This window comes from Xyrauchen texanus, chromosome 9 (assembly GCF_025860055.1).
Source record: "Xyrauchen texanus isolate HMW12.3.18 chromosome 9, RBS_HiC_50CHRs, whole genome shotgun sequence".
NCBI lineage: Eukaryota > Metazoa > Chordata > Actinopteri > Cypriniformes > Catostomidae > Xyrauchen > Xyrauchen texanus.
In genome coordinates, this window is record NC_068284.1 from 1,508,270 (window position 1) to 1,580,358 (window position 72,089).

Genomic DNA, 72,089 nt, shown 5'->3' on the forward strand with positions numbered 1-72,089 from the left:
AGGAGCTGAAATCTGAAGCTTCTTCAGATTGTATTTCAGCATATGCAATTTGATATTCAGACAGAGCAGCAAATTTACTTAACAGCTGAACTACTTTTGTGCATGATATTTCAGAGCAAAAACCTCCTGCAATCCACTTTAGCCATTGTGCAATCAGCGCTGATATAGCACTGCACTGCGAGTATTCCAATTAAGTTCTTTTCAGCCCAAAAAAATGCCTCCTTTTTATGTAAATCAGCCTGATTTCATGAAAATGATGTGATTATGGCAACACTAGCTAGTTATATAGTTCAATAGTTCCTGACTGGTTTTGCGGCAGTTCTAAGGTAAAATGTTCAGTGTGTGGACATACTCTGTGTGCCAACTGTAATGCCTCAAGCACACTGAACATCACGGCCACACCTGGAAGGGATTTTCACAGTGAAAAAGACCAATTGCTTGATCGTGTCATGTGAGTTTTACTTGCTCAAGCCAGATATCAGCATTAATCCTGCCTCTAATTTGAAGCAACATATCGAGGTAGATTTCATATTCCTGATTACCAGATTCTGTGTATCGTTTTGGAGTTTGGAGATTTTTGGGATGCTGTGAGAGATTAATGCAATGTTATCAATAGGGCTGGGTCGATAAAACAATCTTGATGTTTATCTGAAAAAATTAAACATAAATAATAATAAGTCCTTGATATCGATGATAAACTTTTGATTCATTTTCTATACTTTCTATACTTAGCCTATATTCTACATCTAGAACAGGGGTGTTCATTACATCGATCGCAATAGCACCACTGGTTGGTTGATCAAGGTAAAATATGTAACTGTGTGCTGTTTGATTGACAGGCGGCTAACATTTGTGCTCTTTACATGCATGTGTGCTCCGAGAGTGCCTAAATGGTCAAATACACTTTATTATCCTGCCAATGCCCGTCTTGATGAGACATTAATGTCAACACAGTCGGTTTGGTCTAAAGTGAATTTAAACAGTGGGACAAAAAGCGTATTTGTATCAAAATGTCGGACTTGAAGTGTGCATGTGACAGAATTGAGCACTGTAGTAAGCTATGTCATATAAAGGCTATAAATCAAACAACATTAACAAGGAAACGAGAAAACCACTCACTACATTTAGCCGAATATCTTGAGTAGATTTTAAAGTATTAATGTAATATAATACATTTAATAATAATACTTTTAATAATATTGACCCCTGATGTAGAGTGTGTTAATTGGTATAATAAATTACCAGGAAAATAGAGATGATAAAATAATGTATAATTATGCTCAGACTTTATAAAGTTTTTTCTAATGTCTGATAGAAAAGCATCAACATTTGCAGAGCAATACTTCAGCAGAACATTCCACCAGACACAATCTTCACAGTGTGGGTGAGAAATAGATCAATATTTATGTCCATTTTTGCTAGAAATTCTTCTCTGTGCCCATTAGGTGGCGATATGCATGAAGAATGTGAATCACCAAAAACACAATAAGAAGGTGAAAGTGAAAGTGGAGATTGTCTGAGCACGGAGGAGAATTAATAATAAAAATTTACTTAAATATTGATTTGTTTCTCACCACATCTATCATATCGCTTCTGAAGACATGGATTAAACCACTGGAGGCACATGGGTTAGGCTACTTTTATGCTGATTTATGTGATTTTTGGAGCTTCAAAATGTTGGCACCCATTCACTTGCCTTGTATTCACCAAAAGATGGAGATAATCTACTAAAAATCTTAATTTGTGTTCTGCTGAAGAAAGAAAGTCATAAACATCCAGGATGGCATACTAAATGATGAGAGACATTTTTGTGTGTGTGTTTTTTGCATTCCTTGCATTTTTTTGAAAATGTTTTATGCGCAACAATAACTCTCTCAGTTGACATTAAGGAAAATTTAGACCCTACACATAAACAAGATTTCAATGTAACTGTTTCAGATATTATGATATTCTGTAATCATGTCACCCTTTTTTTAATGTATTTTTTTTACAGTATCATAGATTAGTGATGTATTTTAAAAGCTGTCGATCACAAACACCTATAAAGTACCTATATTTTTGGTCATGTAAATTATGGTACGTGTGTTACATATTTAAATTGCAACATAGAGTTTTTATTATAAAGGAGCATATCTCTCGCAACTCAGTACTCACTGCTCATGAGCACTTTTAAATGAGCTACACTTTTACTTGAGTAGTTTTTAGGACAGGTACTTTTATTCTACTAAAACTACATTTTTTTACTTGAGTATTATTTTTCAGTACTCTTTCCACCTCTGCATCTACAGTTGAAGTCAGAAGTTTACATACACCTTAGCCAAATACATTTAAACTCAGTTTTTCACAATTCCTGACATTTAATTGTAGAAAACATTCCCTGTATTATGTCAGTTAGCATCACTATTTTATATTAATGAATGTGAACTGTCAGAATAATAGTAGAGAGAATTATTTATTTCATTTTATATTTCTTTCATCACATTCCCACTGGTTCAGAAGTTTACATACACTTTGTTAATATTTGGTAGAATTGTCTTTAAATTGTTTAACTTGGGTCAAATATTTTGAGTAGCCTTCCACAAGCTTCTCACAATAAGTTGCTGGAATTTTGTCCCATTCCTCCAGACAAAACTGGTACAACCGAGTCAGGTTTGTAGGCCTCCTTGCTCACATGCTTTTTCAGTTCTGCCTACAAAGTTTCTATCAGATTGAAGTCAGGGCTTTGTGATGGCCACTCCAATACCTTGACTTTGTTGTCCTTAAGCCATTTTGCCACAACATTGTCAATTTGGAAGACCCATTTGTGACTGAGCTTTAACTTCCTGACTGATGTCTTGAGATGTTGCTTCAATATATCCACATAATTTTCCTTCCACAAAATGTCATCTATTTTGTGAAGTGCACCAGTCCCTCCTTCAACAAAACACCCCCAGAACATGATGCTACCTCCCCCATGCCTCACGGTTGGGATGGTGTACTACGGCTTGCAATCTTTTACGCCAAACAAAATGACAGTCATTATGGCCAAAAAGATACATTTTTGTTTCTTAAGACCAGAGGAAATTTCTTCAGAAAGTAAGATATTTGTCCCCATGTGCACTTGCAAACTGTAGTCTGACTTTTTAAGGCAGTTTTGGAGCAGTGGCTTCTTCCTTGCTGAGCAGCCTTTCAGGCTATGTTGATATGGGACTCGTTTTAATGTGGATATAGATACCTGTCTACCTGTTTCCTCCAGCATCTTTACAAGGTCCTTTACTGTTGTTCTGGTATTGATTTGCATTTTTCGCCTTAAACTACTGTCATCTCTTGGAGACAGAATGTGACAAGTGTTTTTAACTGCCCCATCCTTCAATAACAGTTCCTTTGCAAAGCTTGAATCATCTTGTGACTGGTATGATAGGTGAAGTCAACTGGGGAGACCCAGTTCTCCCCCTACTTTGATACTACCATTTTTGTTTCCTGGTTAATTTCTTCATTTAACTGAGATCCATCAACATGAACACACTGGAGTGCAGATTTTATATACCCATCTTTGCAGTAATATCAATGACTTTTAACATAACAACTGTAATATATACATATATATATTTACAGTGCATCCGGAAAGTATTCACAGCGCTTCACTTTTTCCGCATTTTTTTGTTACAGCCTTATGCCAAAATGTATTCAATTCATTATTTTCCTCGAAATTCTACAAACAATACCCCATAATGACAACAAGAAAGAAGTTTTTTTGAAATCTTTGCAAATTTTTTACAAATAAAAAATGAAACAAATCACATGTGCATAAGTATTCACAGCCTTTGCTCGATACTTTCTTGAAGCACCTTTGGCACCAATTACAGCCTCAAGTCTTTTTGAGTATGATGCTACAAGCTTGGCACACCTATTTTTGGACAGTTTCTCCCATTCTTCTCCCATTCTTCTTTGCAGGACCTCTCAAGCTCCATCAGATTGGATGGGGAGCCGGTGTACAACCATTTTGTCGTGTTCAAGTCTGGGCTCTGGCTGGGCCACTCAAGAACATTCACAGAATTATCCCGTAGCCACTTCTTTGTTATCTTGGCTGTGTGCTTAGGGTCGTTGTCCTGTTGGAAGATGAACCTTCGACCCAGTCTGAGGTCCAGAGCGCTCTGGAGCAGGTTTTCATCAAGGATGTCTCTGTACATTGCTGCATTCATCTTTCCCTCGGTCCTGACTAGTCTCCCAGTTCCTGCTGCTGAAAAACATCCCCACAGTATGATGCTGCCACCACCATCCTTCACTGTAGGGATAGTATTAGCTAGGTGATGAGCAGTTCCTGGTTTCCTCCAGACATGACACTTGCCATTCAGTCCAAAGAGTTCAATCTTTGTTTCATCAGACCAGAGAATTTTGTTTCTCATAGTCACTCTTTTGGCAAACTCAAGGTGGGCTGTCATGTGCCTTTTACGGAGGAGTGGCTTCCGTCTGCAGGCCTGATTGGTGGAGTGCTGCAGAGATGGTTGTTCTTCTGGAAGGTTCTCCTCTCTCCACAGAGAAATGCTGGAGCTCTGTCAGAGTGACCATCAGGTTCTTGGTCACCTCCCTGACTAAGGCCCTTCTCCCCCCATCGCTAAGTTTGGCCGGGCGGCCAGCTCTAGGAAGAGTCCTGGTGGTTCCAAACTTCTTCCATTTACAGATGATGGAGGCCACTGTACTCACTGGGACCTTCAATGCTTCAGAAATTATTCTGTGCCCTTCCCCAGATCTGTACCTCGATACTATCCTGTCTCGGAGGTCTACAGACAATTCCTTGAACTTCATGGCTTGGTTTGTGCTCTGACATGCACTGTTAACTGTGGGACCTTATATAGACAGGTGTGTGACTTTCCAAATCATGTCCAATCTGCTGAATTTACCACAGGTGGTCTCCAATCAAGTTGTAGAAACATCTCAAGGATGATCAGTGGAAACAGGATGCACCTGAGCTCAATTTTGAGTGTCATGGCAAAGGCTGTGAATACTTACGTACATGTGATTTTTTTGTTTTTTATTTTTAGTAAATTTGCAAAGATTTCAAACAAACTTCTTTCATGTTGTCATTATGGGGTATTGTTTGTAGAATTTTGAGTAAAATTATGAATTGAATCCATTTTGGAATAAGGCAGTAACATAACAAAATGTGGAAAAAGTGAAGCACTGTGAATACTTTCCAGATGCACTGTATATATATATATATATATATATATATATATATATATATATATATATATATATACACAGCGGGTGTATCTTCAGTTCTTACCATCGATTTTCAATGGGATTTAAGTCAGGTGATTGGCTGGGCCATTCTAGCAGCTTTATTTTCTTTCTTTGAAACCAACTGAGAGTTTCCTTGGCTGTGTGTTTGGGATCATTGTCTTGCTGAAATGTCCACCCTCATTTCATCTTCATCATCCTGGTAGATGGCAGCAGATTTTTGTCAAGAATGTCTTGGTAAATTTGCCCCTTCATCCTTCCTTCAATTATGTGAAGTTTGCCAGTACCATTTGCTGAAAAGCAGCCCCACACCATGATGTTCCCACCTCCAAACTTCACTGATGGTATGGTGTTTTTAGAGTGATGTGCAGTGCCATTTCTCCACCAAACATGGTGTGTATTATGGCATCCAAACAGTTCAATTTTGCTCTCATCTGACCACACTATATTCTCCCAGTATTTCACCGGCTTTTCCAAATGTTGTGCAGAAAACTTTAAACGAGCTTCAACATGCTTTATTTTAGCAATGGAGTCTTGCATGGTGAGCGTGCATACAGGCCATGGTGGTGGAGTGCATTACTTACTGTTTTCTTTGAGACAACAGTACCTGCTAATCGTAGGTCTTTTTTTTTAAGCTCTCCACAAGTGGTCCTTGGCTCTTGGACAACTCTTCTGATTATTCTTTTCACTCCTCTGTCAGAAATCTTGTGAGGAGCACCTGGTCGAGACAAATTTATGGTGAAATGATTGTCTTTCCACTTCCGAATTATGGCCCCAACAGTGCTCATTGGAACATTCAGAAGCTTAGAAATGCACCTATAACCAATGCCATCGTTATGTTTTGCAACACATAGGTTGCGACAGTCTCGAGACAGCTCTTTGCATTTACCCATCATGAGATGTGTCTTGTGACACCTTGGCAATGAGACCTTTTTGTAGGCCATCGGTTGGGACTGAACCAGCTGATATTAATTTGCACTGACAAGGGGCTAGATTGCTTTTTAATTACTGATAGTTTTCAGCTGTTGTCTTGGCTTTCCATGCCTTTTTGCACTCATGTGTTCAATACTTTTTCCCTGTGTCAATTCACATTATTACCCATAACTTAATTTGCTGAGTTCATTTGTTTTGGTTTCTTTGTATGTATGGATTACTTGGGTTGTTACCAACATCTGGTGAAAATTTCATGTCAATAGCACCTTTGGAAATATATTTACTGAAAAAAATGTTGACGTGTTCAATACTTATTTCACCCGCTGTGTATATATATATATATATATATATATATATATATATATATATAGGGTAACCGATGCATGTTACGGCCATGGCATGCTAGCATTAGCTTTAGTGCTATGAATGCAGAATGTAAATATGACAAATTACACATTATCTATGGTATATTTTACTTTAATTCATCATTAATAACAGCCTCCTATACTGATCTCATGTTGATTATATTGATAGAATGAGGCATGCAGACATTGATAACACATTTTAATGTGCAGCATAGCTGGTGTCTGAATGTTTGTCCGCAGCATACTTTTGCTCAGTGAAGAAGAAATTGTCTTGAGTGTATCTGAACCTTTACAGAAGCACTGGTGACTCAAGTAAAGGAAAACTCTGGTTGTCTTGTTAAGCATGAGCTCACTGCATAACCACAAGGATGGTGAGTGAGGGTGATATAAGAGATGAGCCTTTTAAAATTCAAACATCATTATCCGAGCACCTGTCACTCGCTTGTCATTGGAGACAGGTGGGATTGTGCCTTTGGTCCTTTAAGTAGTGAGAAAGGATGGGGGCTGGGAGAATGCAAGTGCATTTGGAATGAGAAAGGGGAGTTGTTATAAGGTCCATATGCATGAGGAGGCCCTCACACTTCGAAAGCCTGTTCTGTGCTTTTACTTGCCATCCACAGAGTTCCCCTTGAGCACATGAATGTAATGACACATGAGAAGCAATAACAAATTACAATGGATTGTTTCTTAAAGGGCAGAGACATTTGGATTGTTGGCAGTGTGTGGCTGATGGCGTTCTATCTGTGGCATAGATTCTGGGATTTATTTTCATCCAGAAGGAAAGCTAAATCCTCCTCATCAACCAATGGACAGGTAAATATTTTTCATCATTGAAAGCCGCAGAGTGATTCAAAGAAGTTGATTAAACAAATGATCAATTCTGACAAGTTAGCAGCTGCTTGAGAAAATGATCATGGCCTAATCCGTCCTGCCAGTTGTAAGGTAACAGATTCAATCTATGGTTGCTGAAGAGTGGGAGCAAGTTAGATGTAAGGAAAATAACCCCACTGTATAAACATTTTGTCTTTGGACAAGGCATATCAGTACACAGATTAGAAAAGTAGATTATATAAGCGGGGAAAAGACATTTCAGTATCAACTCATGTCTGTTGCATGTTGAGTAATGAGTAATGTATCAATTAACATTCAGAGACCAAGCGTAGCAGAATTAGAATTTTTGTTTAACCCTGAAAGCACACGTGCATCACCCAGATGTCTATTTGATGTGTGTTTACATCTGGAAGATGTATTTTTTTTTACATTATTTGCTCATCTCTGGATCTTGGAACAGCCAACTGTTCACAACAAGAAGATCTAGAGGTCTAATTGTTTCGTAAGGTCTTAAACGTTCTGCTAAATAATCTGTCGCCAAACCATGTATTGGTTTATATGTAGTTAATAAATTTTTAAATCAACCCTAAAATTAATTGGTAACCAATGCAAAGAATCTAAAACTGGATAAATATGATTAAAAGACCTAGTTTGTATCAAAAGTCTAGCTGCAGCATTTTGCATTGATTGTAGCCGTGCTGAAGTGTGCTGATTAAAAAAATTAAAACAGGGCATTAAAGTAATCAAGGCGAGACAATATAAAAGCATGTATGAGCTTCTATGTAACTCAAAAGGTGTCTCACCTTGGAAATGTTCCTTAACTGATAGAAACAAGACTGAACTAACTTACCAATGTGATATTCAAAATTTAAATTTGTATAAAAATGGAAGCCCAAATTTCTCACCACCTGCTGATTATTTGCGACCACCTGATGAAGTGCTGACTCAATCTGATTTAAAAAAAAAAAACATGACGTATTATACCAACTTCTGTTTTATCAGTATTTAACTGCAGAAAATTACATGATGTAATTTGTTTTATATCTGCTATACAAGTTTGAAGAACATTTAAATTAGTCAGATCATTGGGATTCAACGACAAATACAATTGCCGGTCATCTGCATAACAATGAAAATGTATGTTCTATTTTTGAAAAACACAGAACCAAGCGGTAGCATATACAGAGAAAAAGTATTGGCCCTAAGAGAGATCCTTGCGGAACACCACAAAATGTCTATAAGACATTCAGTAGACGTATTTGAGACGTTTATAGTTTAGAATGTTTGTAAATCTCATCTTTTTAAGATGTTTAGCAGATGTTAATTAGAATGCGATGCTTTCTAGATGAAACATCCTTAAACAGACATATTGGAGATCTATATGTGCTATCTGGGTAAAGTCACACAAAAAGGTCAGATTTGTGAGGTGAAACACTTCTGGAACAAATTATTAGTACATTTCTTTAAAGGTGCAGTATGTAAGATTAAGAAACCATTGTTATTAATGACACCTGTGGCCGTTAAGTGAACTGCAGTCATCTACCTGTTGCTCGTGATTGCGTACACACTTCATAGGGATGTTAGCATCAACCAAAACAATGACGTAACATTCAAAGAGGCTGAACGTAATTCACCGGCATCATGCTGACAGATGAGGTAACATATTTAAAATTACACAGTTATTATTGTTTTACTATAAACTTTGAGACTGTATGTTATTTTTGACTCTCCAGTGCTGGAACAGGGCTAAAACAAAGTGTGGATACAGGTCTGACTATGCAAGACAGTAGTTCACTTTTCTTTGCATGATACATTGACTGCATTAGTACAATAGCCTATTTCGGTGTTAGCTAGCTAGCCAGCTTTATCAATAGCAGTTAGCTAAATTTGGTGGATGGTTTATAAAATAGACTGTACAATATAAATATGTTGACACAATTCAGTATTGATGTGATTCCATCAAAACTGTAATTTGGATATATTGCTTCACTATTGTTTTATAATTATAGAATGTATCTATTTTCTGTATAACCGTTTAGTGTAAAGTTACGCTACACTAATGAATGGAGGTTTTTGCATAATCTTGAACATTGGCTATTATTGTGTATGACTTTCTTTCATCTGCTCAACACAAATTAAGATTTTTAGCAGAATTTCTCAGCTCTTTTTGTTCATAAAATGCAAGTGAAAACAGTAACCATGACGTCCCCTCGTCACTCACTCGACGTTGTGTCGAGTGTATTATTGTCGTTTACCTTGCTGAATAATTACAAATGAACATTGACATTATCCTGACTTTTATCATAAAGAGAAAATTGTTGAAACTATTTGAAAGTTACGAAACAAGGTAGCTTGCAATTCGCAGGCAAAATCAAGTTCGCTAAAATTACACAGATCAATCCTTATGGCACTATATTTCACATGCTTTGTGGTTATGTAAGCTTACCTGTCCAATAAGAAGAACACCAATTCAGGGTCGGATTTGATCCCCAAAACCGAGCGAAGGTCCCTCCCGGAATCAAATGCCCTGCCGATGTTCACTCTAGTTTTCACTCGACCACGATCAGGTTTCCGCTTAGGATTCAGATGATAAATGTTATTTTTTTGGCTTACTAAGTGTTTGTGTAGGAGTCGGTGTTGTGCTGGGAGCCAGCCATTTGCTGGATTCCATCTCTAAGATAACATTACCTAGTGTTGCAGACTGTCTGTTGATGCTGTTGAATAGTGGATGAGAAGCACTGAGGAAAGGCTCTCGGGAGTTCAATTTTTTAAATTGCGTTACAAGCCGGTCACACATTGGCAAAAATAGCCGAATATTATATGAACACTTTTACATATTGCACCTTTAAATGAAAACTATGAAGCAAAAGAGCTGAAGTCCAGGCATATTCACTTTCTTAATTTGTGAGAGGGAAGATATGCAAATATCTGACATTCAAACAAAGCTTTCTTACTGTCAGATCCTCATGAAGAGACTTGATTGTGTTTGCGTAATTAATTGTTTAATACCACCGATTTTATTATCAATAAGAATTATAGGCACTTTTCTAAACTATAAAATGAAACCAGATCTTCACTAATCTTATATTTAAGCATAGCAATAATCATATTATGGAAACAATGTAAGTGTTTAGCACTGCCTGGTAAAGTGATGTAATGCTGCTTGTATGCGCCCTGTCACTTCTTTACAAACCAGATGCATCATAGTCACAACTCATTCAGTGACATAAAGACATTTACAGAACCTGAATGTCACACAACTATGTGGTGAGGTTGGCATAATATCTCATTTAATCTGAATATGAACTGTCATGTAAAATCCAATGATCCTTCAGATGCGTATCTGAGTATCCATATGCTGGTACCTTAAAGTCAATCACATACATTAAGGGCTCCATCAATAAATAGTTTAATTACTAATACCAGCCTCTGACCACTGCCTGCATCTCTCCAGTTAATTTAGGGTGGACTTCAAAGACTTTAAAATAATCATCATCCTTAAATTTTAACATAATATATAATAAAAAAAATTATTCAAAGAACACTTTGTAGTCGCCATTAGTATTAAACATTGTGACAGGGCGGAGGGTGTTTATCGCATTATCCTGTTACACTGGTGCCAAAATCCGAAAAGTAGGAGGCGAGAACTGGCGTGGCAATATAAATGATACTTAAATAAGAACTTAAACCAAAAGACACAAACGATGGACAGCTGCCCATAAACGCTCTCTCTCTGCCGCACCACCATCCGCAGTCGGCCTTTATCTTGATTAGCCTGATAAGTGGCTAGAATCACAAACCGGCCCTGCCTTCCACTCTGTCACAAACATATTTGTTGTTACAGTGTGTGACACTGTCATGTGATCCATCAACCCAAAACAATCAAGATGGCGCCTAATGTTGTAGCAGCATTAGAGCCTGATATTCACTTTTGAAAGCATTGTTAAAGATACATTTGCCTTTTTACCAACTTAACGTTGGAATAGCTATCCGGCTACAGGACATAAGGATAGTTACATGGAGCGTACATAGAATGGCGATTTTACACGTATAGTAAGGTGATTTAAGATTTTTCACATGTTTCAATGTGGACAAGAAACTTTTGGAAATCACTTGAAAATGCCAGTGTGGATGGAGAGCATTTTGAAAATGAAAAAGCAGTTTTCAAATGTATCCGCATTAATGTGAATTAACTATAAGTCTGTTTCCCCACAGTTTTCCCCTCTCTGCTTCCTAATAAACTTTTCCTTGTTTTTTTTTTATTCCACAGTCTTGGTTCATGGTTTTCAAGTATAAGGGCATGTATAAAAAAAAAATGTATTTTGGCACATACATAATGTTGATCTTTTTGTCCTTTTGCCTATAAAGTGCCGAATGCAAGCTTATCATAAAATTTAGCTTTGGTGGCCACCGAAAACCTTTTAGTGGAGGTAGAACCATTAAAGTCAGTCAGTGACCCAATCCATTCAGACCAGCGACCCACTTTTGGGTTGTGACCCATCAGTTGAGAAACACTTTAAAACACATAATTAGTCAGCCAAAATTTTTTATAAAGTTGGACCTGTCACTTGAAGACTTAATGCATAAGCAAACTGTCCAGTAATCATTGGCTGATGCTTCAAAAGGTCAGCAGCAACGGAGTCAAAGTTGAAATGGTTTGAACTCTGAGTTCCATGTTACAGTGCATGAAGAAAGGGGCAACAGTGATGCTTAACTCAGTAGAATTTGAGGTATTCGACAGCACTTTTATGAGATAAAAGGCCTTTTAGGTTTAGGGTTGATGTTTGTGTTTGGGGATAAGAGTCAACAAAATATGCATTTCTGTTCACTGTATGACATAATTTACAACAAAAATCAACTTGCTTTGGCACACCTCTGTGGACATTTCATCTGATGTTCAAAAACACTTTCAGTTTCGAGCAGTGGGGAAAGGGGGTACAATTGGAGTGGTGGTGGCGTAGTGGGCTAAAGCACTTAACTGTTAATCAGAAGGTCGTGGGTTCGATCCCCACTGCCACCACCATTGTGTCCTTGAGTAAGACACTTAACTCCAGGTTGCTCCGGGGGATTGTCCCTGTAATAAGTGCACTGTAAGTCGCTTTGGATAAAAGCATCTGCCAAATGCATAAATGTAAATTTTGGTAAGCACAGACCGAATTAAGATGAAGAAAACCATTGGACCTACTGTCACTGAATTCACAGTGAGATCAGTCTGGTTACTTTCTTGTCTATTTATACAGACTATCAGAACCTCTCAATTGTAAAGGAGAAGTTGCAAACTCTTGTTGAAAATGTGGTGGTCACTATCATTTATCATTTTCAGGATGATGAGTGGGCCCACAACAAAACATCCACTCTAGTTTTAATTTAGACTAGTATGTGTATAAATAGAGGCCTTTCCAAGGTCTAACTTCATATGTAATTTGAAGGCTTTGCCTTGCCATTACAAACACAACCTTGACCCCTAGAAGTATGAAGCAGTTGTGATGAGCTACTTGAAAAGCAGAGCATGTTTCAGTTTTATTAATGATAATGTGTTGTCAATTAATGATGATGTATAATAAGCATTTAAAGGTTTTATGTATGTTGTTGTGTTGAGGCCTAATTTTGTTCTGTGGTCAAGTTTAGCTTGTCTTGCTAGAGGCATTGTCTTTTGCCTCCCAAGGCCACTATAGGGAGGTAGAACAATATATTATATGTATCTGTTTTTGAAGTGACATGCGATACAGTGCCGACACACAATTGGAATGCTCCTTGTCTACACCTATGATGAATTAGAAGACCACCTGCATTTATTGTCCTGTGAAACCACTCATGTTGCTGGATTTGAAATAATGACCTTTTCCAATGTTCACAAACAGTTGCACCATCCAGTGACAATCAGTTACAGAAATAGGATTGGCTGTTTAGGTCTACGAAGACAATATAGTGTATTCTCTATTGAATTAATTCTACCAATACATCTACAGCAAAACATTGTAGCAAACATTGTGTGAAGTAATGGTTGCAGACTGATTTCTCTGTGAATTTGGCGACAGTAGGTTGAACCCTTTTCAGCTGGAATCGATTTGTGCTTAACAGAATTATAAGCATGGCCCCCAGTGGCCAAAGTGTTTTCGAACATATGGACAAGTGTGAGCTCCAGTTCCCCTTCTGTCACCCACTCGACGTTGTGTCGATTGTAGTGACACAAGGGGTCTTTCTTGAGAGTGTACCTCTGGATTTGAGAAAAGGCCAATGAGAAATTGGCAGACAGAAAGGGAAGCGGACGTGCGTCTGTCAGTCAGATTTTTTCTTCTGAGCCGAGCGGTTGTGCAGCAACAAGCAGAGTTAATTCTTTCACTACTGCTCCACTCGCCATGGATCTATGGCGCGTTTCCAGCGGCTTTCTCCTTCTCTGCATGCTGTGCAGTCCACGCCCCTGGGCGCTTCGACAGCGCTTCTTTATAGAGCCTTATACCCTCTAAAAGAGAAGTATTTGCCCCTCTAAAAGAGAGTATTTTCATACAGTAAAAGAGCAATACAAGCTTAATTTATTTTCTTTTGCCACACCATACCCACATTGTCAATAAAAGAGCGATTACCTCACTTCCTGGGTCATCTAGCCGGTGCGTGCCATTCTCACGACGCCCCGGTACCAAAATCCTACAGTCCTGGTTTCCCGGATGCAGTTACCTTGCCTCCTGACCCGCCATCCCCGGCGGGCCGGTTCTGACGAGTTCCGAAGACATCTATACAGTACTAGGTAGGACCTACCACCGCGCCACTTCCACGTGTGGCTTGACAACCCATGTGATGTATTGGCCATATGTTACCTCCCCCCAGCCTGGGCAGGATGTGGTCTCTGCAGAGTCTATTCCCCTTAAAAAAATAGGAACGGAAAAGAACGCCTTCCCCGATGCGTTTTATAGTATTAAGATAGCCCCACCTGCTTTATGCTCTATGACGAGGAACATAGAGAGAGAAAATGCCGTGGCTGGTGCTGCTTGCTCCCATGATAGTCATGTCGCTTGTTCCCCCCTCAGAGGTGCTGGGAACCAAAGAACTGGATATTAACTTTTTTGGAGAGGGTTACGTGAGCCCGATACAGTTTGCTTCTAGCACGCGGTAGCTTGCTTGCACCTGTGTCAGCAGTTCACGTAACAGTGCATGGTGTTTTTAAATGGGACACCTAGTGTCACTCGACACAACGTCGAGTGAGTGACAGGAGGGGACGTCATGGTTACTGTTTTCACTTGCATTTTATGAACAAAAAGAGCTGAGAAATTCTGCTAAAAATCTTAATTTGTGTTGAGCAGATGAAAGAAAGTCATACACATCTGTGATGGCATGACGGTGAGTAAATGATTAGAGAATTGTACATTTTAACTATCAAACTATCCCTTTAAGGGCTCTTGTCAGATCTGGATGAATTTGTCAATAAGAAGTGAGGTTTGGAAGCCTGGTGATTCACATTCTTCTCTGTCAAAAAATGACAAATATTGATCTGTTTCTCACCCACACTTATCATATCACTTCTGAAGATTTTTATTTAACTACTGGAGTCTTATGGATTTCTTTTATGCTGCCTTTATGTACTTTATGGAGCATCAAAATTTTGGTGCCCAAGTCATACAGATTTTGAACAACATAATGGTAATGATGACAGCATTTTCAATAATGATATACTAATAAGAAAAATTATTCTGTTATACATGTTAAATGTAGTATGTAATGGAATATAGGGGAGTAAACATCTATTATGTAATTTGTGAAAGTAACAGGTTACTCACTACTTGAGGACTCTTTTCATTGGATACTTTCTTACTCTTAGTCAAGTAATTATTTATGTTAGTACTTTTATTTCTACAAGTAATTGTACTTTTACTTGAGTATAGTTTTTGGCTACTCGACCCACCTCCTGAAACTTCATCTGCTGGTGTCGCTGTTGGACGGTGTTATTGTAGAAATATAACTGCTATACACATTATTCGAGCTCACATTTCGTAATATTTTATTTGCTTTATGTACAGTCGATAATTCTTCTCATTTGAATTTTTTGAGGAGGCACAGCCTACCTTACCTCCTTGGAGAAAACACCACTGTTTCAGAGCATTACTCTGTGTGAAGACGGTTATGTGGACACTGAACCCAGCTCTGATGTTATGTTGCCTCTGGGCACGTGCCACGTCTCGGGCCGTCACAGGAAAGTGGGGCAGTTGGCAGGCAAAAAGAAAATGATCCTGGAACTGAGAGCCAGCGGGTTGCAAATGTCCCAGGACAAAGTGTTCTGGCTGGATGGAGGGGGCTGTTCAAGGCTCCCCTGCTGAATGGTGGCCTTGATGTCACCTTGCACTCACTCACACTTTATGCGTGTCCATCTCTCTCTGTCTCTATGTTTCGAACGCTCTATAATTCATAAATCAAATATTAACACACAAACTGTTCCTCTCTCTATTTATATTTGTATATACACACAGGCACATACATATAGAGAGAGGTAGTGTGAGAACATAGTGTGTTGTTTATGAAATGAATTATAGAGAGCTCTAAAAAGATTTACAGTACTAGCCTGTACTGAATGAATCAAGAAATCAGAATATAAATAAAAATAAATCAAATAGGAGTGGTGGTGGTGCAGTGGGCTAAAGCACATAGTTATGTGTGGTAATCAGAAGGTCACTGGTTCGATCCCCACGGCCACCACCATTGTGTCCTTGAGTAAGGCGCTTAACTCCAGGTTGCTCTGGGGGGATTGTCCCTCTACTAAGTGCACTGTAAGTCGCTTTGGATAAAAGCGTCTGCCAAATGCATAAATGTAAATGCAAATAAATAATATATTTATAAATGAATGATATAAAAAATAAAGTCGATATCAGCCACAGCCACAATATCGATTGAAGCCCGATTTAATCATTCATGTGAGCCGGTCCAGTGCAGCTTCAGGCTTCAATCACTCCTCGCACATCTGTGTTCCACATGACACGAGAAGATGATTATCATAAGGTTGCTGCATCACCTGACATAAATGCGTACGGACATGGCTGGCATGAATGAGGACGTTCAAATAAAGGTGCATCTTAAAAAAACAGACATCGATGTTTATGCGTTTAATCGATGAGATCGCACCATTGCCGATTAGATCGATGGATCGTTACACCTCTTTTGAATAGTGGGAAAAAAGTCTCTCTGCATCCACTGAAGTAGTGGGGAGTGTTGGCATTCTGTCTTCCCTAGTGACCATCAACTCCACTGGACTCCTCTTTTCTGCATCACTTTTGTCCATATGGATGTAGTGGTGCCACTCCTTTGCAGAGACCTGGCCTAAAGCTGGGGCAGCTTGGGCATAGTCTTTAATAGGGATTCTCCAATCGCTCTGCCACCGATCGGTATCGATCGGTAATTTGGCTGATAGCATAAACCGCTCGCTCATGTCGCAAAAGACGTGCAGCTCCTTTAAGACTTAAGCAGCAGGGCATCACAACGTATGTGGGATACTGGCATAGTGTTGTTAGCCAACAAACTTGATTCACCAGTTTAGAACGATGCAGTAGGAGAGGTATGGCGAATATGAAAAGCTTTTGTACTGTACTGTTAATGTGGTGTCTCCCACGGGACAAGGCAAAGGGAAAACAACAGGAGCTGTGAAACAGTCCTTATTATCGTTCATGGCGGCAGCTTCTCAGACTCCACTGGTCATAGGCATCTCCGTAAAAATGCAAGTTATTAGATATGGTGTATTTCAAACATCTTTATTAAATATCTCCCGATTAAACTGCATTAACAATAGTACCACACAAAAAGTCCAGAAACATGTGCTCTTTCTCCGCTTTCCTTTCATCTCTTGCTCTCATGAGAGAGTGTGTGTTCTCCTCATTAAAGTTCAAGCTGATACAAGTGAAAAATGAACTACTCATACAATCATAAAAGTAAATGAAAAGACAGGGAGGAATTTCTAAATATAATAATTCTTTATACAATATTTAGAGATCATAATATAGTGTTTTAATTTTGACAAGCCTTTTAAACTTTTTTAACTGTTTTTGTCAGCAAATACTAGGCAACGTGATATTACTGTGTGCAGAAAGCTTACATATACCCAGTTATGACAGATAGACAGATTGGGATTGTTCGATGTTGTGACAAGAATATTGGTGATCGGTATCGGATTTAGAAATCCTGATCGGAGCATCCCTAGTCCTTAATGTAATGATTGGGAGAGCTTTGAACAGTTCAATACATGGATGCCTCTTCATCACGGCCTGTACGTTGGTGGAGCAGGTTGCAATGGCTTCTTTAAATAACTCTGAACATGTATACCACTCATCCTCATTCAGCTGATCCCTAGTGCGGGGACGCCAGTCTTCAGCTTTTGCGGTGCGCCAATACTCAGACAGCATACTGAGATCCTCCATCTGACTAAAGATGGTAGCATCTACAGGACTGGAGGTTTCTTCTAGCTTGGTGAGAGAGGCAAAGATATCGGATCTGTGCTCAACGATGAAGGTGGCCTGGACTTTTAGGAGGTTTCCTTTCTTCTCTAATAGTGCTCTCAATTCCTGAACCGCTTTGGAGGACTGTGGCATGGTTGGAACGAAGCCGTGCAAGATATCAATGTTGTCTGCCAGATACTGCACTGCTTTAATCCAGGATCCCCATCTTGTCTGGACTGCAAACACAGGCATGAGAGGAGACAGGCCCTGATCTAATATGAAGGCACTCAATTCAGGTCAAAGGTGTCTGCTGGGAACACCTCTAAAACTAATTACAGCAGATGTGCCAGACAGGTGACATGTTTTGCATTGGAGAAGAGGCCATATAGGTGTTAAATGCTTTTTCATATAGCTTGCTGAATCTGTGACAAAAGCAAAGACGTCATTGAAATTGACACTGTTGGAATAAAGACAGGAGATGACAGCCGATACAGTGCTGAAGTTAACTCGATTAAATTTAAATTGGCAGCAACAGATGGCTTGCCCACCGGCAGGAGCCGAATTGCGAGGACACAGTGGTCACAAGCATCTGTTTTTTCATCTGCAATTGAGAACACCCTTTTATATGTTTTAATTGTTATGCTATTTATTCTTTTATTTATTAAGAGTCATATTCTGTAATTACTGCTTTATCACCTCAGTTTCCCCCACTTCTGTCTATTGGTCTCTACAAAATGTATTCATTCAAACAATTCATCCTTTTGAGAAAGAGGAGGAGCCTAGACGGTTGCTGACACATTGCTGTTGTTTACCAACTAACCACAAATGGTAGTAGCTTTCAAGAGATCTGTGATTGGTGCGATCAGAGAGACAGCAATGTAACGAGTGGTATGTCAATGAATACTGAACCTACAATGTTCATAAGAATATCAGATATTATATCATTGTATGTATCGTATATAATTTTGCATATAATGTAAAATTTGTTTACTTCTCAATTATAAAAGAGATATGCTACATGTTCTTATGGTGAATTCACAGCGTGAGAGTCTAATTAGATAATAAAACTTTATTATTTTATATTATATAATATTGTATGTAAAAGTATTTAATATTACAGCAAACAAAAAGAGCTATTCTCAAGTTGAATTCAGCTTGTTAGATAATATACACTTATAATTTGTAATTTTCAACAAAATTATACAAATAACACTTTATAATAACGACAAACAATGGCAATAATCCATAGACTTTATTGACGCTCATACACGCAATAGACTAAAGCAATGCGAGAAAAGTCCTTGTTTAAACCCTCACGCGCACGAGGCAGGGCGGAGGGCGGGGCCGGGTCGTGATACTACACACCCGGTCCCGTATTAGGCTAATTATGCCTCCGTGAGGTTTAAAGGCTGACTGTAGAGGGCCGTGCGGGAGAGAGAGATCGTTAGCGGACATGTCCGTCATGTGTGTGTTTATGTCTTCTTTTAAGTTTATCATTAAAACTATTATTTATATTTAAAAGCCGGTTCTCGCCTCCTCCTTTCCATTGAATATGTTACCCTGGTGCCGAAAACCCGGGAAGGAGGAGGGATATGCCGTAATTGAGTTCTCGCCACTACCGTCCACCCCAACGGAGCAGCCGCGGCCATCTGCCGGGGGACGAGGATCCCAGCCGCCTGAACGAGGACGATGGCCGTTGACCGCAAGGGGAGAAGGGGCTCCTAGCCGACCGCCTGGAGCGGTCAGGGCCGCTGCCAGGGGCGCAGGAGTCTCCTACCGGCCACTGAAACGCGGCGGGGTTTAAGACCGCCGACTGCGAGCGGGGAGGGGCTCACTGGCGACCGCCTGGAGCGAGAGGACCGCTGCCAGGGGCGGGGAAGACCCCTTCTGTTCCCCGAGAACGCGGCGGGGTGTTCCGTCTGCCAGGGACTGGAGGACTGCCTTGGATCCGCCCAGAGAGTTGCGGCTGTCGTCCGATAAAGGGTGGAGGAGTGGCCGAGGAACAAGCTGCAGTGTATCGGAGAACTGGCGAGTAAGAGTTTTTTTTTTCATCTCTCTCTCCTCTCTCTCTCTCTCACTGTCGCTCTGCGTTGGCCTTTATCCTCTTTTAAATTTTACAGTTTTTTGGGGGGTACTACACTGTTACAGGAAGTACCCCCCATTTTAATTATTTCTGTTTCCCTCCCCTTGTCCCCTCCCTCATCCAGGTAGATGGGGATGACCTGCCAGCAGACAGCGTGGAAGGTGCGCCCTCCCCCAGGGAAAGAGGGGGGGGGATGTACGTCAGGCCGGGGGCTCCCCAGCCTGAGAGAATGAGGGAGGAATGTGGCAGGGCGGAGGGCAGGGCCGAGTCGTGATACTACACACCCGGTGCCGTATTAGGCTAATTATGCCTCCGTGAGGTTTAAAGGCTGACTGCAGAGGGCCGTGTGGGAGAGAGAGATCGTTAGCGGACATGTCCGTCATGTGTTCTTTTAAGTTTATCATTAAAAGTATTATTTATATTGAAAAGCCGGTTCTCGCCTCCTCCTTTCCATTGAATACGTTACACTTATATATATGGCATATACTGTATTTCAATAAGCTAATATTTACTATTTATATCTCTCAACATTTTATACCATATACTGTACATGCTGTGTACTTGCCATTTAGTTTTCTGTGTTGGGCTTAATAATGTTTTCTATTTTCATGCATGTTAGGCCAAGTTGCAGGATCCTGCTAGGCATGTTGTTTCCCTTTTACACAGTGCTCTAGCTAATGACTCTAGTTCAATATCTCAGATTGGTAAGTAAATCGCATTAAGTGGCATGTCATTGAATTAACCCTTTGACAAGTACAATCAAACCAGTGTAATCATTCCAGAGAGGCCCTGGGGCGTACGATCACACCCCTGTGATTAGAACGTTTTTGTCTGACTTCATCGACTTCAGCATTTAAAATTCAAATTTGCTTTCGTGCTGCAAAGCTGCCACTGCCATAGAGAGTGACTGGCTAAATTTGGACAATGAGGTAAGTGACACAGATGAGGAGATGCCCCCCAGCCTCCAAGCCCTGAGGATGAAGATACCTCAGCCACTGTTACTACGCCTGCACACACAACACCAAGGGAGTTGGAGGAGGTAAGCTCTTCCTGCTGAAGTGCTACCAGCAATTCCTGGACTTCAGGTTTTTTTTATCCTGCAAAGTCAGGGGTTCAGACCCCACCTTCATCCCCCACAGAGGCCTTCATCACCCATAGAGGTCCAGTGTTTTAAAATGTTTATGAGCTTGTTGAGGAAACAAACCACTAAGCTTCAGAACAGCTGGAGAAAACACCACCCAGAGTGAAAGGAAAGCTGGCAAAGTGGGTTCTGACTAATGTCAATGAGATGTACTAATTTTTGGTGACAGCTGTCCTTATGGGAATTGTGAAAAATAACTCACTCTGTGAGTACTGGGGCACAGACCCCATGCTGCAGATCCCATTTTTAGGTCCTGTAGCAGTGCAGTTTCAGCTATCCCCTGCATAAAATAAGAAAAATATTTACAGCATCATGTACTCGTTATGTAACATCTTTGTGCCATTCAAGAATCTCTGTGTGGATGATGAGTTGCTAATGAAGTGGAAGGGCAGGCTGGCATTCCGACAGTTCATACCAGCAAAGAAGCATAGATTTGGGGTAAAGTTTTTTGTTTTGTGTGATGTACACACTGGTTACATGCAGGACATGATCGTCTACACAGGATCCACCACTGACATCCACCACTATGAGGGACTTACATTTACATTTACATTTACAATTACATTTATGCATTTGGCAGACGCTTTTATCCAAAGCGAATTACAGAGCATTTATTACAGGGACAATCCCCCCGGAGCAACCTGGAGTTAAGTGCCTTGCTCAAGGACACAATGGTGGTGGCTGTGGGGCTCAAACCAGCATCCTTCTGATTACCAGATTACCAGTTATGTGCTTTAGACCACTACACCACTACACCACCACCACTCACCACTAAGTTCTTGGTATCTCGGGGTCCATCGTCCTTGTTGGCCCCTTACTCACATTGATTCCCTGCAATTCAGGATCAACCTGATGAGAGGGCTGCTTGAGAAGGACAGCTCACCACGGTATTGGTGCAGTGGGGGACATCCTGCCTCAGACAGTCCCCTGCGTCTAACAGCCAGGCATTTCCCCTCTGAAGTTCCTCAAACCAGTTTCCAGGGTAGCAGGCACGGCAAGGTCTGTCTCTCTAGTACACGGAAGACAAAGAAGAGGTGCCTTATAAAATACATATGTGTGCCATGCAACACTCCTTTCTCCATGCTTTGAGGAGTACCACACACTCAAATATTACTGAACCTATAAAAGGTCGTTTAAATGTTCTTTATTCACCATAACTGTAATTAAACTGTTAACATTTCATCATTATTCAATATGTCATTTATTATGCCTCTTGATAAAGCATGGTAACATAGTACTTCACATCATGCAGACTCAGAACTTACAACTTACATGTGAATAACACTCCTTTACTCTCCATGGATGAATCAGTGACAAAGTGGAAGGCATTTGAACAGTTTATACCTGCAAAAAGAAACAGATTTCACATAATTTTATTTATTATTTGCATGTGTGACAGACCATTATGTGTCACCATTATGTGGGTCTTGGGAACTTTATGTCTGATATAATGACCTTACCGCCTTCTTATGTGAGGAAGGATGCTGGTATACCAGTCCCACATTCTCCCAGCAATGTTATGGGGCCTGTGGTACTGTGGGGGCAAATAGGATGAGAATGACCATGATCACCTGCAAAATGACCAAAGAAAAAGCAGAGTAGTAAAGTAGTAAGATACTCACCAAGTACATGAGAGCTGTGCAACACTCCCTTTTGTGTTAGCCCATGTTTTTGTGGAGAAATACATCCTGAAGCCTTATTGAGACTGCAAAAGAGAAGGCAATGTTATAGTTTATTCATATAATTTAATTGCCATCGTAATATTTTATTGTTATTGATACATTTAATTAAATTAATTGCTGTAATATTATGTTCAATAGTAACATAATACCTATGCAATCCTACCATAACCTTTAGGGCTGTCAAAAATTAATATTTTTAAAATTCGAATTAAATCTGAATATTAAAGGCTGATTTTTAATTTGATGATGTTTCCTTAGTCCACAAGAGGGCACATTACATACATAAACCATAGAGCACAGTGTTATATTAATGCAAAGATAGAGAGAGAAAGAGAGAGAGTATTCTATTTTCAACTAATGTGTTATAATGTCTTATAACTGCAATGACAAAAGTCAGATTGTATATTATATTATATATAAATAAATAGCAGTTCTTAATGTTCTATAGTAACATCACAGGAATGCAACAATTAGCTAGTCAACTTCCTGTTTTTATATGTCTGGCAAAGATACACAGAACGTACATACATTATATAACATTAAATCAGCCCTGAAGAACTAACAACAAATAAAGTAATAATGACCCACATGCAGAGGGTCATGCCTCATGAAGAACAGGTGAGTTTGTTATGATTCTTCATAATAAAAGAGAGCCAATCAACTGATTTCTGGGAAATGGGAATAACCAATGATATTTGAGGTTACAGACAAAACAGCAAAAGCCCGCCCTACGTCTGACAACATTAAAATGTGTTCACGCAAGCATAGTTTGAAGAATGATTTGCTCATGCGGCAGAGGTTTCTTCTGGTTTAAAACAAGTGCACAAGTTCTTCCTTATTACACGTGCGAGCGTCAATAACGATTTATTGCAATTATTGCCATTGATTTGCCGTCATAATCACAGTTAAATATTTGAATCGGCTGGCAGCAATAATTCAATACAAATTATCCGTGACACGAGAGGAATGGCATGATATTCTAACTCTGGGCAAAAATATACATTGCACACACAAATTGTGGGTAAAATTGACTGTATTCTATAATTGTAAACTTTTTTATCATTACTTGGATTTTTACTAGCAACTACGCTGAGCTGTGATGTCAAAGAAAAAAACTGAGCTCTCCATAAAACAGGCACTGGTACAACATCTACTATACACCTTTTTCCTTAAGGCGGAAGTGTTCCACGATTCGACTGTTTTCAGTGTCTGGTGTCCAGTGTTATCACTCGCAACGACAAATATTCATAGTGGTAATGTTTAAGATATTACATATGTAAAAATGGTCAAAAAACATGTGGCTGTATATTGATGATACTTTACAGAGTTGAGATGACCGTTTTTTAATAACAGTGCCTGTTATTAAGAGTGTGTAGATGTCATGAAGCGATGGTTTGAGGGTAGTTATGTTATCATATAATTTACTACTTTGAGTTGTATTGACAATCAACAACAGCACAAATTAATTTTTTACTCCAAAAAAATTAAATTGCTGTTGGTCTCTGTCTGGATTAAAGGTCTGCAACCCGACTCTGGCCCGATGGGACCTGAGAACCCAATGGGTTCTGGGCCGGGTTCGAGTCTGTTTTTCAAGTAGGGGTTTGGATTAGCAATTAATTAAAAATAAACAGGCCTACCGAACTTGTTTTGCGCACGTGCTCTCACTCATGTGCGAACTGACGAGTTAGGGGCTGTTCACACCAAGCATATGTTTGCACACGTCTGTTTTGTTTTCCCATTGTTTTCCTAAGTAAACACATGCTGGACGAATGTCTTTGAATGTTGCGCTGTGTCTCGCTGTGTCTTCAGTGTCTCGCGCAGTACCAGCACTTTTTGAACACTGTGTCAAGTTAAAAAGATCTTCAAATGGTCAAAATCACATGTTGAGACACCAGCGCTCTGTTTCATTCTTTGCACTGCGTCTAGATGGTTTTTAACACCGATGTCACAAAGTTCAACGGTTGTCACAACGTTCTGAACAATTTAAGGCTCTAAAGAGGGTACTGTTGCATTGTTTCATATTATTATTATTCCAGATTTTTCTGCACAAAGCAAAGTTTCAGCGCATAATCTTTAAATCAGTGATTTTTTTTCCCCGCTTCTGCTCTGATGTACTAAGAGGCTGCCGTGCCTTGTTAAAACTGGTAACTGTTTCAATACTGTTACGAATGTTGCCTATATGCTTACATAAATATAGCCTATTGCAACAGTACTTGCTTGAAGAAGAAATTATAAAGATAGTGAGCGATTTTGGGTCGGGTTCGGGCTACTGACTGTATCGTTTGGGCCGGGTAGGATCGGGCCACACGGTCTCGGGTACAGGTCGGGTTTGGATTTCATTTTAAGGCCCGTGCAGACCTCTAGTCAGGATCGCTCATTTTGATAGTACGTCTCGAGACCAGAAACAAAAAACAGGCAACTAGTTTAGCACAATTTAGGCTTAAAAGTATAGCTATGGGTGACATGTAGGTAGGAGCCCTTGTGCAGTGGTTGCTCAGGAAAACTGTGGATAATGGAATATTTGTGATTTATACTGTATGTTGCTCTAAACATTTATTTTGTCAGAATACATGGCTGTAGAATTTCTATCCATGGAGAAAGACATGGTAAAGCTAGTAACATGCTACGCAAGAACAAATCATTGAATCAGTTTTTTTTATCTATTTGTCAAAACAGACAGTCCAAAATAAATCATGGAAATGAATCATACTTACCAACACTAAGGTTTCAAGAAGTAAAACTATTAACATGTCTCTGCTTTACTCTCTCATACTTATGAGTTGTGATGAAAAAAGTGGGCATGAAAATAACTGAATGCTCTTAATTGAACTTTAATGGTCAAAGTAAAACGTGTGTTAAATCTGTGATATTCATGATGGTGGTTATATTATATTGCAATAATAAGGAATATATAGTAAATATTTTTATGGGTTAAATATTGAATAACTGTGATATAGGTCTGAATATATTTATTTGTTCGGTTATATGATACACTATGTTTTTCAGGTTTTCAGAGATACATCGATATTGGCATCGATATAGTGCTGTTTAGGCTGTAGTCCACAATCCCACAACAGAATTCGCTATGGATTCCCTCAGGATTTTCCTTTGGGTTTTTATGATGGGGTGTTTCAACTTATGAGCAAAATAAGGTCTGTGGTAAACATTACTTGACGATTTATCTTTAACACAAATTTACACACAGTATGAATTTTGAAGCCGCCATGTGTTTTTAAAAATTTACGCAATTCAATACAGCTTCAAAATTCACGTTTGCAGTATGAAAGTGTGTAATTTATGTTGTAGAACTCAACGTCCACGGATCGTTAAGTAATGTTTACCACAGACTTTATTTTCTCATAAGTTGAAAAACCCCATCATGAAAGCCCATAGAAAAACCTTGAGGGAACCCATGGCGAATTAGACTTCCGGCTTTGCCTACAAATTGGCACCACGGCTGAACAGCTCTATTGGCAGAGGAATAAGATGTGAAACAATCCGTTTTTTCCACTGGATTATTTTGTTTTCTTTCACGCTCAAAGGACAGGGTCTTCTGGTGCTTCCATCTTTCTGAAGAGATAGTCTTCATGTGTATCTATTTACCCAACTACAGCCTTTCATCTTGCCAAATAACAATTTGTGCTTGGACTTAAATGCTCAGGGATTTCAAACCTGTGTAATCAACTAGTCAAGGCCTAAAACAAGGCCTCAGTCCATGTCCAAGATGTGACGCATTACACCTCAGTCTTTAGCTGAGAATTAATTACTTTGTAACATGTACACAACTTGCTTTCGTACCTGTTCATGAATGGTCTGAATGCAATATGTGTCAGCTAGCACCAGCTATTTCTCAGCTACTTTTCCATGACTAGCAGCGTGGGCTTTTCGTCATTTGCCATCCCTTGGCAGCGCACAGTAAGACTTGGCTTAATTCTCAGTTTGGTTGTATTACCTCCCATCTATCGAGTTGCAGTGTAAACTGCTAATAATATAAACTCAAGAGAGGCCTTCTACTAGCTCCTGTTTAAGCATGGTTTTGTTGTCTTTGTTGTTCTTATTTTCACACCACTTATTTTGAGGAAACCTTTTTTTCTTTATCGACTTAAGCTAATCAGTAAATCTCCCAAAACCTGTCATATTTCCCCAATAGTGTTGGGGAGTAGTTAACTAAAAGTAGTGATGCCACTAACTTAACTAAATTATTCAGTATAGCGTGACAGTAGCTCAGCAATATTCTTTCTTACTATTGATTCACCACAAACGTTTGACAGAAGTTTGCAGCTCTCTGCCAGTAGTGGTGAACCTCCAGCAAACCTTTGGCAACAATGGACAATTTGCTGTAAGTTTGCCGCAAAGCTCATTTGCATGTAAAAATGATCAGTGGCAAGTTTGCGTAAAATTTCCATGAACTCTTGATTATCTGAAGGGATTTGTTAAACCCTTATGGTTTTACTATATAAATCATAGTTAAACTATGGTTACTCTAATAAAACGTTCATGAGGGTATGTCATCCTACTATCAGGTGATACTATTGAATTCTGCAAAACAATTCTAAAATTGTTACAATGTTGCATTTTTCTCTGGGTTCGGTTTGCTTTCACAAGAAAATATTTCAAAACAGACCAAAACTGTGTCAATAAAAGTCACATGTAAACAAACTGTCCCCTTATTGGCCAGAATGTTTGTGTGCTGCATGTCATGCTTTGGTTAACTATGTACTATATTAATATTATTATTTATTTTTTAAAACATTGTACTGTGTTGTAACCTAACTGCAACCAAAATGCAATCTCGTGAAATGTTGCATTAATATTTGTGCTTTGCAGGAACATACCAGCTTTAATTTATAACTATGGTGTTGGGGTAGTGCCCCAAATAGTTTCCAATGCTACTCAGGGAAGACACGTCTTGGCATGCAAATTGAAATTTGAGAAATATGGAAAATTATTGCTGCTATTTAAGAGGATACTTGATGTCTTTCAAGAACAACATAATGAATATGACTGTCAAAAACTGTTAATTTATTGATATCTCAATTACATGTTGAACTACTACACCACTACTAGGTCAAGTGAGCTGTATTATGGTCAGGGAATGGGAACAAGGTAGAAGGGCTTCATTTTTCATCCTGTTATGTTAAAATTGATCCATTGATACTGTCTTAAATATGGATGAGCAAGCTGTTTTAGGAGGACTGTAGTGGATGAGTTTGTCATAAGAGTGACACTAGGTTTCATTCAAGGTAAGGTTAAAATTCTTCCACAGAATCTTCTTTTTCAAACGTTGCGTGCAGCCATCAGCCAGTTTACCCATTCATCAGAGGAATTCCATAGAAATGTGATCTTATTTAATAAAAAGAAACTCAGAATTGGCAGCTTTTGCTTTAAATTATTGTATTCACCTCATTATGTCATCTCAGTTAACCCAACCCCAACTCCTGGCTCCATTAGTGCTGAATATGTGCCTCTGGAATTTCTGGGAAGTTCCATCAATCAGAAATCTAAATAATATGTTTCACACTGAACCTCTCAAGGTGAAAGAGAAGTCAGCACTCAAGTTTCTTTCCATTCATTTACTGATCAGCCATTACTGGAAACTTGGTGTCTCCAGGGCCCCTTTGGCACCTGGTAGGGAGGCATCTGATGTGGGTTTAGCACACAAGCTTCTCTGGTATCACCCAGGAATTCCTGAGCCAAACATAGCCCCTCCCCAGGCTCTGCTGACGTAAAATACCCTCACACCAGTTACATTTACAGAGATCGGCACATGCCTTTCTGAATATGACCTCCACTTTGTAGAGGTGCAAAGAGTGTTCAATGGAGTGGAAGACATGGATGGATCAACTGGTTATTGGGGGATTTAAAGCACCTTGTTTTTTCCAGCTTTTGTCTTGTTTGATATCATCATCCCTTCTTGGTTCATTGTTGGATTATTGGTTTCTTTTTGAGCAAACAGACCAAGTTGGCTGCTACTTCTAGTTCTTCTTCTGCAGGAGCATCATTGTTAGCTTGTCCACAGGTCGGGATTGTTTTAGATTAGGTTACCATGAGCTCTGCTGACTCAAGCATAGGAATTGACCTGCTCGAGATCAGGATTGAGTCCTTGAGCAGCAAAATGGACAGGCTCATTAGTATTCAGGAAAAAGTGCTCAGCCGGCTTAATGGCATGTCTCAGGACATTGATGAAATTGAGAAAGATGTAGAAACGCTGAAAGTGGAAAAGGAGGAAATCCATTTACCTCCAGTCATCCGTACAGGACCAGCCCATGAGATGAAGGAAATGTGCCAAGAAATGAACAGCATCATGTTGGCAGTAAATCAGCGCTCCGAACAGCAAACCCAGAAGCTGGAGGGAATGGAGAGTCTAGTGATGAGCATTCAGCAAGTGGTCAGCTTTATAGGAGAAACTGTGAAAACTTCCAAAATCATGGATATTATGTTCAAAGTGCCAGCTGCTCGAAAGAGCAAGCTGGCTTCAGCCCTCAGGTCCAAGGATAGTAAAAGCAAACAGAGTACCAAAAGGCAGGCCTCAGATAATGGTGAGCCTGTCAATACTAAGGTGAGTTATATCTCCAGCATTGAAGAATAGGAAGTGTTCAATAGTCTCTCTGGAAATTGCATTATCATCATTATCGTGCAAAAAGCAATTTGATTCAAAAATGTAATTTCATGGACATACATTACATGGAAGCTTTCTCAAGTTTAAATAGTAGGTAAGGTGCAATTTTCAGGATATTCAAAGGGTACACATACACATGGCAACAACACCAATCCATGAAGTTGGCTTTACCTTCAATTTCTGTTTTTAACTGATCTTCTTTGCCCCTTCATTGTGGCAAGTGATGTTTTGGAAATCTAAAACAGAAATGATAGGAAAGGAACAGGTCAGCATATCCAAGTAGATCATAGAAACCATTGGTGCTAATGGCCTCTATGATTAACTTAAGCTTGCAATGCTTTTGGGAAATGCTGCACAGATTAAGTAGGAAAAGGAAATAGATCAACTGGATTTTTGTAAAAGATCTATTTTCTCATTTGGATTATAGTTAGTTGTCAGTTCTCACATCAGTGCCCAGCTCTGGTTTCTCCCACTTTTTTATGAGGTCTCTAAATATGTCATTCCACCACCAGCCCACAACCTCTGCCCTATTTGTCCTCCAAAATAACATGTGTTGTTATTGTGAATGCCTCACACTTCATCAGCAAAGATATGTAGTGGGAAAACTTGAATTTGGAAGACAGCTAAACTGATAGAGCCACATGAATGGAACTTTGTCAGTTATGCCTTTTGTATGCTTTTACATTTTGTAAAATGTAACAAAGTGGCAGATATTTTCCTTCAACTGTAAGAGGTGACCACATGGAAACCATCAATGTAATGTCCAAAATTAAAGTGTAATAATAATACAGTATGATATTAATCACAATACATAATATTTCAGAATATAGTTTCATAAATTAATTGTATCCATTAATTGACCAATTGTTCTGTTTTATCCTTTTTTGCTTTTGTAAGTTGTACCTGCATCATCACTTGAAGAGAACTTCAAGTTATCTTCAAGTGTGCCTCCTCACAACACTGTCTGCAAAAATTTGCAAAAATGTGACTGTGTCACTGGGGCAGTACCCTCAAAGGTACATCCACCATACCATCTAACGGTTCATAGTTAGTACTATGGTACTAATAAAGGTACTAATATGTACCAATGAGGGATAGATAAGTTACAATAATTTCCGACTGACATGTAAAGGATACAGTGGGTGTACCTTTGAGGGTACTACCCCAGTGACAAGCTGTTGTACCTGTAAAGATACAATGTTTGTTTATCATCCAACTCATTTTGTCGCTGCAATAGAAAACTACCTCTAATAAAAGCTCTAAAGGGATTCAGAAGATACCTCTCCTGAGTCAATGCGAGCACAACATCCTTGAGTATACTTACAAGCTCAGGCATTGTGGACCAAACATGTCCTTGCTTCAAGGAAATGTGCTAGTTTTGTAGGTAAATCAACCATGAAAGAATACTTTTTACAAAACATTGCAATGTCCCAATTGTCTGTCCTGAAAGAATGACATACTATAAATTCACTACATGTTGTTATTTTAGTTTTTTGGTTTTGTGGAAGAAAACCAGAACTTTTCACACTTCATCCTGATTGCTTCTCTCATATTTTTTCTTAACTCTATTTGTCCTTGTGCTCTTAAGCTAAATGATCATAAAAATAAAGATGGAAAGTTCCATCTTAGCATCAAAGGCCTCAAAGCACAGAAGAAGAAGAAACCACCTGATTCAACAGGTAAATACAGTAGCATCACATCCAGAAACCATATGTGTTTAAAAATGTAACACTCACAAAACACTAGGCAAGTTCATTAAAATGATTTTGAGATTAAGTATCTAAATATGCACTTCAAATGACACAAATAGCATGCAAAGTGAGTACTTTCTCATATTTTATTCATAATATGATATTATTCATAATATTTTTGTTTTTTTTTCAGTCTCTTTGAGGAAACAGGCATTGTTGCTTGAGGAAATTCAGAAACTAAACCAAGAGAATGCAGAATGCTCTGAAGGGACCCAACATCTTGAAGCTGATGTGCAGAAATCAGACAATGGTCTGCTTACTCTAATCCAACAGGACCTCATGCTGGAGGATACCAAGGCCCCTACACCTGAGGAAAAGTCATACTCAGAAGAACAGAAGGAGGTCACTATGGAGCTGAAAGTTACAGAACAAAAGACAGGGGGGATCCAAAGTGAATCACCGCAATTATTGGAAGTAGAGGGTAAGGAGTGGCCGCAAAAGATGCATTCATACATTCTTAAAGACCAGGAGATAGAAGACAAAGAAGATCAAAAGGCTGATGTGGATCCTTCAGAAACCAATATTACCAACACAGAGTGCCCTACACCTCCTGAAAACTCACTACAAAGGTATCTGATAGGGTTTCCCCTCTCAAAATCATTCTCTACAGGTCCTAAACTTGTTTAATTCTAACATCGTTTGGTTTTGGCTATTCCAGTAATTCCATTTAAGACATCTAAGTTCTACACCATAAAATGACATTGTAGAAAATTGTGTGCTTCCAACTCTGGGGCAACAGTTTTGGTAGGGCCATTTTCAGGTCCAGCATGACCCCTGTGAACAAATCAAGGTCCATAAAAATGGCTTACTGAGTCTGATGTGTTAAGAACTTGACTGACCTGTACAAAGCCCAAACTTGAACCACTCTGAACATCTTTGGGATAAAATTTGAATGGTGACTCAGAACCAGACCCCATCACCCAACATCAGCGCCAAAACTCAATGATACTCTTGTGCCTGAATGTGAGCAAATCCCTGCAGCAATGTTCAAACATGGTGGAAAGCTGAAACAGAAGAGTAGAAGCTGTTGTAGTTGCAAAGGGTGGGATACATTCCAATGGTTTTGAAATTAAATGTTCAACAGGTGCAAAAAGGTGTTGTGTTATCTTTTTCAATGAATTCAATGTCTTCAACGTCAGTTCTACTTCTGCTGTTTTAGGAGTGAGCCTGAACAAGTGGATGAGGTGACTACGAGCAGCAAACGGCGTGTAACAGAGGAAGATCTAGGGTTGGAGGACCACAAGAAGAGCAGGGTGGAGGAAGGTCAAGAAGATGCCGAGCAGCAGCCAGAGGAATCTGAAGACCTGTGTGGTGTTTTCAAAGCTGAGGGTGTGGAAATTGAGTTGGACTTAAGTCAAATTAAGAAGGACAGCTATGAGGATGAAGATGAAGATAACAGTGAGCACTTCTACATTGGTAAGATTCCCAGTGGTTTTCGTCGCTAAAATAAAAGAGTTGTATCATCGCTAAAAAGGTGTGCAATAGCTTTGGTTTGGTTTGGAAGTTGGTAGGGACATATTAAAAGGAGGATAATATTCAAAATGTTGGTTTTAAGAAAATGCACATTTTAAGAAAATGCGACTGTTAATATAGGCTAAATAACATACTTTTATAACATACAAGTTATATTTCCTATTTCTCTGGCCCACCACATTAAATACTATCCTGATCTTTGTTTTTTGTTTTTTTTGTTTTTTTATGTTTTTTATGTTTTATGATGTCGTCATATGACGATGATATTTGATGCAATAAACATAAAATTGTATGTATTATACAGCATGAAACAAAATGGAAATCTAAACAAATGGTTGGCTAAATTAACAAATTACATTTGCAGAATGACATCTCAAGATAGACAAATTATTGGGAGAAATACAATTTTCCACTACTTCTTACTTTCCATCCCCATTCACTCATCAGGCCAGACAGAAAACATTTGTATACAAAGAGTATGCCTGTTTGAATCTTTTAATTTCAAGGAATCTGACCTTGAAATTAAGGTGTAATCTCTAGAAAACTATTTAAAAACTATGATTGGTGCATCCTGAACTGTGTTGAGAAAAGTAAAAGGTGCCGCATGACAACACTGTTTCTGTGCTGCTCCAGAAGAGGTTGGACAATAATTTAAACATGAATTATGATACTGAGAAACTTTAGCAGTCATTCAAATGAAAATAAAACAAAGTATACATTTAAAGATTTTTCTATGTGGTAAAATTGGCCATACATTGGTGTGGACATTTGTGATTTTCTAAAAGTTGGTAGGGACATGTCTATTGAGAGGTCACTATTGAAAAGACCAACTTAGACCAGAACTAATTTCCAGTTAATTCTGCTTAATAGTGGTCGACATGTTTAATATCGGAAGCCGATATCTAGAAATCAGGGTGGTTGATAGTACAATTCTATCACAGTCCTGTCAGTCTGGATTTTGATCTGACAAGACAGAGACCGCCCATGTCTGTCTTTGTAAGAGTGCGCGGTCTCTGCTTTATTCCCTGATGTGCGCTCTTCAGTCTGTTGTGTTTCATGGAGCGTAGTGTCTGGGTCCTGACTTTTTGTCTAGTTCGGACATTCATACTCCTTGTCTGTCTCGTATTGACGTGGGTGCATCGCGTTTGTGTCATCTTGGCTGCATGCACTCGTGTCAATAATCTGTGTGCGCTCGCTTTGCGCCATGTGCCTTGGTTGCGAGCTGTCATTATGTTTGTGCTGAGGTTCGACCACTTCGGTAAAGGTGTCGGGTCTTTGTGGCCGAACTCTCACACAAGTGTCTTCTCTCGTCTTGTTTGTCGATTGGCATGAGTGTATATCACATCATTGGTTTGGTGATGTGCTCTCATGCCATTCAGATGTTTTGCATCCATGTGAGAACACGTGGCTTTGTTTTTGTTTCTATCACCGTGTGCTTCTGTCTTTCATCACACCCTGCCTCCTTTTTTGCTCATTTTTGTTTCATTAGTAACACCTGTCCATTATTACCCGCTTGATTTATCTCCCTATTTTAGTCTCCTCATGTGTGCTGTCCAGTGCCAGTTCGTCTTGTTCTCTAGTCTGTCCTGTATGTCTTTTATAGTGTTCCTGTTGATCTTGATCCTCAACCTGGTTCCGGTCGGTCCTGTTTTCCTCTGCCCCAGTCTAGATTCAAATGTTTCCCCTAAGGAGTTGTTTTTGTTGGTTTCCCCCTTGTTGGAGTTTATGTTTGATTTATTGTAAATAAAGTGTTTAAATTTGGTTTTTCATCTCTGCATTTGAGTCCTCATCTCTGCTAAAAAAACCTGACAAATTCAGTCATGAGGAAGAGATCATACTTCTGTTAGTCGGCCAGTGCATATCTCTGAATGGGCAAATATTGGCTGATTAAATGTCGTTGTGTATAAATCAGTCTATCAATACTGGTTTGTGCTTGTTTGGTACACATAAAGCTGGTTAAGTATCATGGACTTTTTGATAAAGTTAGTTGACCTAGGAAGTCTTGAAAGCTAGTTAAGCAGCCTTGTGGGAAGCACACTAGAATCCCACATTAGAGACCAGCTTCCAAAACAAAACATGACGTCTTTTCAGTAGGGATCTGCATGCCAACTATTTAACCTAATCTCCTTTCCAAACATTTCTGTTCATTCATTGCCATATTTTACTGTCCTGCAGACTGTACCCCACCTCCACCAGCACCCTTCAGCCACCGCATTGTGTCCTCCAAGCCCAACCAGATAAACAATTTCTACACTATCAACCGACAGGAGATTCTTGGAGGGTTTGTGGAAGAATTTTCTTTTTTTTTCCATTTGGACAGATTTCACAGCACATAATGTTTTAGAGATTGTGTACATTTGGACAGCATGGTCTGCTAATCCCCTCAAAGGCTAATTGCATAACTCCCTCACATTGGTTTCTGTCTCCTCTCACCCGATTCATAACTCCAGTGTCAAGGCAGTTATTTTTATATAGGGCTTTCAGGGTATGTGAAACTGTATCTTCACGCCAGCTGGAAGCTAATCACTAGGTGTTAATCCAACTCTTCAAAGAGAAGGCCCTTCTTGTTGTTAATAGAATAGTATTTGGAAAAACACGACTGCATTTCAATGTTGTCCCAGAAATTCTTCCTGATCTGCACTTTTTAAAGTGTAGTGTTGCAAATACAGTGGCTTCAAAAAGTTTTCAGACACTTAAGCCACAAAATGACTGAATGTTATTGCATTAGGTAAGGAAGCATAATCATCAAACAAATGATGCTAGAACTTTTCTCAGAATAAGCATTATTTTTCAGTCATTATTGCAAATACTCTTGAAGTAATAGTTCTCCCAAAAGTTTAATTCTATCTTTATTTACGCATCCGAATGTCTTTTTAAACCCATATTAGTTTCTTTCTTCTTCAGAACACAATAGGAAATAATTTAATATATGTCAGTTGGCTGAATTGCAAAATGTTCTCATAAAACAGGGATTGGGATCCTACGTCTCGTGAGCAACAAGTGGCTCTAAAACTTTCTAGAGATAATTTTCCTGCAGAATGTGTGGATGCGATAGCAAAGCTTGTAGCCAATGACACTGTTTTGATTTCCTTTCTCCTGAATTTGTCATATAGCCTACTACTGGCGAACAAGTTTTGAAATGAACACCTGCCAAATACAGATTTCTCATGCGGAGTATTTTGCTGATGTAACAGCCACTGTGGAGTGAGACCAGTAAGACTTCTCGGAGTGATATACATAACAAGAAATTAGTCACAAAGACAAACATTTGACGAAACATTTGTGATTATATTTTGAAGAACAGATGAATGAAAAGCCATCAGTGCATATCTCATTTGATATGTGTGCGCAGTGAGCTCTGCTGTTCATGAGTGCAATGAAAGTGCTTCTCCAAGACATGCACAAGAGTTCTGGTCCGTGATTCACAATAACTACTGATCTTAAGGGCTGGGTTTCCCGAAGCACTAAGTAGTAAGTTAGCAGCACTTAAGTAGTACTTAATCTCTTATTTCCCAAAAGCATCACTATCTAAGTAGTTTTAAAAATGTTTGTAAATTAATGAGAGTTTGAACTGCTTTTAAATCCATTATGTGCAACTAAACTTGTATTTCTGGCATCATTTACAGTTTATCAAAGACAATGGGACATTAAGTAAATTGTATTAAAATATTTTGATCATTTGAAAGCCATTGTAATCTATTTCAGATGATAAAAAAAGTGTTGAAAAAGTGCTATGAAATCAATAGGCAGTCTGCGCATGTAATGTGGTAGGTCAAAATTTCCAAGACACATAATACAGTATAACGTTATATTAGCCTTGTTTGATAAGCATAATTCTTAAAAACCCTCCTAATTTCACGTGTTTCGGCACCAGTGTAAAGGGGTTAATGGGCAAGGAGGAGGCGAGAACCAACTTGACAATATAAATAATAGTTTCATGTGAACCCAAAAGACACAAACACACAGAAAAGATGGACAGCTGCCCGTAAACATTCTCTCTGTCGCACCACCGTCCGCAGTCAGCCTTTATCCCTCTCGGAGTCTTGATTAGCCTGATTAAGGCTAATAAACTGCTAATAAAATACAGCATAAACTGTATTACCAAAGCGCAATACAAACATATTTGATAAAGAACACACATTTGGAAGCATTCTTTTGGGAACTCATGAGAATTGATTATTATCTATTATGATTATTATTATCTTTACGTTTAGAATTGTCTTTAGTTCTTAATTTACTTTACAATTTTTTTTGTGCAATTTGAATTTTGATTTGTTTGTAGATTTTTTTGTAATTCATGTTTCAATAAATTACTTTTTAAAGCAAAATCAATAAAGCAAATATATTCACTGACCCTTGGCACGGATATAATCGATATCACGATATTTTTAAGGCGATTATCGTTAAAATATTTTTTTACATATCGCCCAGTCCAATAAGGTAGTACGTTTTTTCATGAACAATTGTAATTTTAAAAGTAATTTTTGGGAGACCCACATAAACATGTGTACTAAATTTCATATTGCAACATGTTACCTTTGTTTTTGTGTTTTTGAGTAGTCTATGGGCATAATAAACATTTTATTGAATTTTTTTGAAAATAGTAAATTATTAGTTTGTGCTATGGCTCTTTCGAAACAAATTGCATCAACAAAAATAAAATGTAAGCCCGACACCTGTCATAGAATCTCATTACCATACCTTAATATACAGTTTTTTCACAATGACTTTTAAGTAGCTCGTTGTGCACATAGCTGCTGTTTCCTGATGAAATGAACACTAGAGACACTACAACAACAACTCATTTTATTCACTTTCACACAAATCATAAGTAAAAAGCCAGATTGCCAGTTCACAAACACCTTTACCCTGTTCCTCACACAATGCTCTAGTGTTATGACATCTAAAAACGTTTTGGCCACGAGAAGCACAACGACCAAAGAGGTTTGATGTTAACGATGTTCCTTTTGTGTTCCACAGTGTTCACTTGAACAATCTATTGTTTTATATGATTGTTGGTGTCTTGATTGTTATTAATTAATTTCTACTTTTATCTCTTTGCAGAGGTCGATTCGGTCAGGTTCATAAATGCATTGAAAATTCTTCTGGACTCACTTTGGCGGCAAAGATAATCAAAGCTAGAAGTCAAAAAGAAAAGGTACAAAGAACAAGAACCATCAAGAATCATTTTCTTTTTGTTTTTCAATTGTAAAAGTAATCTGATTTTATGTTTAAATATACTGTGGAGTTCAGCTGTAAACTGATGGCTTAATGTACTTTATTTAAAAGGAGGTGGTGAAGAATGAGATTCAGGTTATGAATCAGCTCGACCACGCCAACTTGATACAGCTCTACGCCGCATATGAGTCCAGGAATGACATGATCCTTGTACTTGAATAGTATGTTCTTTTTATTGGTTAATTCTTACCGATTCATTTCATTAGTCCTTTTAATTTTGAGATGTGGGTTTCTCTATACATATACTCTAAATGAGTACATGCAATCTTGGTATTCTGTTATGCTTGCTAATTCAAATATTAATACTGCTCAGAATTGAGGTTGCATATGTATAATCATATAAGCATGCAGAATCACCTAAAAATACACCTAGTCAGCCACCTAAAATACCCTACCATTGTGGCGGTTAGTTTTGCTTTAACTTCACTCTAATTCTCTTATTCTATCAAAATGAATATTGGTAGTTGTTAAAGGTATGATATGTGGGGCATGGGTAGCTCAGCAAGTAAAGACGCTGACTACCGCACCTGGAGTCACAAATTCGACTCCAGGGCGCGCTGAGTGACTCCAGTCAGGCTTCCTATCAGCCAGCTGGCCCAGTTGCTAGGGTGGGTAGTATCATTTTGGGTTAACCTCCTCGTGGTTGCTGTAATGTGGTTCTTGCTCTCAGTCGGGTGCGTGGAGAGTTGTGCGTGGATGCTGCGGAGAATAGCGTGAAGCCTCCACACATGCTAGGTCTCTGTGGTAATGCGCTCAATAAGCCACATGACAAGATGCACGGATTGACTGTCTCAGAAGCAGAGGCAACTGAGAGGCAATTCGGATTGAGGCAATTCACTATGCCACAATGAGGACCTAGAGCGCATTGGGAATTGGGCATGCCAAATTGGGGAGAAAAGGGGAGTAAAGAAGAAAAAAAGATATGATCTTTGATGAAGATTTATCTTTTCAACAGTGTTAATGGAGGAGAACTATTTGACAGGATCATTGATGAGAACTATACACTGATGGAGCTGGACACGGTGATGTTCATCAGACAGATCTGTGAGGGCTTACAGTACATGCACAAAATGTACATCCTCCATCTGGACCTAAAGGTACAAACAGAGATCCAGTGTGATATTATGAAAACCATTTAACACAATAGGGCTGCAACAGACAATATATAGAATAATTAAAAAACATAAAAAGAAAACATTGAATTTTGTTATCGGTCTTTTTCCTTTGCACAAAGAACCTTCATCAGTGATGTTATTTTACACAAGTAAAAAAACTATTTGTACAGGACAAATATCTTTTTCAGTATAATGCTTAAAATTAAATGTGACTTTTTGTCCGATCAATCAAAGTTTTAATTAACAGATTTATTGATTTTCAAATTAGTTATTTGTTCCAGTCCTACAATTACTGTAAATCTTACTGTAAAAATATAATCTGTTATCCGGTATGTAAGCAGGCGCGCAACACCATTTCTCAGAATTTCTTCCTTCAAGACAGCGATTCATCTCTCATCTTAGAAGCCCTCTACGTTCATTGCCATCGAAATACACGAGTCAGCGGATAGAAACTTTGCAGGCTCTGTAGGAGCGCATGACCTCACCACGGTTCTGATGCAGGGGATGATGTTATGTCTCGGACTGCATTCAGCTCGCTCGCACAGCGATTCCACTCTGCTCACTAAAGTGGACCACAGGGAAACAAATGTTATGCCCAACTACCCCCTGTGGAAGAGGCGAAAGCGTCTCTGCCCCGGGAGTAGCAGGGTGTGGAAATCATGCTTCATTCATCCTTACAAGCTGTGTCGACTAACGTCTGCACTATTGCAGCACTCCACATGATGGCGGTGCTCCAAGCTTTCCAAGCTAAGCTCCTTAAGCAAATGGGCGAGCAAGGCTACGATCTATGGCGTTATTTCCCTGTCAAATGTCGAGAGCGCATTATTGTAGCGCGAAAGTACATTAATGTTATGCGCGAGCGCGAATCCCTCTGCTCGCGCGCGGAATATAATGCGCCGCTGCTCTTGAAAGAATTTTATCTGCGCTCGCTCAGAGAATATGCCTGCACTTAAAACGTGTTCATTGCAATCGCGAATCTCTCCTCTTCGCTTAAAGTAAGCGTGTTTGTGCTTAGACTGTGTCCCGTGCGTTCGCGCATGCCCAAGTACTCTTCTCTTCGATTTCTTTCTCTTTGCTCTTGGCATAAACGCTGTCAAAACGGCAACAACCAATCAGAAAAGGCTTCAACGACTGACCAATGAAAACGCGACATCGTACATGGAATCTTATTGGTTGATATTGAACCGCACATGTTCATGTGTTCAATCAAGACGATTCAATTCAATCAAGACGAGCCGAGATGGATCCGCAGAATCGAAGATCTCAGGTAAACAGTTTTATTTGTTCTGATGTTAAATATGTCAAATGTATCTTAGAAATGTCTGGGAAGAGGGCGATTGGATTATTTTACATATAAATGACCGACTGTCAACCACATTCATACTACAGGCGCTATGCCCATTGTAGTGAGATTTTTGAGCCAAATAGATTTGAAAGCCGATTCCAAAAGGCAAAAATAATATTTTACGTCTGATAATTAACATTTAAAGCCCTGTTTTAAGATCGTTTCTGATGAAATAGAACGGTTAAGATTGAAAGATTGGTTAGGGTTAGACCACTAGGAGGCCTTCTGGCCCATATATATCTGCGTCTCATATTGACGCTAAAGGGTGCCATGTGCGTTGGTTTTATGACGCCTTGGTCCAAATTTTAATCTTAACCGTTCTATTTCATCAGAAACGATCTTAAAACAGGGCTTTAAGTGTAAAATACCGAACTTGTCCTTTAATCAAAATGCCTCTGATTGGCCAAACTGCATTAATTAAGCTCAACAGAAAGTGGGTGATTGATTAACGTTATAACACTCAACGCTGCAATCCGCGATAAAGAAAATCTATTGCAGATGACACTTTTCATTTCACATCACTTCATTCGTGACAGCCATAATAGATATAGGACTAGCATAATTTTACGGGGGCATGTTGCCACCTTATCTTTCCCCAAGTCTTTTTTCAGATTTTAATTTAGCAGTTGATCTCGCTACGTATTTAATGTTTAATCACTGGTGTGATTGCACGAGACAATGTGTTAATTATCAGACGTAAAATATTATTTTTGCCTTTTGGAATCGGCTTTCAAATCTATTTGGCTCAAAAATCTCACTACAATGGGCATAGCGCCTGTAGTATGAATGTGGTTGACAGTCGGTCATTTATATGTAAAATAATCCAATCGCCCTCTTCCCAGACATTTCTAAGATACATTTGACATATTTAACATCAGAACAAATAAAACTGTTTACCTGAGATCTTCGATTCTGCGGATCCATCTCGGCTCGTCTTGATTGAATTGAATCGTCTTGATTGAACACATGAACATGTGCGGTTCAATATCAACCAATAAGATTCCATGTACGATGTCGCGTTTTCATTGGTCAGTCGTTGAAGCCTTTTCTGATTGGTTGTTGCCGTTTTGACAGCGTTTATGCCAAGAGCAAGAGAAAGAAATCGAAGAGAAGAGTACTTGGGCATGCTTGTAACGCACGGGACACAGTCTAAGCACAAACACGCTTACTTTAAGCGAAGAGGAGAGATTCGCGATTGCAATGAACACGTTTTAAGTGCAGGCATATTCTCTGAGCGAGCGCAGAGAAAATTCTTTCAAGAGCAGCGTGTATCTGAGAGCGCGTGCCCAGTTCCCGCACGTGAGCAGAGGGATTCGCGCTCGGCGCATTATATTCCGCACGCGAGCAGAGGGATTCGCGCTCGCGCATAACATTAATGTACTTCGCGCTACAATAATGCGCTCTCGACATTTGACAGGGAAATAACGCCATAACGATCCAGAGACGTTTAAAGAGCCACTAAAGTCACTGAACAGACCATTGGTGAATCGATGGGCAACCTGGTGGTTCTCCATTGTCACATCTGACTGACCCTCACAGAAATGCATGACACAAAAAAAGCCGCCCTTTTGATGCTCCAGTGTTTCCAGCCGGCCTATTTGGCAGCTCTGTGGATGGGTTTACTGATCGCTATATTGCTACTCAGCAACACTCGCAGGCTATGAGAGATTTTATGCTGTTCCACACTTCACCACCACTGTTTGTTGGGAAAGGAATATTTTTGTTCAAAATGTTGCTTCAGTGTCCTATATTCACACTTTCTCTTTAAAGAGCTCTTTTCCACTTCAAAGCCCACACATTATGCACAACCACTCACAATGGTGAACGCCGCATTATATCATATAATGAACTAATCAGTAACCTTGGTCCCTTTACAAAGACGCGTGGTGAGCTCTTTCTCTTACTGCGTGCTAAAAATAATTGAACATGGTTATATGATCCAATTTGCATGTCGGCCACCCTGTTTCAACTGTGCTCTGTCTTCCACGCTTACCCACGAAGACACACCGTTGTCACGAGCCAAAATACACAGTGTGTCAGGTTGGAGTGAGGGGCCAGTCCGTGATGCTGCACAGCCGGCCTCTAATCAGGCTAATCATTCCTCGAGAGGGATAAAGGCAACAGGAGGTGGCGGTTCAAGAGAAAGAGAACTACAAGCATCTGCCCGCTATGTGTTTGTGTTTGTTCATTTTGTTTCAGATAACCATTACAAATATTATTTAATCGCCAAGCCGATTCACACCTCCTTTCTTCCCGGGTTTCGGCACCAGTGTAACAATGATTAAGAGTCAGGGCACAGATACAGGGGAGCTGCCTGTAGTTCTTTCTCTCTCGAAGAACTGCCTCCAGTCGCCTTTATCCTCTTGAGGCATGATTAGCCTGATTAGGGGCCGGGTGTGCAGCATCATGGCCTGGTCCCACCCTCTGCCCTTCCACAACAGTCTTCTCACAAAGAACGTTATAGAGCTTGTTCCAGATTGTCAAGCCTGCAAAAGGTTTTAAAGCCACTATTTTCTTGTCCCAAAGAAAGACAGCGGGCTCTCCCCCAGCCATCAAATCTCCATTTTGGGAGTCCGTTTCAACTCCATGAGCAAGCATGCGCATCTTACGAGTGAGCTTGTTCAGGCCATTCTGCAGTGTCTGTCTCAATTCAAACTGGGGAGAACACTTCCACTGAAGCTGTTTCTAAAAGCATTAGGGCTTATGGCGGCAGCATCTACCATCATTCCATTAGGTCTTTTACACATAAGACCTCTTTAGTACTGGCTCAAGTACTGTGTGCCATGGCATGCCTGGCACCAAGGACGCATGCACATCGCAATAGTCTAGCTGCTATAGCACCTTGGACAGCTCCCGCTTTCTACCAGTAAGGAATCATGTTGGGGCAGGTTTTCAGGCAGAAAATGGTGACCACGGACGTTTCCAAAACAGGTTGGGGTGCATTGTGCGATGGATACCCGGCCTTCAGCACCTGGACAGGTGCAAGGAGGGCATCGCACATCAATTGCCTGGCGCTGGCAGCTATTTTCTTAGCCTTGAAGGCTTTTCAATCTGAAATAGTTCTGATTTGCTCAGACAACACGACAGTTGTGGCATACATAAACTGCCAGGGCGGAATTTGTTCCCTACCAATGATGAGACTGATGCGTCACTTCCTCCTGTGGAGCGAGCACCATCTCCTCTTCCTGCAGGCGACATATGTCCCAGGCTGTCTGAATTGTGGTGCAGACCTGTTGTCATGCCAAGGAGCGATGCAGGGCTAAGGGAGGCTTCATCCTCATACTCTCCTGGATGGACTGCCCTCCATGGGAAATACCATCAATGTATAGTTCTCGTCAATGATCCTGTCAAACAGTTCTCCTCCATCAACACTGTTGAAAAGACAAAGCTTCATCAAAGATAATTTATTTTTCTTTTTTTTTCTTCTTTTCTCCCTTTTCTCCCCAGCCCAAGCTGTGGAATCTGCATGTGTGGCTCCTGAACGGAGTGTGCTAAACGTACCAGAACTGACTCTTTATGATTATGAACACCAAACACCACAGGCGTTTAAACCCCTCTCGTTCGGCTACAGTCCAGAGCTAGGGTGATTCACCCTATCTTTTATGATTATGAACACCATTTTACAGGCTAAAGTGCCCTCTATGAGATTCCTTTATGCTCTGAAATGGAATGTGTTCACTAATTGGTGCTTTTCACATGGCAAAGAACCAGTGAATTGCTCAGTACCTGAAATTCTTACATTTCTTCTAAAGCAATTGGAAGCAAGGCTCACTCTGTCAATGCTCAAAGTCTATGTAGAGTCTATCTCTGTGTATCACGCACCTGAAGCTGGCACCTCTATAGGCAAGCATTATTTAATCATAAAATTCCTTAGGGGATCGAGGCGTTTAAATCCCCCTCGTTTGGCTACAGTCCCGACTTGGGACCTAACTTTGGTTCTAAAAACGCTCGTGGGGCCCCACTTCGAGCCTCTGGACTCTGTTGAATTGTGTGTGCTTTCTTTTAAGATGCATTTCTGCTGACTTTGGCCTCAGTAAAAAGGGGTCGGAGATTTGCAAGCACTGTCAGTCGACAACTGATGTCTGGAGTTGGGTTCGGGTCTTTCAAAAGCAACCATCAAACCTGGAAAAGGCTTTTATCCATGCCTTCCAGAGTTAGGGTGGTTCACCTACAGGTCTTTTTCCCACCTCCATTTAATCCGGATGAGGAACAGTGCTTGATTTTTCTATGCCCTGTGCGAGCGCTACACACATAGGTTGAGCGCACCCGCCAGTTCAGACTGTCTGCACTAAAAGAATGACCATCTCCAAGCAAAGACTTTCACAATGGATTGTTAATGCAAACGGCTTACAAGTTGTAGGGTGCAAATTGCCCAATTCGACTAGAGGCACTCGACTAGAGGCATAGCCTCTTCATTGGACGAATGGTGTGTCCTTACAAGACATATGTTTTGCAGCAGGTTGGTCTTCTCCACACACATTCGCAAGGTTTTACAACCAAGACGTAATGTCTCTCTCTTCACAAGTCCTCTCTGTCTAGAGCACTTACTATTTCGTTGGTCAAACATAAACTTATGCCTCCCTTTTTAAGTATGGGTTCCCCCGTCATTTTACACAGTTGTCTGCATTCAGGCCGATGTAATTCCCAAAAAGTCACAAACACTTTCATTATAAATAAAACTTCCTTCCCGACTGGGTTCATTAAGGGGTTAATTCAAACTATATGACTATAGTTCATATATCCATTCTAAGTGTTCCCCTCCTGGCTCACCATGAGGGGTATAAACTTGTGACATTTTCATGGTGGTCGCCTTTACGCAGGACTGCAACGGCACGTTATTTCGAGTATTATGCTTCGGTATCACTCTATGGGAGGGTTATGTCGTTTAGTGCGGCATGATGGGACTCTGTTTCCCATATGCGTCAGCATGACACAATGTCGAGTGAACTGAATCATAAGGGTACATCTCGGTTCCGTACAGTATGTAAACTTGGTACACTGAAATGAAGGGAATTGCGTAAGCTGGTCTCACTACAGACTTTACAGTTCCCTGTCTGTCACTCACTCGACGTTGTGTCGATGAGTTGACACTAGGGGTCACCCTTGGGGGCCCAGACATCTCAGATCTTTGAGAAAAGGCCAATGGGAATTGCCGTGTGGGATTTGCATAAAAGGAGTGTCGCTTGCAAACACACACTCAGATTACTTCTTCGGAGCCGAGCAGACACATTCACTGAGCTGAATCCTTCCTGCCGTTCCATTCATCTCTCCTCTGCTGAAAGCTGATGGATCTATGGTGCATTGAAATGGTTCTCCCCCTCACACACTACGGTTGTGTCGAGCAGCACCCCTGGGTGCTTTGGCAGTACAGCAGAGCCCTTCTATATATATATATACACGTGTATATATAATCACTAAAAGAGTATATAAATTCTCTTAAAGAGTGGCACAAACGAAAGCGTCTTTTTAAAGATGCCCCTTTCGTTTGTGTGTAATTCCTGGTTGTGGACGATTTCTCTCCACTTCTGGCGGCCACGAGGGAAATGAGGTTACATACGTAACTGAGACGTTTACTATTATTTATATAATTTTTTCACCCAACATCAAAATATTACAGAAATGTTTAATTAGATTAAATAATTGAGCGTTGCTTCATCAACTGTTGGACATTGTTAGCAGACAAATTAAATAAACTTGTGGGAGTTTGAAAAATGTTTTATTTTAGACTTTACTTTCTAAAAATCCACAGTTCTGAAAGATCCATAAGCTGAAGAAACACCCATATACACTGATAAGCCAAAACATTATGTACCAAAACAGGCTCATAGATGCGCGAGGGCAATGAAAGCTATCCCGTCTGGTCCGAATCGACAGAAGGTCTACTGTGGCACAAGTCACAGAAACTTGTTATGATGTTAAGGGAGGAAAGTGTCACAACACAAAGTGCATTGCACCCTGCTGCATATGGAGCTTCTTAGCCGCAGACCAGTCAGAGTCCCCATGATGACCCCTGTCCACCATCTAAAGAGCCTACAATGGGCACACAAGCATCTGGACTGGACCTTAGAGCAGTGGAAGAATGTCGTCTGGTCCGATAAGTCATGTTTGCTTTAACATCACTTGGACGGCCGTGCACGTGCACGCCGTTCACCTGGGAAAGTGATGGCACAAGGATGCACTGTGGAAAGATGACAAGCCAGTGGAGGGAGTGTGATGCTCTGGGTGATATTCTGCTGGGAAACCCCCGGATCCAGCCATTCATGTGGATGTCAATTTGACACATGCCACCTACCTAAACATCGTTGCAGACCAGGTACACCCCTTCATGGCAATGATATACTCTGATGGCAGTAGCCTCTTTCAGCAGGATAATGTGCCCTGCCACACTGCTCACAGTGTTTGGGAATGTTTTGAGGAACACGATGAAGAGTTTAAGGTGTTGCCCTGTCCCTCAAATTCCCCTGATCTCAATTCGATTGAACATCTGTGGGATGTGCTGGACCCACAAGTCCGATCCATGGCAGACCCACCTCGCAACTTACAGTACTTGAAACATCTGCTGCTTATGTCTTGGTGCCAGATACCACAGGACACCTTCAGGTGTCTTGGTGATTCGAAGTTTCGGCAGGTCGGCACTATGTTGGTGGCATATTAGGCAGGCGGTCATAACATTTTGGCTCATCAGTTTATGTTCCAAATATTCACATATATGTTCCAGCTTTAAAGGGAATAGTGCCATTCAGTCAATGAGCAAGTTAAGGAAAGCAGTGGTATTAATAACTCCCCAAAAGATACACTTATAAAAACTATTTATTAACATATGTACATTGCAAGGAAGGAGAGATTGGCCACTTTTTTTCATCTAAAATGTTTTTTTTTAAGATTTAAAAATGGCCAGTTCTTGAGGCCCTAAATGAGAGGGATTTAGAGCTAATATCTAAAGTAACCTTTATAACATTTTTTTTTGTTTCATGTGGCCTGCAGCCAGAGAACATTCTTTGTGTCAGCAGATTAACAAATAAAATCAAGATCATTGACTTTGGACTTGCAAGAAAGTAAGTATGCTCACTGCACTTTTTTCTTTGCTATCAAAAGCTGTATAACATCATGAAAAGTAATTAAACGGCACTTGAATGGCTCAATTACCGATTTGTTCAATTCTCTTAAGGTACCAGCCCAGAGAGAAGTTACGAGTGAATTTTGGTACGCCAGAGTTTCTTGCCCCAGAGGTGATCAACTATGATTTTGTATCATTCAACACTGATATGTGGAGCCTGGGTGTTATCACGTACATGCTGTAAGTTACTCAACAACGTGCAAATTATTCTAGTTAAACTTAAATTTGCATTGTAGCACCACTAAAAATGGCATTCAAGTTTTAAAATGATTGCTACATACAAATGTTTTTGGTTTATAAACTTAATTTCTTAGGCTAAGTGGTCTGTCACCGTTCCTTGGGGATGATGACAATCAGACGCTAAATAATATCTTGGTCTGTCAGTGGAACTTTGAGGAGGACGAATTCAGAGACATTTCAGAAGAAGCCAAGGATTTTATTTCCAAAGTGCTCATTATAGATAAGAGGTATTGTACACTTAATACAGGGACAATCCCCCTATAGCATTGACTGTGGTGATAACAATACCACCCCATGCAGGATTTGAACCAGTGTTGGGGAGTAAATCACTTAAAACAGCCTTGTTACTAAATGAAATGACTATTTTCAGACATTAAACTCTGAATAGCACAAGCTGATAGGTTCTTTGAACTTTTTATCTGTCAGCCAATCTGCTCACTTACATGTGAAATGGCATGCCAATCGGCTTACATGGTGTAAGATGATAGGTCCTTTAATTGGGTAGCCAAATTGCGTACTCTCTCTTTGCCTAACATTTTAATTTGCTCTGTTTGTACTTCAGCGTGCTGCGAGAGTTTTCTCTGAAACCCACCTCCACCCCAGATTTGCTACATGGGGATTGTATTTATGTCTAATTGTGCCGCAGCATGTCATAAATGCTGATGCAGCATGTACTTTGATTTTCAGCATGTGCAGCAGTATGTTCACATGCCTAACTCGGTATGTTTGTGTATGTTCTAGCAGACTCTGTACTTGCCCTGCAGCAACATCTGTAATCAATATGTCATACCCACATTAACATGCTTAATATTTATGAGAGTTGTCATGACTGAACTATATGTTCAGTAGCATGACACTAGTAGTTTCAATTGAGTAGCCTTTTTAGTAATAAGCTACTTAAAAGCAGTGTGGAGTGTCAAAATTCTACATCCAGCCTGATCTCATATAATTTACATGACTGTGGTGACATTTTTCAAAATGATATTACGTGGTTTCTTACACATATCACGGCAGTTCTGAGGTGATATGTCCACTGTGCGGCGCTAAAAGTGAGTTAAATGTTTCCCAAACTGATGACATTTTTAAGGTTAATGCTCTATCAAGTTTTAAATCAATAAAACCGAACTCCATACCCTAAATCTTAAACCTAAACCTAACTGAAAGTGTCAGAGGACAACGCAATTTTGGAATCACCCACGTTATTTGTGGCACTTGTATGACCTTTTCGGCTTACAGGTAAACTCACGTGATCTTCAGGACTCGTACCCCGATCCTTTGCATCGCAAGTGCAATACTCTATCTGTTGAGCTACCGCACAATTTGATGCCACTTAAACAAGCTTGTAAATGGAGTTGATTGATGCAAACTTTAAAATGTGTCATCTTACAAATCATGCTCTATAGTAAAATTGTTTAGTAGACTTGGGATTGATGGCTTTTTCACGCATCAATAATCGGAAGATTTTCCCCATGATTATCTAAACAGTATATATTGGGATTTTTCTTTTAGATATAAATAGGGCTGCTTAATCAATGCACAATAGTTTTTGTCTTTTTAACCATATTTCTCAACACTATTTTGGTAAAGTGTTAGCGGTAGGGGAAATTAAAGGGGGTCAGGCAATGGGTGCGTCTGGCGGATGAAAGTCATAAACAATTATTTTCTACAAATGCACGCACAGCTCATCGTCACAATTCTGCAGTGCCACAGAGTGCATCTTGCAGAGTTTTAGATTAAATTTGACCCAAATCATTATCAAAGGACAAAGATTATTTACTCTAGCCATCACTGGATGATAGATTGTAGCTGCAGACCGGTCAGAGTGCCCATCATGTTCCCTTTCCACCATGCGCCTACAATGGGCATGTGAGCGGCGGTACTGGACCTTGGAGCAGTTGAAGAAGGTCGCCTGGTCTGATGAGTCCCATTTTCTTTTACATCTCGTGGATGGCCCTGTACTTGTGTGCCATTTTCCTGGGGAACTGATGGCACCAGGATGCACTGTAGGAAGACGGCATGCGACGGAGGGAGTGTGATGCTCTGGGCAATGTTCTGCTGGGAAACCCTGGGTCCGGCCATTCATGTGGATGTCAGTTTGACACATGCAACCTACCTAAACATCGTTGCAGACCACGTAGAGCCCTTCATGGTAGTGGTGTTCTCTGATGGAAATGAATGTATTTTCAGAGGTGTGTTTTGACAGATTGAATGAAGACTATTCACGAGTACATACAGTGAAAGTGCACAATAAATGTCGTAATTTCTAATTGTTTAGTTTGTGCAGTTACACCAGTTTCATACACTAACCTGTAAACTCATCAACGTCACTTTGTTCATTCTTGAAGTACAAAAACCTTTGTAACTTTGGACTACCATCTGCTGCGCCGCATAAGCTTGTCCTCTTTGTGTGATACCGGCGTTTTTCCTACATGGGACCAGCATCAGTAAATGGTTTATCACTCTCTTGTGGTCTCCCAACGCTATTACAACACACTATTAAAGAGAAGGCCAATTTAGTGAATTGAAAGCATCCAAATTAGACTTCTAATTTAAGTGTTAGCTAATTTGAATATATAAAGATGACTAAAAAATATATCGATAAAATAACGTCCCGACAATAGTTGATTTATCAATATTTTATGACATCCTTATTGTTTCAATGTTATAAGATTTTATTTTGTGAGGAACAGGGTGAAAAGTTTTTATGATCTGTTAATTTGCAGTTTTACTCATGATTTGAGTGAAAGTGAATACAAGTAATTGTCGTTGTAGCGCCTCTAGTGTTCATTTCACCAGAAGACTGCCATGATACTTACAGTACAACGGGCCAAGTAAAAATTATTCAGCTAAAATGAATGTATATTTGCATGATTATATAAGACCAGATTGGGCATTTTAGTTTTTATTAGTAGTTTAAATTTGACTCTTTTAAATTGAGTAGTTCAAAGTACAAACTTTGGAAGCTACAGTTTCAAAATAACTTCCCCAACACTGATTTAAAGCTAAAAACTTCTGGTGACATACATGTTTCATTCATGCCTTTTTCTTTTCTTGCTTTCTGTATGTGTGGGGGGTGTGCAGTTGGAGGATAGGAGCATCGGAAGCATTGAGGCATCCCTGGCTGTCAGATCCGACTGTTCACTTCCGCCTGCACGAGAAGGTAAAATCTGCATTTCATCATTGTAATGATGCCAACTTCTGAAAACTGTTGATGTACATCAATATATGTGAATGGTGGAATTTCTGTGCACCTCAAGGAGTTTTTGGTTTTCTTGACAGAAAAATATGTGCCGTTCACGCAGAAATTCTTGTGTGCCTCCACCAGAGAGTTAATGTAAGTTGAATAATGTTTATTGTAATTTCGATATTGTGAAGACATGACTTTTGTTTGCTTCTTTTTGAAAAACAATAATTTGCTTGACAAAAATGGCAAAAATCCAACAATTATGTTGACAAGTTTAATTCTGTTTTTTGTTTAGAGGGACCAAGCCTGCTGTGCGACCATGAGGATTATTGGACATGATACAGTACTGTGCAGAGACAATCAGAGCAAATGTGTGCTTGCCCTTTGCATAAACCTGTTGTTGGCATTTCTTAATTTACAATTGCATGTCATTTAAAGAAGCTAAGCTAGAAAGTTTGTGTAGGTGTGTGATGTAATTTTGCTAGTCTTCATCAGGCTTCATAACATGTAAAATCTTTTTTATTTCATCTGTTGTTATGATGCGTTTGGCAGGTCACGTTAATAGCCGACAAAACAAATACATAACAGCACTCATTATATTATTATAAAAATATTATAATTAAATTATAATATTATTAATTTATCTATACATACCTAAGAAAATAAAAGAATGTAGTACTGTAAAAAGAAACATATTTGGGCCTCATATTTATATAAATCAAAAAATACAAATTTGATAAAGCACAGATTATAGTAAATAGGAATGTCTCAAGGGCTTTTAGCTGTTGTGAATGCAAGTTCGATGAAGTTGTCAGTTATGAAATTCACTATTTCATCTGGTGAATTTTGAAAGTGACTATATGAATGGATGTGTCACATTTAAAAGCATAATGTACATGTAAATTCTCTAATCATGACAATCATCGTACAATTTTTCACTCTTTGACAGATCTCCGTCACATTAGGATTTTCAAGCCTCTTCAATGTTATGCTGTTTATTGAATATGCTTATGCAGTATATACCTGGAACATGAGGGAATATGAAATATTATTTTAGATTAGCACAACCTGACTGAATGTTGACTGAATATTGTTAATATATATATTGTTTAGGTTTTTCATCTTTTAAAGGAATGCAAATGGGGTTAGGCTGTGGTTTAAAACAAGAAAATGAGGTTGATAATGCTTAGATAAATACATTTGTATTAAATTTTGAGTATGTTGAGCACTTTAGGACATTTATTTTTTTAAATAATATGAAAACGTTCTTAATAGATTGTAAATAAAACATGATAAAAAGCCTACATTTCAGATTGAAAGTATTATGTTTACACTGTGATTTGTGATATTGTTATTATTTTGTACAGTCAATTTTCAGTGAAGTAAATCATCAGTAATTCACACTGTTCAGGTTTGGATTTATTTGGGATTTCAATCTAGATGAAAATGAATTCTGATTGCTTTTTAATTTAAACACACTTTAGTGTATAAAATTATTGACTAAGTAGTTCAGTGACCGCTTCTAGAAACATCACTAAGTGGTGACAAATGAGCGTCTTATGTGCTATGAGTGAATCAGTGAATCATTTTGAGTCGTTCACCACCGAAATATACCAAGAGACTTTATAGTGTTTAAGCATTAAAATAACAAAGCAGATCTATAGTCTTCCTTCAGTCTGAGCATTATTAATATTTCAATAACATCCTTCTCCTTTATTAAAACTTGCATGTCTACAAATCCACTGACTTCAGTAGAAGAATTATAAACATAAAGCAGATCTACAGAATCATTTTCCTACAGTATTTAAACTGCTGAGCGTGACTTTTATCAGAAAAGAACACAATAATAGACAAATAATAATCATTGAGTTTCAATAATGTTCTTTAGTCATTGTAAAGCACATTTCACATGAGTTGAGTCGAGGCGTCTACACTCGGAGGGGCGTCACAGAGGGGCGATTTTACCAGTTTGTGGGAGGTGTGCACATTAAACATTGAAAACATGTATTTAGAAGAGAGGAAAAAAAGCTTGCAGTTGCTTTGATAGCAGAAAGTAATAAAAGGATGGGTTGAAGTGTTTTTTTGGTGAATTTAAACGAGTTCAATAACTGGAGTCTGTGATATTCATAAACGATAAGGTAATATTTAATTAAAAGGAATTAAGAGACATTCAATGTCTCCACAAATTTGGACAGTTTTTCAATATTTCTTGTTGCTTAGTACTCTCAAAGACATTATTGCTGAATCAAAAATGTGTGTAAAAAACACTTTAGTGTGACGTCACTTCATAGACTTCAATGTATTCTGCAGCACTGACGTGAGTCATGTGATGACCCTTTACAGGTATACATATCACTCACTTCATAGACTTCAATGTATTCTGCAGCACTGACGTGAGTCATGTGATGACCCTTTACAGGTATACATATCACTCACTTCATAGACTTCAATGTATTCTGCAGTGCTGATGCGAGTCATGTGATGACCATTTACCCGTATAAATATCACTCACTTCACAGACTTCAATGTGTTCTGCAGCACTGACGCGAGTCATGTGATGACCCTTTACACGTATAAATATCACTCACTTCAGACTTCAATGTGTTCTGCAGCGCTGATGCGAGTCATGTGATGACCCTTAACATGTATAAATATCACTCACTTCATAGACTTCAATGTGTTCTGCAGCGCTGACGTGAGTCATGTGATGACCCTTAACATGTATAAATATCAATAACTTCATAGACTTCAGTGTATTCTGCAGCGCTGGCGCCAGTCATGTGATGACCCTTTACAGGTATAAATATCACTAACTTCATAGACTTCAGTGTATTCTGCAGCGCTGACGCCAGTCATGTGATGACCCTTTACAGGTATAAATATCACTAACTTCATAGACTTCAGTGTATTCTGCAGCGCTGACGCCAGTCATGTGATGACCCTTTACACGTATATATATATCACTCACTTCATAGACTTCAATGTGTTCTGCAGCGCTGATGCGAGTCATGTGATGACCCTTTACACGTATAAATATCACTCACTTCAAAGACTTCAATGTGTTCTGCAGCGCTGATGCGAGTCATGTGATGACCCTTAACATGTATAAATATCACTCACTTCATAGACTTCAATGTGTTCTGCAGCGCTGACGTGAGTCATGTGATGACCCTTAACATGTATAAATATCACTAACTTCATAGACTTCAGTGTATTCTGCAGCGCTGACGCCAGTCATGTGATGACCCTTTACAGGTATAAATATCACTAACTTCATAGACTTCAGTGTATTCTGCAGCGCTGATGCCAGTCATGTGATGACCCTTTACAGGTATAAATATCACTAACTTCATAGACTTCAGTGTGTTCTGCAGCACTGACGCCAGTCATGTGATGACCCTTTACACGTATATATATCACTCACTTCATAGACTTCAATGTGTTCTGCAGCGCTGATGCGAGTCATGTGATGACCCTTTACACGTATAAATATCACTCACTTCAAAGACTTCAATGTGTTCTGCAGCGCTGATGCGAGTCATGTGATGACCCTTAACATGTATAAATATCACTCATTTCATAGACTTCAATGTGTTCTGCAGCGCTGACGTGAGTCATGTGATGACCCTTAACATTTATAAATATCACTAACTTCATAGACTTCAGTGTATTCTGCAGCGCTGACGCCAGTCATGTGATGACCCTTTACTCGTATAAATATCACTAACTTCATAGACTTCAGTGTATTCTGCAGCGCTGACGCCAGTCATGTGATGACCCTTTACACGTATAAATATCACTCACTTCATAGACTTCAATGTGTTCTGCAGCGCTGATGCGAGTCATGTGATGACCCTTTACACGTATAAATATCACTCACTTTAAAGACTTCAGTGTGTTCTGCAGTGCTGATGCGAGTCATGTGATGACCCTTTACACGTATAAATATCACTCACTTCATAGACTTCAATGTGTTCTGCAGCGCTGATGCGAGTCATGTGATGACCCTTTACACGTATAAATATCACTCACTTTAAAGACTTCAGTGTGTTCTGCAGTGCTGATGCGAGTCATGTGATGACCCTTTACACGTATAAATATCACTCACTTCATAGACTTCAATGTGTTCTGCAGCGCTGACATGAGTCATGTGATGACCCTTAACATGTATAAATATCACTCACTTCATAGACTTAAATATATTCTGCAGCGCTAACGCGAGTCATGTGATGACCCTTTACAGGTATAAATATCACTAACTTCATAGACTTCAGTGTATTCTGCAGCGCTGACGCCAGTCATGTGATGACCCTTTACAGGTATAAATATCACTAACTTCATAGACTTCAGTGTGTTCTGCAGCGCTGACGCCAGTCATGTGATGACCCTTTACACGTATATATATCACTCACTTCATAGACTTCAATGTGTTCTGCAGCGCTGATGCGAGTCATGTGATGACCCTTTACACGTATAAATATCACTCACTTCAAAGACTTCAATGTGTTCTGCAGTGCTGATGCGAGTCATGTGATGACCCTTAACATGTATAAATATCACTCACTTCATAGACTTCAATGTGTTCTGCAGCGCTGACGTGAGTCATGTGATGACCCTTAACATGTATAAATATCACTAACTTCATAGACTTCAGTGTATTCTGCAGCGCTGACGCCAGTCATGTGATGATCCTTTACAGGTATAAATATCACTAACTTCATAGACTTCAGTGTATTCTGCAGCGCTGACGCCAGTCATGTGATGATCCTTTACATGTATAAATATCACTCACTTCATAGACTTCAATGTATTCTGCAGCGCTGATGCGAGTCATGTGATGACCCTTTACACGTATAAATATCACTCACTTCAAAGACTTCAATGTGTTCTGCAGTGCTGATGCGAGTCATGTGATGACCCTTAACATGTATAAATATCACTCACTTCATAGACTTCAATGTGTTCTGCAGCGCTGACGTGAGTCATGTGATGACCCTTAACATTTATAAATATCACTAACTTCATAGACTTCAGTGTATTCTGCAGCGCTGACGCCAGTCATGTGATGACCCTTTACAGGTATAAATATCACTAACTTCATAGACTTCAGTGTATTCTGCAGCGCTGACGCCAGTCATGTGATGATCCTTTACATGTATAAATATCACTCACTTCATAGACTTCAATGTATTCTGCAGCGCTGATGCGAGTCATGTGATGACCCTTTACACGTATAAATATCACTCACTTTAAAGACTTCAGTGTGTTCTGCAGTGCTGATGCGAGTCATGTGATGACCCTTTACACGTATAAATATCACTCACTTCATAGACTTCAATGTGTTCTGCAGCGCTGACATGAGTCATGTGATGACCCTTAACATGTATAAATATCACTCACTTCATAGACTTAAATATATTCTGCAGCGCTAACGCGAGTCATGTGATGACCCTTTACAGGTATAAATATCACTAACTTCATAGACTTCAATGTATTCTGCAGCTCTGACGCCAGTCATGTGATGACCCTTTACATGTATAAATATCACTCACTTCATAGACTTCAATGTATTCTGCAGCGCTGATGCGAGTCATGTGATGACCCTTTACACGTATATATATCACTCACTTCAAAGACTTCAATGTGTTCTGCAGCGCTGATGCGAGTCATGTGATGACCCTTTACAGGTATATATATCACTCACTTCATAGACTTCAGTGTATTCTGCAGCGCTGATGCGAGTCATGTGATGACCCTTTACAGGTATAAATATCACTCACTTCACAGTCTTCAGTGTATTCTGCCGCGCTGATGCGAGTCATGTGATGACCCTTTACACGTATAAATATCACTAACTTCATAGACTTCAGTGTATTCTGCAGCTCTGACGCCAGTCATGTGATGACCCTTTACATGTATAAATATCACACACTTCATAGACTTCAATGTATTCTGCAGCGCTGATGCGAGTCATGTGATGACCCTTTACACGTATATATATCACTCACTTCAAAGACTTCAATGTGTTCTGCAGCGCTGATGCGAGTCATGTGATGACCCTTTACAGGTATAAATATCACTCACTTCACAGACTTCAGTGTATTCTGCCGCGCTGATGCGAGTCATGTGATGACCCTTTACACGTATAAATATCACTCACTTCACAGACTTCAATGTATTCTGCAGTGCTGATGCGAGTCATGTGATGACCCTTTACACGTATAAATACCGCTCACTTCTGCACATTAATCATTGTTCTGAACAATAACAAAAGCGACCTATTATGGTTTGAAAATGGCAAATTTCTCTGAAATGTGAGGAGATTGGATCCCTGAAATTAAAGAAAAAAAAAATGTTCATTCATTTATTTATTTTGTGGAATTTTGTGCAATCTTTCACGGCACACTAGTGTGCTGCAGCACAGTGGTTGGGAAACACTGTATTTACAACTACTTTTGTAAAATAATATTAAAATACAGATTTATCCTTAAAAAAAGCAAGACCTATGAGCAGAACAGACCTCCAGTGAAGACATCTGCTTGTTCTGATCCTAGAGTTGCTTCTCTGGATTGGATTGTAATCATATTATTAGCACAGAGATACTGAATCATACGGATTATAATCTGACCTGAAAGAGACCTTCGTCCACTTGCTCTGTTGGCTCCACTAGAGGGCAGGATATGAGTCTTTCACCACATGTCTGTTGTTTGTTTAGGCTAATTTAGTGTCGTAATTGCCAATGAAAGCTCATCATTTCTGTAAAACATCTCAAAATGAGTCGGAGCACTGGCATTCATGAGCTGCCCTCTATAAATGTACTGTACTTTACTCAATCCATAGTGTTCAATCCAAACTCACAAGCTCACATGGATTTAAAGCTACAGCTGACAGTAACGGCAGTATTACTGTAAACAGTTGTTTTAAAGAGGAATCTTGTGGGAAGATCTTTGGGTTGTGTTAATGCCCCGGTGTCAAATAAAAGAAATTTAATTTTGTCCACTCTCTCTCTCTTTCTACGTTTAACCAGGGGAACAAGGGCCATTCTGGAAGCACAATTAAAACCAGATGGACGTATTATGTCCAAAAGACAATAAATATCACCGGAGTTCCTGTCAGGAGGACCACCAGCATTTAAACCTTTATGTGCCAATGCTGTACATACACAAACACACTTTAAGTATTTTTTATGTACTGTAGCATTTTGTCAATTTTTATCATTCCAGGTTTTATGCATACTTTGCTTAAAAACATTTTAGTTTTTTGTATGTGTATGTTCATATGTGGATTTATGTCTCTTATGTCACTTCAGAAAGGTGCATGTGATATGGAGGGTTATATGGGGATAGATAAAACTGTTGTAAAACTATTAAACACTTTAGTATTAAACTTCAACATGCAGACAAGATTCTCTCTTTTTTATCTCTTTACATTTATTTGTATTTATGGTGAGCTTTGAGGTTGTACCGTAATCAACTTGGTGTGTTCCTTAAAGACTTTTACATCATAAACTTTTACATAAAATATTATACATCATTTTAAAGTACTATAATGCTATATGAGGCAAATTACAGTAAATAAGCAGATGAAAATGTTATTTAGCAAGCATAAATAAATACTCCTAAACTCTGTACAGAACTCAGAATCTAGAATCTGCTAATGTAAACCTCCTTTTGTTTTTAAAAGCTACAGGCAGGACAGAAATGTAAATTAACTTAGGAACAAAAAGACTACAGTCAAGTCCTTATTTTAAGAACTATATGCAATATTATCTATAATTCATTAATAAATTACTATAATTAATACTATTATTACAGGAATAATACTAAATAGTTTAATAAAGTTTGCAGGCAAACTTTGTTGGGGATAGATGGTTACAAGGGTGTAGTTGGTAGATGGTTGCTAGGGTGTTTTTGGTGGTCACTAGGGCAATGCTAGGGTGTTTTAGGTGGTCGCTATGGCGTTGTAATGCAGTTGAAAAGGTGTTCTAGGTGGTTGCTAGAGTGTTCTGGGTAGTCGCAAGGGCATTGCTAGATGGTTCCTAGGGTGTTCTGGGTGGTTGCTAGGGCATTGCTAGGGTTTTTCTGGGTCGTTGCTAGGGTGTCCTTGGTGGTCGCTACTCGCTAGGGCATTGCTAGGTGGTCGCTAGCATGTTCTGGGTAGTCGCAAGTGCATTGCTATGGTGTTCTAGGTGGTTTCTAGGGTGATGCTAGGTGGTTGCTTGGTTGTTCTTGATGGTCACTAGGGTAGGTGGTTGCTAGGGTGTTTTAGGTGATCCTAGATCATTGCTTGGTGGATGCTAGGACGATGCTAGGGTGCTCTAGTTTGTTCAGGTTGTGTGTTTACAATGATTTGAATGTGATGAGGAGGGTTTGGTGGGGAAATTAATGTATGGATGGAATAAAATCACATAAAATCTGTTTGTGCCCAATTTGCCTTGATAAAACCAGGGTAAAACCCACATGATACTGTTACAGTTTCTGTCACAGCTGACAAGATAGACCTAAATTCAAAATTCAAATTCAAATTTCATGATGTTGGAACTGAGAGGTGTTTTTTTTTTACAATCATTTGCCTCATCATCACTAATTCATCTTGGTTGTAACAGGATCCCTAGTTTCTGCTAAAGCTGAGTCCACCATATTAGAGGCTTGCACAACTGTACAGCTCACTTCACTTGTAAAACAATCATTCGCTTTCTCTCTATAATGGCAGCGCTTTGGGCAATCTGTCAAAAGTGACTTATGCAATCCAAACAAGCCGTAACGTACGGTTGTACAGGGAGCTCTGGGTTCTCGCTGGGCCTGCTGTTCTTTAAAGATCTGATCAAATGTAGAAGCAGAACCAGAACTGTGCTGTCTTTGCTGTCAGTGTCTGGCTGTGTTTGGGCTGAGGGCCAGCCTGGTGTTTCTGGTGGTGTTTATATGGCACCAGGGGTCCGTTGCGCTCACCAGGCCCAGGGTGGGGTTCTGTCAGAGGGTCTGGCCCACATCTGTGTGAATGTCTTGGAGAACAGAGTCAATCTATCAGGGAATGAAGTTCGGCTGTTTTCAAAATAGCATGGGTGCAATGGAGGTCAAATGAGTTCTGTGTGTGAGAGAGAGTGTTTGTGTGTCTTTTGAGTCGGTTCTTTTCAATAAATTGTTCAAACTTGTGTGCAAAATTGTTCATGATTTAGTCTGAATAACTGGATCGTTTGGAGCCGTTTCTCACTTAGTAAAAGAGTAACAAGATACTTTAGAAAACAAAGAATGAACAGAGCATAAGATGAAGTGGAAGATTTACATACAATCCACTGAAACCAATTAAAAAATAAACAGGATTACCGAACTTGTTTCGCGCATGCGCTCTCACTCACAGACATGCGTGAATGGACGAGTTAGGGGCCGTTCACACAAACTTGTTTTTGCGCACATCTGTTCTGTTTTCCCCTTACTTTCCTATGTAAACACATGCTGGACCAATGTCTTTGGCTGTTGCACCATGTCTCGCTTTTTCTTCAGCGTCTCGCGCAGGACCGGCACATTTTAAACAGCATGTCAAGTTAAAAAGAACTTGACACATAAAAAAACGCTTGTTGAGACACTTGTGCTCTGTTTCATTCTTTGCGCTGCATCTAGATTGTTTTTAGCACAGTTGTCACAAAGATTCAATGTTCTGAACAAGTCCATGTTTCATAGAGTGGACTGTTGCATTGTTTCATTTTATTCCAGAATGTTCTGCACCAAGTGAAGTTTCAGCAAATAAACGGTTAGTCCATGCTTTTTTTACCTTCTGCTCTAGTGTACTAAGGGGCTACTGTGCCTTGGTAAAACTGTGTTTACAGTTTCAGTATTGTTTCGAAGGTTGCCTATATGCTTACATAAAATACAGCCTATTGCAACAGTACTTGCTAAGAGAAGACATTAGATAGTAAGTGATTTCGTGTTCAGGTCGGGTTCGGGCTTAAAATCTTACGGTATTGTTCGGGCCGGGTAGGGTAAATGAATGAATGAATGAATGAATGTTACATTTATATATCGCTTTTTTAACACTACATTCAAAGCACTTTACACAGCGAACAGGGGACTCTCCTCAAACACCATCAGTGTACAGCATTCACCTGGATGATGCGAAGGCAGCCATAGCGTGCCAATACGCTCACCACACACCAGCTATTGGTGGAGAGGAGAGAGTTATAGAGCCAATTAATGGATGGGGGCCATGATCGATAAGAGCCAATGGGGGGAATTTGGCCAATAAATATGTTATGCAGTTTTGCACCTCAAGTAAATTGATCTTGTTTAAAGGATTTCGAGATTTTTATATAAAACAACATTTAATTCTCATTAAGAATAAGATTTTTTGCAGTACATCTTTCCTCTGACATCAAAGGTCTTACCAGAGAAAAAAAGTGATGCTCTCATGTGACTTTTCATCATAGAAGGAATTATAAAACAGCAGGATCTGCCATAGATAGTTCAAAAGATGCATCTGAAACTCTGTTACTAATTCAAAGCGGTGTTTTAGAACTAGTAATGATGGCTTGGGCTGTTTCTAAGTAATTGGAGAAACAAGAACATGTGTGTGAGAGAGAGAGAGAGAGAGCGACTGAGCGTGTGCAATTATTTGTCACAGTGATGAACAGTACTGGTGCTGTGAGTTTAACTCTATTCCTCATCGGTGTTGTGGTAGAAACCTGCTCCAAATGATCATGAAGTGATGCTGTCATCCGAATGACCATACTTCCCACTACTAAAGTCTCAATAACAAGTATGTCATGTTTTAGTGTTTTGTTGTCAGAGAGAAAAAATGGAGGACGTCAGTTGCATTCCTGCAGATTTCTCGAGACACCGTACTCTCTGCCATTTTGAAAGTTTATGTCTCCTCTCAACATGGTCAACTTCTGATATAATGTGATATTATCTGATTCCAAAGTTTATTTCATTTTAAGACAATACTCAGATAATAAATGGAATCAGTGGATCCAGAGAACACATTTGGTTTGTTTGTAATGATTTATCGTACCTCTATCTCTTATCTTGTTTGTGGGGATTTTGAAGGATCAAGGGCACATAAAACATGCTTGATTCTCATATGAGCAATGCAAGTGATACAAGTGATTATGTCAGATGATACATAAAATGTTTTCATGCTACTAAATGATATAGCAGGGGTCGGGAACCTTTTTTTTCCACTATGGAGCCAATTGTTACATTTTTGGTTGATGCATTTTTTTTTAGAAAGAGAATAAAATAAAACTTGTATTATGCCCATAGACTACTCAAAAACAAACAAATATGCAACAATTAATTCGGTATCATGTTGCAATATGAAATTTAGTACACGTGTTTATGCGGGTCTCCTTAAAATGATTTCATTTTACTATTGTTCACGAAAAAGTTCACTTCCCGTTTGGGCTGGGCGATATGTAAAAAAAGATTTTAACGCTAATCGCTTTACAAATATTGCAATATCCGATTATATCATCAACCCCCAACCGAGGGTCAGTGAATATTTTTGCTTTATAGATTTTGCTTTAAAAATGAAATGAATTTATTGTGGAGGTGAGGACGTGGTTGAGCACCCGTCTGGGGAGAGAGAAAGCGGTAAGAACATCCACAATTCATCGAGATGAATTGTTTCTAATTACAGTTTTTTTGTGCACAGTGAGATTTGGGGGAGATAAAAGATGGCCAGAGAGACTATGTGTCTGCTGCCATAGTGTTTCATACAGAGTGCTGTGCTGAGAAATGGACCTTTATTATCCTTTATCCTTTTGGTTTTGAGTGTGAAGCTGCAAAGTGTTTTTCTATTATTTTGTTAATAAAACTCTGACTCACACGGACTGTGAAAACCAGCTCCCGCGTCCTCCTTTGATCCAAATACAACTTTGTTACATGTATTGAAACAAGAAAAACTTCAACAAAAGACATTTCTAAAATGAAATTGCACTTTCAACTAAATGAAAAGAGCAATTAAAATAAATGTGATCAACAAAATCTTATATATACCTCCCCAAATCCAAAAATATACCATCTCCAACATTTTTGTTACCCTTCTCTGTCTCTGTGTGTGGCAGTCCTCCAGCATTGTGTGTCATGATGGATGTGCAGAGTCGCCGCCACTGGAGATCTCATGCCTGTGTTCTGTCTGACTCCCCCAAGAAACACAGCAGCCTTGGCCAACACAAACAGCAGCCACAGTACCCAGAGCAAAACACTCTGCCGATATTGTGCTGCAAAATGTTCCCACGAAATGGCTCAGACAAGCGCGTACAGCCGTGCTGTTATAGCCGAGATGAGCGAAAAGACTGCTGTAAACGAGGGTTAATGTGTGTGTGGTCAGCAAGGTTGTTGGTATTGTGGATAGGGTGGTTAGAGGCTGTATTTAAAGCAGAACCCATTGATTCATTTAACATGACATTCCAAAATAGAATATCGCCTGCACAATATACGGGAACAGTGGGAAATCTTTGAGAAATGCAATACATCATTGTTCACATGCATTATAGTATGCTAAAATTAGCAGAATCAACAATGTTAAAGTCACAATGTTAATGTCTTTTTATATTTAAATCACTGGAATTTAAAAAGCAATTTGCTTGGATATTATACAGTGATTCTCAACAGGTGGCCTGCGACCCAAAAATGGGTCTGTTCTGAAAGAATCTAGGACAGATGTGAAAAACAATGCTAAAAGTTAGGATAATATAAAAGTGCATAGTTAGCGGTATTCCGAGTCCTTCAATTACGTATAACATGCGAGGAAGGGTAGTAGGTGGACTTTTTGATGCCAAAAAAAGGTACCTCCCTAGGGGGTTGGAGCCCTATGCAGACTCTATGATCTGTGTATAGGGAGCAGTGGCCCAGAATATAATAATTATGATCATTCAGAAAAGTGCTAAACATGTGATTGAGTCAGTTGGCAGATAGTTGTTGTATAACGTGTCCATGGACTTTTTTTTTTTTTCATTTCGCTGTCCATCCAGATAAGGTGGTCCGAGGTGAAAAAAATGAGAATTTTTTTTAGTTAAATCTAGTTAAAAATGTGTCAAGTTTGTAAATGTAATCTTTGAGTTAGTGTTGGTTTCAAATATATATATTTTTTTTTTGCATTTTTATAGCATACGTGATGAGACAGTTCACTTAATCATTCATTTTAAAAAAAGTTTTACATTTTATATATATATATATTCAGTTTAAAAAAATTTTTTTTAATGTTTTCATGAAATTTGAAATGATTAAGTCAACTTATATATATTTTACAAATATCATGAATTTTTCTCAGGGTTACACTATATGACTTAAAACAAAATCATATATATATATATATATTTTTTTTTCTTCACACTTCACACAGTCATGAGGGTCTAAAGAGGTCTTCTCGGTTTCAGTATTTCACAGTTCATGTAATCCTGTATTAAGGATTTTGTAAACGTGTGACTCGCTGTCTGAGTCGAAGGGCTTGAGTCTCGAGACTTGACCCGAGCTCGAATTCCCCCTGGATTAGTATTGATGGAATAGATAGGAGGAGATGGGGAGCTCATGGGATGCCAGAACCTCTCAATGCTACATACAGGTAAGCAACTGTTTATATATTCTTACTCTGGCTGTGTAATTGGTCTTGTTAATGTTCTTGAAACTTGTTAATAAAAGTTTATGTTAATTTTATGTCACAGCAAAATGGCAACATACATGTTGGTTACACCACGTAACTTTGTGGTCATGTTATGAAGAATCACATTTTCATTGATATTTTGACAAATAAGAAAAATATTGTAAATTTCAGAACTCAAAACTTAATCCCAAAAGCAATAAAAGCATTTATTGAAACCAAGCTGCAAAAATGCCTCATTCTCTACTTCCGCGACTACCCTACATTACTAGGGTTTACAATAATTCACGACCACCTCTACAGCTCAAAAACATCAATGCCTACTTTTACATCAACGCACCCTTAGCCCCGCCCACTGGTGCTTCAGTTCATAAACTGATAGAGACAGAAGTACAAATAGGCCACTATTCCTGAACATCAAAGGGGACCCATCTGGACTATTTTGGATTATTGTTTTATAAATTCGTGCTCTAGACAGATCTTTGACTGCTTGATACATATCTTGTGCCGCTTTTAAAAGACGCAGTGTCAAGTTACAACTCTTAAGAGGAGACTCGATTCGGTTTCATTCAGCTGCTGCCTCTTGCTGTTATGAGCACAAACGCATCATGGACATGTTCTCGAGCCCATCTGTGCTATTTTTAATAGTTGGTGTATGAAAATGCCCTGGATGGACGTCTTTGACCATTTAGATGTGTTTCCGGCAATGTGCATTTCAGTGCAGGATATATTGGAAACTGGATGTAGATGTGTCTTGAGCGTATTTCTGTGTGGATTGCATGTTTTTAGGCTCATATCAATGTGGATTTCTTGTGAACCAGTATTAAAATGATTCAGGCTTTGCAAAGGAACTGTTATTGAAGGATGGGGCAGTTAAAAACACTTGAGCCCAATGCAAAACAGTAAGTAAACAGTTAATGAATATTTCAAATAGTTTGAAATATTGTGCTTACAACCTGTTTACACTATGTGCGTCCGTTGACACAACACAACGCAAGGGCTTGAGACTGTATACACGTGATGCATCGACACAAACTTTCTAAATTGTCTTACACCACATGAAATATTTTTATTTCAATCCCTAGAAAAAAATATAAAAATGTCTTTAAATTCAGTAATTGAAAACATGTTCATTATAGAAGAGGTATTTTCAAGTAATTGTGTTGTGTGAATTGCATTTTTTTTATGTTTGTTTTAAATAATTTACTAGATCTGGGGGGAAAAAAGTGTGTCACGTCATTAATGTATCCTAGGATGTGATTGCAATCAATATAATGCTTTTAACAAAAATAAAAAACTTATGAAAATGGATTTAGTTTAACATATTGTATAGAGATTAATTATATTGTTAAGAAAAATACATATTTTGTGATATTTTAAGAAAAGTTGTGTCCCTCAACTTTATGTGGTTACCACAAAGGAAATTCAGAATTCAGGGAATTCTTCTTGTGTGTAAAGGTCATTGTAAGTGATGTTTGAACTGATGAGTGCACAATGAGTTCATTCTTTCTTATTAATTTTCATATATTTTGTTACATTTCTGATATTTCATGTGTCACTAGATTAGAGTCTGTGCTGTTACTATTTAGACTGATTTCACAGTGAAAACGGAAATAGTAAGTTGACTTCCCCTTCTGTCACTCACTTGACGTTGTGTCGATGCAGTGACACTAGGGGTCTACCTTGGGAGCCCCAAACACCTCTGATCTTTGAGAGAAGGCCAATGAGAATTGGCGAGTGGAATCTGCATGCTACTCCCCCGGACATACGGGTATAAAATGAGCTGGCTCACAACCACTCATTCAGACTTTTTCTTCAGAGCCGAGTGCTTGTGTGTCAGCAAGCTGAATTCCACTGCCGGTCCATTCACCTCTATATATATATATATATATATACTGCACATTCCAGCAGCTTTCTTTCCCTCTGCACGATCAGTGCAAAGTATGCCCCTGGGCGCTTCAACGGCGATAAAAGTGTATATATTCCTGAAAAAGAGTATATTTTCTCTATTAGAGCAAACACATTGACGTGAACGTCTTTTTGAAGATGCGTCTTTTAAAAGATGCCTTTCTGTCTTTGTGTGATTCCTGGATGCTGTCGTTATCTCTCCACCTCTGATGGCCACGGGTGCTGCCTCATGTGTCTGGGCTGTGATCACACTGAGACAGTGTTCATGGATGGTTCATGTTCTCATTGCGAAAACATGACCATGGCAATGTTTCTGTCACGGCTTTCCTTCTTCCAGGGGAAATCTGCTCCAGCCACTCCACAGGCCTTCTACCTATGGGTACGGGGCTGGCACGGCTGGCATTAGAGGTGATTTGTAGTTACAGTCAGTATCTGGTGTGGCCACCAGCTGCATTAAGTACTGCAGTACATCTCCTATTCATTGACTTCACCAAATTTGCCAGTTCTTGCTGTGAGATGTTACCCCACCCTTCCACCAAGGCACTTGCAAGTTCCCTGACATTTCTGGGGGGAATGGCCCTAGCCCTCACCCTCCGATCCAACAGGTCCTAGATGTGCTCAATGGGATCAAGATCCGGGCTCTTTGTTGGCCATTGCAAAACACTGACATTCCTGTCTTGCAGGAAATCATGCACAGAACGAGCAGTATGGCTGGTGGAATTGTCATGCTGGAGGGTCATGTCAGGATGAGCCTGCAGGAGGGGTACCACATGAGGGAGTAGGATGTCATCCCTGTAACGCACAGTGTTGAGATTACCTGCTATGACAACAAGATCAGTCCGATGATGCTGTGATACACTGCCCCAGACCTTGACGGACCACAAAAACTGCAACACGTCAGTGAAGAGCACGTTTTGCCAGTCCTGTCTGGTCCAGCGAAGGTGAGTTTGTGCCCATAGGCGACATTGTTGGTGGTGATTTCTGGTAAGGACCTGCCTTACAATAGGCCTACAAGCCCTCAGTCCAGCCTCTCTCAGCCAATTGCAGACAGTCTGAGCACTGATGGAGGAATTGTGCATTCCTGGTGTAACTCCTGCAGTTGTTGTTACCATCCTGTACCTGTCCCACAGGTGTGATATTCTGATGTGCCTATCCTGTGCAGGTGTTGTTACATGTGGTCTGCCACTTCGAGGACGATCAGCTTTCCTTCCTGTCTCCTTGTAGTGCTGTCTTGGCGTCTCACAGTACAGACATTGCAATTTATTGCCCTGGCCACATCTGCAGTCCTCATGCCTCCATGCAGCATGCCTAAGGCACGTTCATGCAGATGAGCAGGGATCCTGGGCATCTTTCTTTTGGTGTTTTTCAGCGTCAGTAGGAAGGTCTCTTAGTGTCCTAAGTTTTTATAACTGTGACCTAAATTGCTTAACGTCTGTAAGCTGTTAGTGTCTTAATGATCTTTCCACGGTTGCATGTTCATTAATTGTTTATGGTTCATTGAACAAGCATGGAAAACTTTGTTTAAACCCTTTACAATAAAGATCTGTAAAATTATTTGGATTTGTACAAAATTATCTTTAAAATACAGTGTCCTGAAAAAGGGACATTCTTTTTTTTGCTGAGTTTATATTAGTAATGCAAATATGGTTGATGCGTTTAAAATTCTTAATCCGGATGGAAGAGAATACTCCTTTCATTCTCAAGTCCATAATGTTTACACAAGTATTGAATATTTAGTTGTAGGTGGTAAACTTATGCCATATATTTGTGCAGCTAAATATCATAACATTGTCACATTAGACCACTGTCTGGTAACCCTTTCCTTAAGATTAGGCAACATGGAGTGGCCTCAGAGAAAGTGGAGGTTTAATCCTCAATTACTCACAAATGCGAGTTTCTGTAAATATTTACATTTTTGAAACCAACGATAGGCCTGGCGCTTCAACACAGTTACTTTGGGACACTTTTAAGGCATACATAAAGGGATGTATTATTTCTTATCAAGCATCTCATAGAAAGAGAAATAGAGCAGAACAAACAGAATTAGAGTTACAAATTAAAAAACTAGATAAGGAAAATGCTACCCATCCGGATATAAAAGGAGATTTGTACAGACCAATTAACCTTTTAAATTCAGATAAATTAATTATGGCTCGGAGATTAAATGTAATAATTGCACAGGTGGTGCACTCTGACCAAACTGGTTTTATTTCAAAACACAACTCCTTTCATAATATTAGATGCCTTTTTAATATTATATATTCCCCAAGAAATTCAGTGCATGACCTGGCGGTTCTCTCGCTGATTGCAGAAAAGGTGTTCGATTAAATCGAATGGCCTTATCTGTTTGCAGTTTTGAGGAAACATTTTTCGAGATAAATTAATCGCATGGAGCTTTTGTACTCTAACCCCTGTTGAAGAAGTTTCACAAATAATTTCGCAAAAGTTCATTAATTTCAGTAATTCAACTTAAAAGGTGAAACTAATATATTATATAGACTCATTACAAGCAAAGTAAGATATTTCAAGCCTTTATTTGATATAATTTTGATGATTATGACTTACAGCTTATGAAAACCCCAAATTCAGAATCTCAGAAAATTAGAATATTACATGAAATCAATAAAAAAAGGATTTTAAATACAGAAATGTCGGCCCTCTGAAAAGTATAATCATGCATATGTACTCAGTACTTGGTTTGGGCCCCTTTTGCATTAATTACTGCCTCAATGCGGCGTGGCATGGATGCTATCAGCCTGTGGCACTGCTGAGGTGTTATGGAAGACCAAGATGCTTCAATAGCGGCCTTCAGCTCTTCTGCATTGTTTGGTCTCATGTCTCTCATCTTTCTCTTGGCAATGCCCCATAGATTCTCTATGGGGTTCAGGTCAAGCGAGTTTGCTGGCCAATCAAGCACAGTAATACCATGGTCATTGAACCAGGTTTTGGTACTTTTGGCAGTGTGGGCAGGTGCCAAGTCCTGCTGGAAAATGAAGTCAGCATCTCCATAAAGCTTGTCTGCTGAAGGAAGCATGAAGTGCTCTAAAATGTCCCGGTAGACGGCTGCGTTAACTCTGGACTTAATAAAGCACAGTGGACCAACACCAGCCGATGACATGGCTCTCAAACCAACACAGACTGTGGAAACTTCACACTGGACTTCAAGCATCTTGGATTGTGTGCCTCTCCATTCTTCCTCCAGACTCTGGGACCTTGGTTTCCAAATGAGATGTAAAATTTGCTCTCATCAGAAAAGAGGACTTTGGACCACTGAGCAACAGACCAGTTCTTTTTTTCTTTAGCCCAGGTAAGACGTTTGACATTTGAAGCCCATGTCCAGGACCCGTCTGTGTGTGGTGGCTCTTGATGCAGTAACTCCAGCCTCAGTCCACTCCTTGTGAAGCTCCCCCACACATTTGAATGGCCTTTTCCTGACAATCCTCTCCAGGCTACGGTCATCCCTGCTGCTTGTGCACCTTTTTCTTCCACACTTTTCCCTTCCACTTAACTTTCTATTAATGTGCTTTGATACAGCACTTTGAGAACATCCAGCTTCTTTTGCAATTACCTTTTGAGGCTTTCCCTTCTTGTGGAGGGTGTCAATGATGGTTTTCTGCACAACTGTCAGGTCAGCAGTCTTCCCCATGATTGTGAATTCAACTGAACCAGACTGAGAGACCATTTAAAGGCTCAGGAACCCTTTGCAGGTGTTTAGCTGATTAGAGTGTGACACTTTGAGCCTACAATACTGAACCTTTTCACAATATTCTAATTTTCTGAGATTCTGAATTTGGGGTTTTCATAAGCTGTAAGCCATAATCATCAAAATTATATCAAATAAAGGCTTGAAATATCTTACTTTGCTTGTAATGAGTCTATATAATATATTAGTTTCACCTTTTAAGTTGAATTACTGAAATTAATGAACTTTTGCACGATATTCTAATTTTTCGAGTTTCACCTGTATTCTTCATTTGATTAATCTTTTTGGAAACATTTCTGTATATAAGATTTTTTGGGACAAGATCTTTTGCAAAAAAGATTCTTCCTGGCTTCATCATCTGACTTTTAAGATTACAATACAAATGTTTACATATTTAGGATTTGAAGTAACGAAGAAGTGTTCTTCCTTGTTTGAAGTCAATTTTAACCCCTACTGGATAATCTTAAATTTAACTCAAAATTCTGGAGACCACTCCCGATCTCCCTTTTGTGATTTTCCTCCCACAGTTACCATACCTTTTGCAGAACATCGCTCTGTTTCTGTCTAAATCATTCTTCAAAACTTTGGACTCCATTGTGGTTCCTTTAATTTGGGACTATAAAGCCCATAGAATAAGTAAGCAGCATCTTTGTAAATCAAAAGTACAAGGGGGGTTAGATTTACCTAATTTTATTTACTATAATTGGGCAACAAATTTGAGAGCTGTTTCTTGCGGGATTGAAAGCCCAGTTGTAGGTTGTGATTGGATAAGTCTTGAAAAGGAGGATTGTTATCCATATTCTATTAGTGTGTTACTTTTATAATTAAATATTTATTAGTGAAGCGTTATGCAACAGCAACCCTGTCATTCATAATACTATCCGGATTTGGAAGCAATTTCTTGCTCCCTATTTCAGCAAAGCCCTCATTTCCCCCCTCTTTGTTAGATGATGAATTTGTTATATGGAAGAGCTTGGATTTACAAACTAAGTAATTTGTATTTGAATGGGATGTTTGTTTCTTTCCAGCAGCCGCGGGAGAAATATTGTGTTCTTGTACATCATTTCATCAGTTACAGTACCTTCATTAGTATTAGAAATTATGTCAAAACTCATATGCCTAACTATGTAAAAGCTCATTCTCTTTCTCTGGATTCATATTTGAAAAGGAGTGCAAGGGTCGGTGGCTTGATTTATTTTCTATACAATGGCATTGAAACCTTTGACCCACCCTCCATGGAGAAAATTAAAACAACAAGGGAGTAGGAGTGCAGTTTTCATGGAGGTATGGGAACAGTCTTGAAGTTGTTCACGACTGCTCTGTTAATGCAAGACACTGTTTAATACAGTTCATCTTGAGCCGGATCCAATTCTAATCATATGTGGAGAGTCCGAAAAGATTATGAGCTTTAGACTGGAGCAACAAAAATTTGTCTCCACTGGGATTATTACGGCTAAAAAACGAATTCTTATGATTTGGAAGAAGGAAGTCAGAAGTCCCTTCAGTAATATTATGACTTACTGAACTGACCAGTACTTTACATTTCGAAAGGATTAGGTATACCCTGAAGGACAAGCTCTCTGTATTTGAAAAAGATTTGGGATCCTTTCATATAATATCTTGATAAACATGGTGACTAACTTTACAAATGCTTCAATCTATCTGACTAGATAGCACTCTTTATGTAGATTTGGGAGGGTTTTGTATAGGGGGAATGTTTGGTATTAAGAGTTTGAATTGGCTTTGGGGCCACTGTTTACTAATACATTTTTAGAGGACGCTAATTTCATAAAGTGTAAAAATCATATTTAGACACATTTGTACAAAACGCTTCAGGACATCCTTTGTCTTTATAGCTGTGGCCATTTACTGCTAAACTCATAAATATTTTTCTGTTTGATGATAAGCTGTTGTGTGCTTTTTGTTGCTTATAATTAATAATGGAGTGGTGGTGGCGTAGTGGTCTAAGCACATATCTGGTAATCAGAAGGATGCTGGTTTGAGCCCCACAGCCACCACCATTGTGTCCTTGAGTAAGGCACTTAACTCCAGGTTGCTCCAGGGGGATTGTCCCTGTAATAAGGGCTCTGTAAGTCGCTTTGGATAAAAGTGTCTGCCAAATGCATAAATGTAAAT

The 72,089-nt window shown here is 39.3% G+C and overlaps 1 protein-coding gene across 2 annotated transcripts; it reads left to right on the top strand.

The window, feature by feature from the left end:
- Positions 1 to 7,155: 7,155 nt before the first annotated feature.
- On the top strand, positions 7,156 to 52,136 carry LOC127648584 (myosin light chain kinase 3-like). Of its 2 annotated transcripts, none has more exons than XM_052133233.1 (14): positions 7,156 to 7,331; positions 30,875 to 30,965; positions 31,171 to 31,606; positions 32,197 to 32,453; positions 34,686 to 34,791; positions 37,575 to 37,668; positions 37,800 to 37,909; positions 38,704 to 38,845; positions 47,193 to 47,263; positions 47,377 to 47,505; positions 47,640 to 47,792; positions 50,647 to 50,725; positions 50,845 to 50,899; positions 51,045 to 52,136. In XM_052133233.1, the coding sequence occupies exons 1-13, from the start codon at positions 7,194 to 7,196 to the stop codon at positions 50,896 to 50,898; spliced, it is 1,860 nt and encodes a 619-aa protein (XP_051989193.1). In that variant the 5' UTR covers positions 7,156 to 7,193; the 3' UTR covers position 50,899; positions 51,045 to 52,136. The 2 variants fall into 2 exon arrangements, with proteins under 2 accessions (XP_051989193.1, XP_051989192.1); XM_052133232.1 differs by lacking the exon at positions 7,156 to 7,331 and adding an exon at positions 28,109 to 29,226.
- The last annotated feature ends 19,953 nt before the right edge of the window (positions 52,137 to 72,089 follow it).

Excerpts from the sequence above, each read along its gene's own strand:
- LOC127648584 (XM_052133232.1), top strand. The coding sequence starts at position 28,714 with ATGAGCTCTGCTGACTCAAGCATAGGAATTGACCTGCTCGAGATCAGG. Across the intron at positions 31,607-32,196 it reads CCTGAAAACTCACTACAAAG|GAGTGAGCCTGAACAAGTGG; the intron begins GTATCTGATAGG and ends CTGCTGTTTTAG. Across the intron at positions 47,506-47,639 it reads GGTGTTATCACGTACATGCT|GCTAAGTGGTCTGTCACCGT; the intron begins GTAAGTTACTCA and ends TTAATTTCTTAG.